The sequence below is a fragment of the Strix aluco genome, chromosome 1, assembly GCF_031877795.1.
Source record: "Strix aluco isolate bStrAlu1 chromosome 1, bStrAlu1.hap1, whole genome shotgun sequence".
NCBI classification, from domain to species: Eukaryota; Metazoa; Chordata; class Aves; order Strigiformes; family Strigidae; genus Strix; species Strix aluco.
Genome location: NC_133931.1, coordinates 89,653,481 through 89,725,569, shown reverse-complemented (window position 1 = coordinate 89,725,569; position 72,089 = coordinate 89,653,481).

Here is a 72,089-nt window from a genome sequence, read left to right as displayed (position 1 = left end):
GAAGAACTCAGAAGTCTGATAAGTGGCATTTTTTATGAAACTGAAGGTTTCAGAAATGAAGAACTATTCAGGATTCAGTTCTTACTTAATCTAGTATTAGACAAGGACTAATTTCACTAAATGTTAATAGAGATCCTCAATAATAAAGATGAGGGGATGGAAAGGAAGAGTAATTCTTTATTTCTACATCCATTTTTTATGAGTAAAACCTTTCATTAGAATGACAGCCTAGTACAAGAATAATAAAGATGCATACTTTGTGTATCACAGGGTCAAAATCTGTAAATCAGGTTGTTGGTTTGTTGGTTTGTTGGTTTTGGTTTTTTTTCTGGATAGCATACATTTTTTTAGCTAATACTATTCTATACTGCTTTTACCGTGCTCATTTTGAACTAAGAAAAGTTGGTCCTAGTATATACTTTCAGGTTTAATGCTTTTTTTTTTTTCTTGTCAACCTATCGTGGTTTTCTTCTATGGGCATACATTGGTTAGAGAACACAATATAGTGTCACTAAAAAGACTGAGAAATCAGAAAGCAATAAATCATGGAATTACTCAAAGCAAAAGGCAAAATAACCACAAATTTTATCTCCAGTATTGTTTAAAAGAAATAATATTTTTGAAGCCTGATTTCAGTTGTTCTGGAACACTGATTCTATGATGAATTCTTATGATTAAAAGTTGTATTAGGTCAAATCATTAAACGTGCAACATTCTACCTAAACACAACAAGGTGTCTTTCAAAACTGGCCTCCATAAGTTAGCACAAAGAGTTATGGCCACATATTGGAAGACAAACACACATGACCAACCGGTAGAACAAGCATTGAAAACAAAGCTGTAAAACCAGAAATATATCTAATATATCTAAAAGGCTTCTTTTTCCTTATCAGAATTTTCTGTTTAGTCAAGCTTATTTCTTGCCCAATACTTCTAGCTCATTCTCTCTTCTCATTACTGTTTCAATAGCTCCCAACATACTTTCTCAATACCTTATTAAATAAATGTTTATGGAATTTACAATGTAGTGATCCAAGAGTTACATTATACGTACTGCATACCTCCACATAAAACCTCTGAAAGCTTAGGCTAACAAGAACATCTATTAATTTGACTTCCACTGTTAACTGTTCTGACAGTCTTCCTTACATTATTTTTAACACAACCAACTTACTTTCTGAGCTTGCTGGAATATATACACATACTGTCCCATGCACAAGTGAACTACTGGAGAGGAAAATTAAATATTTCTCCATTCTTTCCAAAACAAAAATCAGGGAGAAAAGTAAATATGACCTTCTTTGAGACCACATCTGCTGATATTCAGCTGCTTATTCTCTCATGCACAACTATTTTCAGAGGCAGGGGTTGAATCTCACATTCATCATAATAGCCAAATTTCTTCCTCAGTAACTGTCTACAACTCCTGTTACAGCATCGCAGAGTTACACTTGTATATCTGCAGGAAAATGGGGCAAAACAAGGGTCCAACCTATAGTAATTTATTTTTAAATGTATTTGCTCTCCTACTCTTCAGCTGTAAGTAGCCACTGAGGGACAAGAGTCACTGCAAAATTTGTAACATTTGTTGTGAAATCAAGGGCCAGGGAAATGTAAGAAAAAGCAGAAGCAGACATGGGATGAGAAGTACAGTTTAAACTGAGAAATAATACAACACATTCATGAGGCAGCCCGGAATGCCGTAGCTTTAATATCAGCACGAAGTATGTATCCAAAGAAGGCGGGGCATTATCAGAAATTAAATTAATATGTGTGACATTAAAGAACTGGTTTTACAAAGTTCAAAGAGAAAGCAATGTAATTTCAATAGGATTTGGAAAAAAAGTCTTAGGTAGTAGATGAAATTACTGAATCTATTTTATAGATAACTACAGTTAATTGGTGGATGTTTTCAAAGGATTTGCTATTGCTGCATCTTTCAGCTGTAGAGGGATCACACAAGAGGAGGAAAATAAAGTTCTGAGAACATGCTAGGATGAAGGCAACAGGGGTGTATGGTTTGAAAGAAGACTAATATTTAGAAACTGGTGAAAAATATAAAGTGACTTAAAAGACAATGTAATCAGATTGGAATGTTAATAGAATAAAAATTGTGGGGGGTAATATCTGCTTTCAAAATAAAGACAAATGCTTATTGAAGACAAATAAATAAAAACGCCTGTTGAAGAGCTGCATTCTCAAATAAAGGAGCTTGAATTTCCTTGAGAATGGAATTAAAAGCTGGCAACATCTGTTACTATAATTATTGCTTATTACCTGTATTACAATAGTGCCTCAGGCTCCAATTAATGTTCATCCTCCATTATTCCAAATACTTATAAATACATGATAAAAATCACAGTCCAAAGATCAGTGAAGGAAGCAGATAAACAGAGAAAGAATAGTGATCTCTCTCGTATGCTTAGGGAATGAAGAGACAGAGGTTAACTACTTACTCTATGTTGAAAAGTGGGATTTAGATGCCTAAATTACTGTGGTGCTTAAGAAAATTTTGCAACACAATACAGGGGAAAAATTACTTTTTGATTTCCCAGCTGTTGAGATTGCATTAACACAGTAGCTGGATTTTTCTATTTCACTTCTGAAAGCAGGATTACTAAGTATTTCCATGATGGTCATGAACTGGGTCACAGGAGGAAGAACGGGTCAGGTTTAAAATATTCCTGTGTACGGGGGAATAAAATCAGGATATTACCCTTGTGTTTGACAAGCATTCTAGGCTCAGAAGAATCAAGTTTACATGACTTTCAGGTAGCCTCCAAAATTTCAGGAAAACTTTCATTTATTAACCAAGTATAGTGATACAAAGAGGCCTTTATGAAAGCCAACTTAGATAAATGTCAGAAGCCAAGAGAATGAAATTAGTCTTCACTTACTCCCTATCACAACAGATCATTATGCAGTGTATCAGGTAATGTAGAAGAGCTCCATCAAGCCAGATAGCAAATAGAAATTATCTAGAAATTATCCACAAATACTCTTTATTACTTGGAGGCAGTTGTCGAAACACAAATTTTTGAGGAAGTATCCCATCAGTTCCTAAAAAGGGAGAATTCTTTAGAAGTAGAAAGTAGGAAAAACTAATTTAGGAGAAAAACAAAATATATGTTTTCTAAAGCAACTAATTTTAGTTTCATTTTGGAAGTGTCTACATGTTTTTAAAATGCCTGTGCTCATTATGCAAAAACACATTGGTAACTAGAAATCTAAAATCTCTTTTAAATGAGGACTGATCTCTTAACACATGGACTCCTGAAGGTGATTGGGCACTAACTGATATTTTCAATGTACTAAACCTCCTAATTTCATCACGGACAGTTAGATCCTACTAAGTCTTGTCTGCACTTCTGACAAGCCAAGTCAAATATCTCAGATCCCCAAAATGAACTATATGTATTGATGATGGGCCAAACATATTGTTTTTCCTTCCAGACCTGTGAAGGGAGTTCATGAACCAGAGCTGGATGCCTTGGTACAATGTAAAATGAACAGAGATGGATGCCAGGGGTAGGATTCACAGTAATCAGTTTCCTAAACAGGGACATGCATAGGACAGCCAACAAAAAATTTCAAAGATAGAGATGATCTGCAATGTTGCCTCCCTCTTTTAAGTGCCTAAGTGCAGCCCAAATTATGTGCTTATGTGAAAATGGGATTCACAGCCTGGAATCCCATCTGCACTTAAACTCCTTTGATTATGGAAAATTGGTTCACTCTTTTCACTTAAAACCTGTCTATCAAAGGAGGAAGAGGAGAAATGAATGTTAAAATAGACTAGAGATTACAGCAGTTTCTAAGGAAACCAAAGTCAATGCCCTACTCACGCAAAATGAGCTGAAATTCATACCTCTCAGCTCCCACAGGAGTGCCCCCTCCATTACTAACCTAAGGCTAGGGCTAGGCCTAGGGCTAAGACACACATCAAATATAGCAAGTACAAAGCAGATGCTGTATGGTAACTGTCCAGGTACATGCCCTCTAATCCCATTATAAAATCCTTTGAGGCTATAATCCTATCATTTAGAGGTAATCATTTGAGAAAAAGTTATATCTGCTACTGTTGTAACACTCAAATTTCAAATAAAAGCAAAGATTAAGGAAAGGTTAACAACACACAGAAATGGATCAAAGAGTGGGGAAATAATGGGAATGCTGCATACACCCAATAAAATCACTTCAGTAGCATGAGAGCTGTAACTGAAATATTCTTAAAAGATCACACAGGTTAAAACTGATTTAAAAAAAAAAAAAAAACACACAAAAAAAACAACCCGGAAGAAAATTTTTTTTAAAAAATAGAACCATGACAAATAAAAATAAGACATTTTTGCCAGAAACAGAAGTGCTCAAAGCACTGGGACAACAAATATTTGTGACACTCTATTAGAAAAAGAATATATGCTGAAAGAGTTATTTACTGTTTAATTAATAACTGAGAAACTGAAGCTGGAACAAAGCTGAAAAACCTTACATTCTACTGTAGACACATTAAACATTCCCTTATAAAAAACTAAATTGCATATTTAATATGGAAAACCAGTTTTAAAAATAGCTGAAAGGAACAGGTCTACTTTGAAAGAAATGCTTCTGTTACAATTGCACATACTCTGTGTAGGGTTGTGATCAAAACATTAATTTCTAGAGCAGCAACAGCAGAAATACACATGCTGAAGTTAAATGAGGTAAAACAAGAACAGATGTTTCAAGATGGCGGGCATACAAAGAAATATGAAGCTAAGAGGGGGACCATGAGGACGTGGAAAGTACCAGAAGCTAGGAAAGAAATAAAATAAAGCAAGATATGAGAGCAGTACAGAGTATGGAAAAAAAAAAAATTGGAAATAAGAACCTTAAAAGTTAAGTGCGATGATACCTAACAGGCCTCTGTGGGTTGATGGTATATGTCATATCCCTACAAGTATCATTAGCTATGCATTAATAATTGCTGGTCCCAAAAAGCAGGCAAATGCTAATCCACTTACACCCAAAACAAACACATGAAAACTGAAATGTTTCAGCCTGAATGAAACTCAGAGCAGATGATTTGCAGCAGCTTCAGGGAAGACATGGGGACTGGAGTCTGAGGAAGGCACTCAGTCTCCATGCATTGGCCCAGAATGATGGCTGCACATCTTTGAGTGACTGCAGTAAGTGCTAGCTTTGTTTCCCGAGCATGGAGTGCTTGTGTGTCAAACCTGGAGCCCAATAACTGAAACAGAATTTGCTGCAAGACAATGAGTGCGAAATGTCACAGCATTGCTTAGATATAAGTAGTATTACTACTTATGTAGTAGTCACTAAATTTAGACTAGGACCTACTGAAATTCACTGGACTTCTCCTCACCTTTATATGTCTTTTATCCTAATTTCTACTCTATGTTATCCCCAGGTCTATTCTTTTACTGCCTCTGAAAGTTTCTTACATTCATTGGAAAGCAACCTACTTTCTTTAGAAAGCCAGTTTACTGGTACATATCTCTTTAAAGACTAGGCTTTTAAATACAAAACTAGCAGGGACTGTGAATAGCATCTGCCAGTCATTGAGTGATAAGATGCTGCACATAAAGCAAAGGAAAGTTCAATGAGAATATCTTCTGAGAGTCAGAAAATACATTTTTTAGCAAGAGAGAAGCATCATTTTCTATTCTCCTAGTATTTGGTGTAAGATCTGGAATTTGCTTAGAATGTATTGAAGTATGACAAACTGCCTTACGGAAACAGCCACACATACAAGACCTTCAGTAATTACAACACGTGAAGTGTGCCTAGAAATTTCTGATTAATAATCACATTAGTGTGCTACATTTTATTTTCAAAGCTAATTTGCCAGTATTGTTACAGCACTTCTTGTACATTGTTGAATGCTGATTGCTGAGTTAATCCATATCACAGTAACCTAACATCTGAAACACCCTGACAATGGCTGCACCAATACCCATTAACTAGCTTGCATGTGCAGTTTTCTGTAATAACCAGGAAGACACAATTCAAGGTCATTATTATTACAGTTACTGAAACCATCAAGAAGAAATAAAAAATAATGTTTCAAAAGCAATGAAGAGAAATAATATACCTAAATGTAAACAAAGGTTTTACTTCACTCTAAACGTACATGAAGATAGTTCGTATTGTTAAATATTATACTTAGTCTAATGTATGAGTAAATATCTCTCTTATTATCAAGTGTGGGTGTCTGAGTTACTGAGAATGTTTAATTTGGCATTTTAACCTTAAAGAAGCTTAGAGGTGGCAGCTGATACTTCTACAAGAGAAGCAAGTAGGTGTACAAGATCCACATGAACATATTTGCCCATACAAATGTAGGAAAGTTTAAGCTAGCTCCATCTCCATCAACAGCGAGATGGACAGGAGGCATATCCAGACTGTACCAAGCAGTATCAGGTACCCTGCCAGTTTGAAGCAACATTTCAAAGAGTCAGGATGGAAAGTGGACTACGACCCTCTTTTCTTCTAGCAGAACATGCATACCCCTGGGGACACCGAGAGCCTTTCTCACCTGACCTGAAATGAAAGGTCATTTTCTGGTTTGGTTAGAAAAAAAGAATCGGTAACCTAAATGTTATACAGTGTTGTTTACAGCAAGAAACTACAAGAAACTACACATTAAATATGAATGTTCATTGAAACCAAGCAGATCTCTCCACCTCTTTATCCCATTATCTCTGTCCTCATTTATTTTACATGCTCTAAATTTATTTAATAATAACAATAGATAAGAAATCATTAAACCAGAATAAAGATCTTATATTTGAATATGTATATTTATAAGCTTCTTGCAGAGATGTTAATGCCATAATACTTTGAATATGGATGCTATTCAGTTTCAGGGCATTTTGCAGTTTTTCCTCACCTTCACCAATTTAATTTCATTTATAATTAATGTAATTTCTGTGAACTATTTAGATAAGAAAGTAATTGTTTTGCCCTTTTTAGATCTTATTAAGAAATAACATTGCTGAAGAACAAATAATGATGGGTCTACAAAAAGATCAAAATAAAGCAGCAAATCAGACACTGAATCCTTAAGTTTAAAGTCATCATTTGTTATAAATGTTAGTGCTGCTGCTGAAGCTTCTAAGATCACAACAATAAATACACATTAAGAAACTCCATCTATTTCAAAATGTTATATATTATTGTGCAGTATGAAGACCAAAATCTAATTAAATAACTACCAGAAAAAAGGGAGAATTTGTTAAAAAAAATGTAAAAATTAAAAAGTGCAAAATCCTTGGGAAAAAATAAGACATTAAACAGAAGTATTTAGTTTCTAGCAAGAAACCCAAAAATTACTTAACATATTGCAGTGAAAGCTGGCTAAGATATTGTCATCAAAGCTCTCTTTTGTGAATTACTAATCATTCTTAGCAAAAACTTTTTTAAGAATATTTTTTTAACAAAACATTTATCAAGAAAAATTTTTCAAGTTTGCAATGGAGGATTTTCCACAAAAAAGCTCAACAATTCAAAATCTGAATTACCTATCAAGCTCTTCAACTGGAATATTTGGGACCTAGTATGCATGGAACCTAAAAAGTATTTGCAGCTCCCCCTACCACTCACAGGTAAATGATTTGAAACCAGAATAGTTATTTTTCTGATGAAATATTTCTAAGGATTTCTCCAAGTAAGGACAACAAGAAAAAAAAAATCTCAAAGTTTTGATTGATGTGGAAACCAGCTTTTATCCAATACTAACTGCAACAATAAACATTTTCATTTGGCTTCTTGAAGTTTATTTTTTTCCCAGATTGTTAACAGTTACATCTGTTCTGTTGAACGGAAACATACTTAATTATTTTTTAATCTCATTTCCCTTAGATGGAATTAAATTAAAAAAAACAAAAACAAAAACAAAAAACAACCCCTGTTATATTGCCCAGTTTTTACTTGATGCATCATTTTCTGGATAAAACATTTTTAATAAAAAAAATTACAAAAATGTCTGGAGTGATGCTTGTGAAATGATAATACTACCACCCTCTCTACTCTTCCAACTTTTCATCCTGTGAAATTATTTTATCCACATTGCACATTATTATCAGTTCTATAGAGTAGAGCTTTGCATTGTGAAGAGGAATATCCAGAGGTACTGTGTTGAGAAAACAGAGTTGAAAAATCAGCATTCTGAGAGTACACACCAGACCTTACATGCTGCTTCTATAGCACACACATGTTCTCTCTGTGCCTTTTTTTCTTCCCTAGTGTTTGATAGATAAGGAGTCCTGTAAAATTTATGGCTTAGTCTGTCTCTGAAAGCTGTTGCAGTGGTACCTTACAGATTTATGACCTGAAAGATCTACATAGCTGCTTCCCATCCCACTTTGAGAGGACAAAGTCTAGTAAGTTTTCTGCAGCTTCTCTGACCTTCTCTGTCCATTCCTTCTGTGCAGACAATTCATCTTCTTTGGTGCAGTCTGCAAGCAGAACTCTATTGAGCCAGTCGACTGGTGTCAGGGATTTCCCTAGCTGGCTACCCCTTTGCTCTTTCTTCCATGCTGTCACAGCAGAGAAATGACTGTGTGGCAGGCTAAAGCTGATATTTTGTGATGAAGGGTACAAATTGAGTGGGAAAGAAATAAAAGATAGTGTGTTTGTGTGTAGGTTTTGGGGAGGGGAAACCCCTGACTGTTTGTAACATATAAAAGGCCAATATAAGCTCTCATTTCTGTGTTGTGCAAATGAAATGTTTTGCTATACCCAAAATTACACTATGGAATGAATTATTACAATCTTTGAAATAATTTTATATCTTTGTGGGTCTTGTCAGGTTTTAAAAGGATTAGAAAAGTGTTTTTTCAACAAAACTAGATTACCTTGTTTGCATAGCATGGTTTTATAGCTGTTGGTGAAATATGCTGCACATTACAAAGACAGAAAATCTATAGAGAAAGTATATTAGTTACATCAGATATAAAAGCTGTTTGAATCTGGGACCAAATCAACTCTCAGGTTAAAGAACAACAGACTGAAAGGGTCATGCCACTACAGTTAGGGCTCTATTTTAATAAACTGAAAAGATTAGATATATTTAAGGTATATACGGTCACTTTTTTGCATGTATGGCAAATTATGGAAAACTTGGAATTATCTGTACATTGTTATAAAAACAAAACCAAAAAACCCTCCCCAAAAAAGATGTCGTACAAGATGGTTAATGCAAAGAACTAATAAATCACCAGTAACAGCAACACAAAATCTGTAGGTCTTTAGGATTACTAAAGGTTAAAGGTTCCAAAGACCCTTATAGATCAAGAAATCAGATCATGCTTATAATATTATATTGCTCTCTGGAATTAAGTAAGTCGACGGTGCAACTACAAAACTGCAGTTATGAAGTTTTAAGAATCAAAACCCTATTCAGATATTCCTAACAACCCTCTTCTCTCCAGACCTTCTATACTGTTCCCCATAACTCCCTGCTATATCTTTTTCTGATATTAAAATTCATGTGCATATACCTGCTATTGATATGTATATTAATACACATATAACTACTATCCAAAGTTTAACTCAGAGTAAATATTATCTAATAAAAATAGACACTGCCTTCTAATGATTTAGACCAGGTCAGAACAGAGCAGTAATAATGCAGGTGTACAGTGTATGTGCTATTGTTTTGACTCAATATGCTGGAGCTGTATCACTCTTCATCTCTCCTGTATGTGGGATGACAAGTATAGGCGGCAAGAAGTGCAGGAGCTGAGGAGGGTCAGGATGGCAGAGCCGCAGTCAGCAGCATGGATCAAAAGGACAGTGTCGCACAGTAACAGAACGGTAGCAGTCAGATGCAATAGCCCATCAGTCAGCATCAGACAGGATGAAGCATCACCATAGCAAGGTCCCACACAATACAAGACAGGAAGAACTAGCTGTCAGCACTTGCTAAGTTCAGAAACCATGTGCTAATTAAAATGACTAAGGAATGAATCACTATCCATTAAATCCTCCTGGTGATACTTAAGATTGGATAAGCACAACAACAACAAGAATGAGCACCCACATGAATTCAGTATCTTAACCATTGACATTTTGCAGAGAAATCAAATCAGTTTTCAAGCTGATGCAAAATGTATATAACTTTTCCCAATGTAATTCACTTTTATATGGGGATTTATAAGATCATATCTATTCTTTTAATGATATGTCCAAATCAGACAAAGTCTAGAAAAAAATTTTGTCAAAGTGAGCATCAAAAAACTGAAAATGCTAGAGAGTCGAAGATGTAAACATACAGCTAATGTGGCTGGAAACTAAGGGTAAATTCTAAGAGATGTATTTCAAAAACATTTTTAGCATGAGTAGAATTGCAAATAAAATATGAGGGACAGACACCAGCGAGTCCTGATTCCATATTTTCTTCAGTGGAACTGCATTTAAGGTGTCTTTGCCAGCAGTCCTTCACTCCCACTTCTCTCTGCATTTCAGAGTGCCACCCACACGGTTTTCCCAGCACAATAGCTTGTAGGGCACTCTTCAAACACAGTCACTAAAATAATTTTGTTGAACTCACACACACATACACATGTACAAGTATACTACCAAAAACATGTGGTAGATTTACTTTTAACTTGGTTCATTTCAGTGATCTGCTTTGCACCAGTCCCACAAACAACTACATGGGGAAAACCAGAAGGATGGTGAACTGTAAATGTGTAAAGAAAGAGTAGTCCTGAGTCAGAGTCAGTGTAAGGATTCTTTTTTTTTAAAAGAATTTTTTAACCCAGGTTTATCACCAAAGAACATATAGTGTGTAACTACATTTTGGGAATACATGTTTGCAATCATGTAACACTTAATCAGATATAGTAGGGGAAAAGTCATCCCACTCTATTGGCCTAGGAAGTGAAACAGCAGGTGCTTGAAGTGAGAGTAATGGACTCAACTTCTTTCCCCTCCCCTATCTCACACTTTGTTTACCAACTTCTGCAGTATTTTATATAGAAAGTGTATTATTATTATCTTTTGTAGTATTTTCAACACTAAATCTTTAAAAGCTTATACATTTGTTTAACATTTATGTGCTGTGAAAAAAACCCAGTTAACATCCATGTCATTGCATAGAGCCTAAAATGGAACTGAAAGAAAATCTCTTCAGTAAAGCATTTACAAATGCATGTTCAGTCTGTGGGATGAGACCTCAATCCCTGGACAGTTAACCTTGAAGAAAGGACCAGAGCAATGTGCATTTGTGCACTGTAAATTACAGAAGACTCCCTGATAAAGGAATTGTGTATGCAGCTGGAAGGGCTCCTCTAGAAATCCTTGTGTAGCATATGTACCATGGGTGGTGCCATGTCATATAACACTAAAAAGTTACTAGGTTGTGTCAATTTACCAGGTCAGCCTAAAGGGAATGCTACAGCTCAGACTGGCTTTCTGGACCATTTATGTTATACTTCTGCCCCCAAGATGCAGGCTCCAATTCACTAGTGTTAAAAGTGAACCAAATTGTATTAGTTTTGATATCTTTGAACCATTTCAGCAGAAGATGGGAAATAAAGAGAAGCTGAAAGAGTAAATTACGTTTAAAGTAGCACCATCAATTAGATCTTCAAACACATGTATTTACATAACAGACAGATTCTTATTACCAGCTGCTTGGCCTTGTCCTGGCAATCACAGGATTACAGAAATAGCACGTCTCATATCATTTCATCCACCAGATACAAACAACGTAACACTGTTCATGAGCTGGATCTACAGCTGTGCTAAGAATTGTGGCCAAGCTGAAATGGAAAGCATAAACAGAAACACAAGTTTATAAATAACTAAAACTTAACAATTACAGAACTTTATAGATATATCCACTGAATCCTAGTAGTGTTAACAATAATCTGTTATGCACCACTATTTTCTTAAACATAATGCCATGTAGCAATGACAAACACTTTCAAAAACATTTTATATAGAAATACACGAAATTTACTTTCAATCCTGATTTTTTTTGCCAGCTATATATTACTGTTACAGTTTAGTCTATTAAAGAAACGTATGTGGACCACCATTATCTTGGATCTCTGATACCATTAAGTATTTTAAATTGATCAAACATCTTTATCCTTCATATGTGCTGTTACAAGTGTTTTATGTGGTTTACTACAGCAATCCATTTGAAGTAAGATATTCCATAAATGATTATAATTACGTCTCTTTCTTGAAAGGTATTTGTTCTCTTTGTGTAAATATTAGCATGACATGTCTGTTATATCATGATCCTCAACTACAACAGAAATTATTTGAGTTGTAAGTTATGTGAAAGAAAACTAGCTACCTAGTGTGTTTTAGCAAGAATTTGAAAATGCATGTCTGTTTCTTAAAGGGCAGTTGGATAATTTATAGACAATTAATTAGAAAATAGACAGCAAGGAAAAGAGTATGAAATAGCACAAGAAAGAACTGATAAAATGTCTTTTAATGATAGGAAATTCTTAACATAACCAGTTTTCCTTATAAGGTTGAACAACTTTTCTTGGTACTTTCTCAACATATTCACTTTTAACATTTTTGATCTTTAATCTAAAGATTAGAGGACAGCCTAAATGTTTTTTCCTAACAGATAAATGAATACACATACTGTATTTCATAATGTGTGTTATTTTAAAGAACATTTACATGTTAAAGTACATTTAAAACAATACAAATCAGAGTTTCACATGTAGATTCAGCTGTTTAAGATATATTATTAATCAATGAGAAAAATAAACACATTGCAGTTTCATGGGGGTTTTTTTTAGGTACTTGGATGAAATTTTTCCTTGTTAGACACACAATACATTTGTAAGTAGTTGGTGTGTAACTACAACTATTTTTAGTGTCTCTCTCTCTCTCCACTCTCTCTCTATCTTCAGAACTAGATCTAAGAACACAGTCTTGATGCAGTGATGACATTTGACTCTGCATATTTTGAATACAAAGCAGACAAATCACCAAGTCCTTAAGTATGCAGTTAGGCACCTTCCCTCATCCCACTGCTTGCCAGTTAAGTGTGTGATTAAGTAGTTCCCTAACTATAGCCAAGAGTAACAGCTGGAAGGTTGCAAATAACTAACAGTTGCAAATGAAACCAAGTATTTTCCAGAGATAAAGCTAGTCCATTTCTGCTTCTGACTGCTTCATCAGTTATTATAAGTTCAGTTTCTTTACAATATATAGGACACATCAGTTTGGCTTTTATTCACTGAATGAAAACACTTTATATAGAGTATAGCAGGAAATGCCATGAAAATAAAGATGTCATTTTAAGTTAACAACCTTATCTTCAAAATCTTGTTCGGGTTCATTACAACTTTTACCAGTCTTCATCTGAAAGCTCAAATCTAATTCAAAAGGTATTTGCATCACTGAATTTTCTCTATGTTAGAATAAGTAAGTTTAAGATATCAGAAGAGTCATATTCAGTCATATCAGAAAAGGTATGACAGAAAAGACAACCAATTTTCATCCAAAACTTCAGTTCTATCAGTATTAAAATATATTGGTACATTTGTCTCGCTAACAGTTTTTTGGACACAAGGAAGATTCTGAAAACATGGAAACAAATCAGTGATGCTTTTGGAGCTAAAAAAGTTACTTTTTTATATTGCGTTTGCTTTAGATTCGTAGCAAACCATTTAAAAATAATAATAAAGATTAAGATAAGAAAAACAATACATTGTGAATGATCTAATATCCCTTTTGCACATGACAGGAAATACAGACACATTAAAGTTTTTGCTCTTACTTAAAACAAAGACAAGTTTTGAAATCTCAAAATCTCTGCCTTTTTAAAATGTTATTAAACTGCTTTTCACAGGTGCCAAATTAAGTTTTCCAGGATGCTTAATCGCTCTTTTTTTATGGGGGACTTTTTTGTAAATTTCTGCAAGTTGTGGAAATTTTTCATGTAGCATACTTTTAATTTCTTCTTTTTCAAGGCATCTCATTACCTGAAGATTTTCTGATATTACAAGAGATGGCTTGCCAGGCAACTTCTCTGTAAACATTTTTCAAGCTTCCTGGTCTAATTTTTTCACAGCTCCTAAAACATCTGTCATAGGTGATTAAAAAGTGTAAAAATTCATAATGCTCTATTTGAGAAAAAATAATTAAACCAGCTCCAATAAAATGAGAATTACCTGAACTTGATGAGAGTTTCTTTGATGCTTAAAAGTTAGGGTCATTTTTTGCTTCTTCCTTTTACATAAGATTTCATTTGTATTTTCCACTATAATTTCAGATCCAAGTGGAAGAGAAATATCAAATATAATGATAAAATGTTACTATGGTATCTCTGACCTCTGAGAAAGCAAGCCCCAGAAATTTCATTAACCTCCCTGTTCTTGTGAGATTTAAATTCCACATCAAGAGATGTAGATAGTTTGGATAATCATTATGTTCTCAAGGTGATATTTGAACTGAAATTCCAACCATTTTGAAGATTACTTTTCAGCAAAAATATTTTCCATGCTGCAAGGTAAATCCAAGTTAGAGATAATTTAAAATCTGAGTGGCTGAATATGCAAGCTCTTCGTTATTTACACATTATTCTACAGTACTTTATCCTTTGAGGAAGCAATATATATATATATATGGCACTGCAAAAACAGGTTCATGAACAAACCCATGTTCAAAAGTTAGAAGAAAAGGCTATGTGATATCTGACCAAAGCTGTTCTGGAGGTATGCACTGGCCCCATATCTTGTCACATCTCTACTTATCAATCACAGGGTTTCTCTGAAGTTTTTGTACGTGGGATCTTTGTTGTTGTTTCCCAGCAAGTCTGTTTTGGTCTTTTGGGAAAAAAAAAAAATAAAAAAAGCAAAAAAAAAGTCCCAGTTCTTCTCAAAAAGCTGGGGTTTTCAAAATCAATTTTACTTCTAAATTGACCCCTAGATTATATTTTAACATGCATAACCCTTTTATTTTACAAGTGAAACCAGCAGTCTGTCCTTCAGAGTATTTCCCATATTCAAATCCAATTCTTTCACTTATTTATATATTTACAGAGGAAACAATCTAAATTGTAAGGATAATGTTTTTATTACCTCTATGCATTATTTGATTCAGTATTCTTCAAGAAGTGCTATGTGGATATTGGAGCTTACTGGAATAGAGCTGTAAACTGGATCAGGCCCCTAACTTACAATATTCATCCAAATGTACTACTTTCAAGAACAGGAGGCAGCACAAGCTATATTCTCAAAAAAGCATACCATATAAAATATCACCTCACATTAATGTGGTAATATGCATGCTGCGAAGACAAGGGAGTTTCCTTGTTTTGTTCTATTTTCTAACACATGGAATACCAGCTTTGCAAGAGACACAGTAAATACAGTGTCTTTACCAAAAGCAAGGCATATCCAGTATTTGATTGTCAAGTTGGACATATTCTCTCTCAAGAAAACTGTCCTGTTTTTTATATCAGAAAAGTAGGGAATAAGGATGACAAAATTTTTTGTGGGTTCCTGTAATGCTTTATGTCCGATTCAGCTCACAGCTGCACAAGTTTGATTTGCATTAGATTACAATCATATGAATTTTTAAGTTGCTATGACATTTGTTTAAAACTCATGAAACCTGTATGAGATCCCTATTACCTTTCTCTATCTTCTTTAATTTCCCTTTTTTTTTATTTTTTTTTTTTATTTTTCTTTTCTATCCCTACCCACCCAAACTTCAGAAGGCTAGATTTTCACTTCCTAGCTTCAGTGCTCTGGAGACCAATAGACCTTTCCATCTTCAGTACAGACCAAACTGACTGAATTTCTAATTTATTTCCCAGGAAATTCAAAACCATCGTTTCACTTCTGATAAATCTTCATTACTGAATCCCAAGGAGTGTAAATTCCTAATGCTGTGCTAGTCTTGTACCAGCAAGGAGAATTTTAACTATCTGCTCCAGTGAAATCTCACACACTTTAGAGTTCACCTTAAGTAGAATAACCTTGCTCTTTCTTGGACTGGTGGGAACTGATCTGAAACTGTTTCCAGGATATGTCAAGGGCCTGAAGTTACACTTAATGATATTAGGATGTCTGATAGGAAACAAAGGGCTACTCATGTAGGAATTTATTTTCCAAATATCTGGGTATTGAAGGAAAAGACTCTACTTGGTAACCTACTGAAAGTACAGTTGATTACTTTTATACATATTTCTGCCCATTAATTTATTTTTTTAAGATGCAACAGATGTTTAAACTGAATGTTAAATCTTACAGTGGAAAAAGTGGAAAGCAAAGCAACTGGTACTCTAGAGACAGCTTCAGAGAAGAGCCAAGGTAGTAGTAGCCATCCAAGTAGAGACTGTCTACCTAGTAGAACACTGACTAGAGAGATGTTTTCCAGTCTAGGTCATCTTGCAGCAAGAAAATAGGATAGTTTATTCCCTTCTCTGTCCCTACACTGCATTCAGTAGTTTACAATTCTTCCTCATATCTAAAGGTACCTTCTCTTTGATACTGTGCAAAACCTGAGTTTAAAAGATACTTGCTGCATTTAAACTATTGATTCATGCTTCCTGGCTGCATGAATGCTACTGCCCTCATCACACTCCCCTATTCTATAAACTGCAGGTAAATATGCAATACCAAAGTCACTAGCAGCTAAGGTATGACAATGCCATGCTACTTTTAGCACATATATTAAGTCAGCTTAGACCTATAACTATGAAGTACACAGAACTGTTAAAGGAATACAAACAAATATGAGCCTAGTTCAGACTATTTTATGCACTACTTATGAATTTGGTCCAGCCTGCTCAGTCTCATTTACATTAACAAGATATATACTGAGGTTTTCTTATGTAGTGTGTAATATCTCTTTGTTTCGAGCATACAAAGAGCGGGAGGAAAATCTTGTAATTCCAGGGGTTTGCTCTGTATGAGTCTTGACTAGTCTATAATTAATCCTCTAGGTAGACATAAAATCAGAGAATAGCAGTTCTTCAGTATAGAACAAAAAAATAATCTATTGTATTTTATGAAAACTTGTCAAACAATATATCTGAGAGTTAATGGGGCTTCTATTTGCCCTTTAGGCAACTTTTTTAAGGCAATTATTAAGAGCCAGAGCCTGTTAGAGAAAGGTGATGGAACTTTTCAGAGGGATGAGAAAGGTAAACAAACAGTGGGGGATAACAGAAAAAGATGTTCATTTTTGAAAACTTGCAGATGAGACTTTTTGGATATCTGGAATGATGGACTTAAAAGATCAAAAATAATCGGTAAACCAAACCTCCAACACAGTTGAAAGACACTTGGGACAGAGCTGCTAGAAACAGCTATAACACTGCTATTTAGCAATAGAGCAGAACATCTGAATGAATGACACCCATGCTGTGTGATACAGAAGTCTCTCCTGGAGCTGAAATGAAAAATAAACCAAGACACACAGAAAGAAAAAAAAAAAAAAACAAAACCAAACAAAACAGAGAAGCAGATAGCAAGAATAAGCTGCTGTTCATTGACTTGAATTATTATTTTAATATTCTTGTGCACTGGGGAATTAAATTATTATCAAAATAAGTAAAAAGAAGCAATCTCAATCTACCCAAACTTGGAAATGGTCAGATTTACTACTGACATTTGCTAAATGATGGCTTTAAACCCTGTAATTCAGTGCTAGAAGTAACTACCTGTAATAATAATAATTTTACCTAAACACAATTGTACTTTAATGCTTGTTTAGTTGAGAATGAAATTAAAAACACTGCATCACCAAAATGAAAAGAAACTAGAAAAACCAGTCTAATTGTTATTTACTTAGAACCAACTGTTCAGAACAGATGGAAGTAAGCCTTGTAAAGGGGATGTTCTGAAATGGGGAATGAGGGAAAAAGCTTAAAAGTTTTTCTATAGCAAAATATTCTATCTAGAATTAACCAAGTATTTCATAGATAAAAAGTACACAACATTTTTATTAATGATGATTACATATCTGGCCAAACCAAAACAGCATTGTTAATTCCCATAAATGTGGCAATCGGAGTAAATGACTTGCAGGACTGTAACTGAAACAATTTCTTTAGGATCCCAAACAAGTCTTCAGGCTTCTATTTTTTCATGACTATCTTCCTGGAACATCATTGTTTTCCTGCATAACTCTTTCTCAGGCCATGTCGCTCATTCTTTATCCAAGGTGGGCAAGAAAGTCTCCAGTCACTCATATGACTTGGTGAAGAAGCACAGCCATTCTCATTGTGTTTATCTGATGCTATGGATGTCATCCTGGTTTTGCAACGTTTGAGTCCCTGTGAATAAAAATAATAACAACCCATTCCCCTTATCTTAAAACAAAATTGAATACATCTTGGAGAGATTCTTCTCTAGTGCAAGTCCTGTCCTCCTGCTGACCTCATCTACAACAGCCTAATTCCCTTCTTACGCTGACAGATAAAAACGAATGGAAAAAGATGATAGCTGATCTTTTTTTTTTCACCAGACTTTGCTTAGTACCTTCTCAGTGTTTAAGCCATATACTCTGACACATCTCTTTGCCGTAGAAATAATATGTAATACTGTTTGGAAGCAAAAAAAATTATTTCATAGGAAATTTTGTAAGTCTGATACTGGAAGTACGATGAAGATGGTTTTTCCCCTAGTTCAGACAAAACATAAAAAGTCAAAGCAATATTGTATACAAATTTATAATTCAGGGAAGAAAAATCCCACCAGTCAAAAATATCTTTGAAGTCCTTTCACACAGGTCCTGAACTTAATATATTAAATAATAAAGAATTTTCATTCAAAATTTTATTTTGATGAAAATATCAACAATTGAAAATGCTGTTTTAGGAAAGTATTGACTTTGACCAACCACCTTTTTTGTAACGCATCAAATGTTTCTGACTTTCATCTACCACCCACAGTAGTCAAAGAGCCAATTACAGCACAGTCATTTACTACTGCATTTTAATTGCCCTTTCCTTGTTGTTTTTTTTTTTCATTGTCACAAATCTCCTTTGTGTTTCACTGAGTTTCCAGCCATATCATCTGCACTGCAGCATCACTCTCCTTGGTCATTACAGGTTCCTAATAATAAAAAAGATTCAAGTGGAACCTTTCATATCATGGAGGGTTTAAAAGCTGAAAAGGATTATGGGCATGATCATTCCAAATTATTTGTAAACTGTCAAGAAGCATGTTTATGCAGTGTATTTTGATTTATTTATTGGTCAACTCATTTGAAAGCGAAGTCAGTCTTGGTTAGTTTGATAATTATTTAGCTTTAACATCAGTATGCCTTTTATAAATACTATATAATCTTATCAGTACATTACTTCTTTTTCTGCTGACACCATTACTTTAAACACAGCTTACAACATCCATAAGCTTCTATTTTGGTTCATCTGAAAAACATAAACTCTCAGTTGTTTTTATTTTCCACCTGCAGTGCTCTCAAAGCAATTTACTTGCAATTTAACAAGTTTTAAAAAGTAACTACTTACCTACTCAGGAATAGGCATCAATAGCCAAGCATTAAGTATGAGCTACCCTACTGTCTATAGCAACAAAAATCTACTAACACCTTAAAGTATAGGAAAGCTATGGCATGATAATAGTTTTGTGTTCTTTCTCTAAACTATTATTGATTTTTACTACTATATATTTATTTCTATTTTCAAAAAGGGACCGATACCAAACTATCTGTTTATCTCTGCCTGGTAATGTATCAATTAATAAAGTATTAAGATCTACACATGGATACACTCAAAGGCACAGTTCATGCGTGAAATCACTGGTGAAACTGTTGATTAAAAAAAAAAAAAAAAAAGTAACAGCCCAGAAAGTTTTCTAAAGTGATCAAGTAGTATCAGTTTTTCATTTATCACTACCAATAAAACTTACTGAAATTTAATATATTGTAGCCATTCAAGATTGCTTTCAATTGTTCTATAGTGGAGATAACAGTTTGCACAGTTAAAAATACAGAATTATATCATTAAATACTCCATCCCCCTTTTTGCTCTGCTGAATAAATTACATAACTATTAGAAAAGGTGCAAGTTTCACATGTAATAGTTTTGTCAAATTCATATAAATTGCCAATGTGCTTCCAATAACAACTAATTCACAACACATTTCATTCTTAATATATACCATTTTTTTTCACAAATATTAATATGCACATAGTAGCAATATAATCTACAAGCAATATAATCTACAAAGTGTATCAGTATGGGTAGTCATATACATTTGAAAATCTCTGGCCAATTTATGCTGTGCTACTTCTGAAATCTGGCCCTAAATTAGCCAGTTTAATAAGGGCAGCGATCCAACATCAAGACAATGATACCTTCTCTTGCCCGTCCCTGACTTCCACTACTAACTGGCTATAGACAGCAGACCTCTCTTCATAAAACTATTTTGGCGCATACATAAAATTTTCTTGATGGCTTATTACCTGTATCCCACTGGAATACACACACAAAGCTCTGGTACTACCCTTTCATACATAATGGACACAAAAAATAGAAACTATAGTTAAGACTAAATTTTAGATTTTATTTCTTTCCCGTTACTTTTAATCTTCAGAACAAATTGGGAAAACAAACTTGTTTAGAATTTACTGTTAGGCTTTAAATTTGGCTTTCAATTTTTTATGCAAATTGACTCATTTTTATGTATATGGACAAAATCATTATCAAAAAAAATATATATCTTTCTATCTGAAATCTCCTGCAGAAACACTTGGTGTGACTAAAATTACTCAGTTAGTGTCTAGTTCTTAAACAATTCTAAGGAATTCCACCATTTCTAAGAAAACTAAATCAGTATTTCTAAATTTAGAGGCATTTACAGAGGAAAAAAGTATTTTTTTATCCATTTCTCACTGTCAATTAATCCATTTCAGTCAGTGCTGGACTTTGTCAACTAAATTTATTATGTTAATTTGTCAATCTCAGAAAGATTTTTAAAAAAGCATGTATCAAAAAACACTGAGTAAATTGCATTCTGCCCCTTATAGTCACACTTATTTTTATCACATATGTTTGAGTTCACAAAGTATTACAGCAAATTTAGGGCTTAATAAGAGTATCACTCACGATATGTTTCAAACACTTAAAAAGTTATTGCTCTTACACTACTGGTTTCCAGTATTTACTGTGAGAGCACTTCCAATTTGCTTCAAAGCACGTGAAACAGGTAAGACTAAAACTATCCTAAATCATGTCTCCCAGACAGAAGACATTCACAATAAAAAACAAGACAATGGCGAAGATTGAATGTACAGAGGCTAAATTAGATTGATAAACAGACTGAATCTTTCTCTTAGCGCTATATAATCAACCTGCTGGTGATGGGAGACACACGGAAATATCTCAAATATTCGCCCAATGAAAAAGGGTGAAATACATTTATGTGATGCACGGAAACAGACTCTACAACTCGGCAAGAGTTATAAAGCAGGAATGTTTATTCCGGCGCCGGGGTGCAAGGGGATTTTTCCACAAAGCTTGCACACCACCAGCACATTTTACCAAAAACTTACAGAGTGTGGATATACATATTCATTGGATTACATAATACAAATATGCATAAGTAAGGCTGGGTTAGTTCAAAATGCTGGTGTCAGCAGTTTATGTTATCTTTGCACCTGTGCATTGCCTCCTGGTGGTCGTCTTCGGGGGTCTTTTGGAGGAAGGCTCACAGTCGTCTTCATCTTGTACTTTTTCTTGGAGCATGCGCAGATTCTTTTAGCCAATTTCTTGAACAACAAGAGTGGTTCCAGCCGCTTTACCCTTCTGTTTTATCTAAAAGCACTAGCATACTAATTTCTACTGCCCATATATGGCTATCTATGCTCTACAAAGACTCAACTTGTTAGAACACATCTGCTTTCCAAAGACATGTCTCTTATTTTTGCCAAACATAGTAGTTCTTGGTAAGTTTCCACAGAAAACTGCTTTGTTTTGATGAACACAGTAGTCCTTGGTAAATTTTCCCAGAACAGTCAGGGCAAGCAGGATTCTTAAGCAATGTTCAGAAATCATTTTAAGTTGCTCTAAATTGCTATAATAAGTTGCAAAGCAGGTGATCATTTCTCTGTATCATATGAAAAGAGAATGTAAATTTATATACTACTTTTTTTGTCATCAGGACTGCATAGGAAAGCTAGACAAAGTCAAAAGAATGTATTCTCTCTTATGGATGCCCAACTCAAAAGGAGAAGCTCAAGTGGAGCCAAAGGCAATATCTTTAAATAAATAGATTAAAAAACCCTAAGTGACTTACTGTAGCCCACACTAACCCAGGAGAATTTCTAAAATGTGATGATTGTACAGAGATCATTAACTTCTCTAGCAACTGTCAGACATCTACTGGATAAAACTAACCATAAATTTGAGTTACATTTTTGTCAAACATTCGTATTCTCAAATCATAGCCAGAAATTGCCCAGAAACTTATCTTTCTCTTTCTTTTATTCCCCATTTCTACAAAACCAGAATATTAATTAATAGTAAGCTATTTTCTGCCAACACCTGCATACATAATATGTACAAATTATGGATTCATGTATACCTTTTATGAATTAACACATGATCAAAAAGAAGGAAACAAAAATACATATATATAGTTTTCATAAATAAAACCAGAGAGTAGTGGGATGCCAGTTGTTTAATGATTTCATAAAAGATACAGAAACAAGGATAAAAATAAAATGGTGAAGTCTCCTTTGCACAATTCTACGTCATCAGTAATCAAAGCTGACTATCAAGAACTGTGAAGGTTCTCTATCCTGAATGACTGAGAAATAAACCAGCATATAAAATTCAGGGATGATAGGTTTTAATACATAAGAAAAAATCTCGGTTATTGTGTGACTAGTTAGTATGCCCTGACAAAAGGTCATAGATAGATCTCTGGAAACATGTTCAAAAAGTTAAGTAAGGTGTAAGGACTTAACAGGAAAGATCAGGAAAATATTGGATACCATTACATAGAGCACTAATATGCCCTTGTCTTGCATACTACATGTAGTTATGATCTCTACACGAAAATGAAACAAACAGAAATAGAGAGAGGCAAAAAAGACTGTCAGAAATGTGGAACAATTCCATAGAAGGAAAGAGTAAATAAACAGATATTTTGGAAAAGAGATGGGAAAGGGAATGACATCGGTCTCCCAAATGATTCCTGAGAATGTACATAGGAGATGATGTTTCCTTTGATCTTCCACTGATCACCTGATGTCACCTAAGTCACTGTATTAGAAGAGATAGTAATACAAACACAATCCCTGCTTACCACCACATTAACACTTATTTTCACAGTTATCTACCATATGGCTTCTCTTCAAGAAAACCAGACTGGAATGTCTTCTATCTACTTTGTCATGAGTCATTTGGAAGATAATCCTTATGTTCAAGTATCTCCTTATCAGAGCTCTGAATCTTCCAGTTTTAAAATGTTTTGTTGTTGTTGTTGTTGTTGTTGTTCTGTTCTTACAGTTTGTTTTATTTTTCTGAGGTTTGTTGGTTGTGTGCTTGTTTGGGACTTTTTTCCAGATAGGAAAGAAATCAGAATTACCAAAAATATTCAAAATATGAACAAATAGTGCTGTCTTCCATTTTGTTTTCTGTTCGTTCATTAATAATTCCTAAAATGCTCTCTGTTTTCACTTGCTTGTGTTCTTTTCTCCTGCATCTGCCAGTGAGCAGAGAAGCACTTCATCTTACTGATGGAGAGAGGGTACAGGGCTGGATAAGCCTTTCATCTGGCTCAGCATATTACGTACATTCAGACATTGAAAATGTAATTTATTATGACCTATTTAGAATAGCTGAGATCACTGAGAAAGAGTGGCACAAATAAATCCCATGAGATTTTAAGAAAACCTTCACTGATTACAGCATTGACAAAGGAGAGGTAAACACCTACATGGAGTAATTTTCCTCCAGAAAAACTGTTTATCATGCTGAATATTTAAAAATTTGTGCAGTAAATTTCTAAGTAGGGAAAATTTTCATACTGTTTTATAGTTTTATCCATGAAAACATGGGTCAACAGTAGAATGGCTGAAACAAGACAAGGCTTCTCTGCTGTATTTATTAAGTCTGTCATTCCCCAAGATAGGACCTTATAAATTGATGCAAGAAGTAAACAGCAAAAATTCGGGGAGTTAAAGGAATCAACTATCTTTTGTGCATCTTATTTCTGCTATGCAAATAACAGTGTTACCTCTATTCCTTCTTACAGTTACAGGAAGGAGTTTGAAGCAGAAGGTAGGTGAAGAATAATAAGTGAAACCTTAAATATGTGAAATAGATTTTCTTTTTAAATTGCCACTAAGAGATAGAGTGAAGAAGTTGTTTAGTCTTTTTTGAGATGATCAGAAAGTCAGGATACACAGAATTCATACGTTCATAGCAATAATGGACAAATATCCATTTGGCATAGGATGTGTAGATGTGAGAATCATATTTTATAACAGAAAGCAACATTTTCATATCAATAGCTGAGTTACCGTGAGGTGGAACACCACTGCACTATATCGGAATTACATTGTCCAGATTTAGTATGTCAGTTATGTGTGAATTATCTTCTATTGTTATAACTTGCTTTTTCAAAATGTATAACTTCGGTTTTGGATAATACTTAATTCTGCACTGCCTCAAAGGAAATAATATTTTAGGCTCTACTACCAAGTTACCAAAAAAGAGGCAGTAATACTGGCCTGTTAAGATGCCACATCCAGGTTAAGAAAACTTTCCATGACCAGGCACCCTGAGACATAGCAATCCAGGTTGCATAAAAACATGCAAGCTTCATCTATGAAATGATTTTCAGATTTTTTCCCAGATCTTAACTACTGTGTATTTGGCTCATTGTCCATCTTGCAAACAGGCTTGTTGAGGTCATATACCCTAGAAAGCTAAGGTCCTCAATCCCCTTCTGTGCTATGAATTCAAACAAAGAAATTTTCAGGAAAAACTAATGTAAAATTAGGCTACTCTTAGAACTTGGTTTGCATGATAAAGTGGAGCTGATTTACAAAATCAATAAATACATATTAGTTCCTAACTTGGCTGTTGTATTTGTTTTTCTTAATTTTTACCTCTACCAAATATTTAGAGACCATTATTAGATGTTTGAAATGAGCTGCAAAAAACCCAACATATTTCAAGGCTTCTACTACTGTATAATCTTCATTTGTGATTCCAGAAGGTGCATAAGAAATCAGATTTTACAGACCAAAAAATATCATATTTATGTATTTATTAATGTTGCGAACAACTGTTATTTGTCAAGCATCTTCTTTAGAACATGGACAATAAAACTGAACTTCCTATTGTAAAAATTTTCATTGTAATCATAGAATCATAGAAGTATTTAGGTTGTCAAAGATCCTTAAGATCATTGAGTCCAACCATTAAATCAGCACTGCCAAGTCTACCACTAAACCATGTCCCTAAGCACCCCATCTACACCTCTTTTAAATACCTCCAGGGATGGTGACTGAACCACTTCCCTGGGCAGCCTGTTCCAATGTTTCAGAACCCTTTCAGTGAAGAAATTTATCCAATCTAAACCTTCCCTAGCACAACTTGAGGATGTTTCCTCTTGTCCTGTCACTTGTTACTTGGGAGAAGAGATTGACACCCACCTTGCTACCACCTCCTTTCAGGTAGTTGTAGAAAGCAGTAAGGTCTCCTCTGAGCCTCCTTTTCTCCAGGCTAAACAATCCCAGTTCCCTCAGCCAGTCCTCATAAGACTTGTTCTCTAGACCCTTTCACCAACTTCATTGCCCTTCTTTGGACACGCTCCAGCACCTCAATGTCTTTCTTGTAGTGAGGGGCCCAAAAGTGAACACAGTATTCAAGTTGTGGCCTCACCAGTGCTGAGTACAGGGGGACGATCACTTCCCTAGTCCGGCTGGCCAACCTATTTCTGACACAAGCCAGGATACCATTGGCCTTCTTGGCCACCTGGGCACACAGCTGGCTCCTATTCAGCCGGCACTGAAGTTGTAATACCCTTGTCACCTTCTATTTTGTGTTTACATCAAGGAGCACATTTATTCCTTTTCTAGCAAGTTATCTAGCATAATAGATTAAAGGACAGCACATCCCTTTTAAAGCTATAATTTTCCTCTCCTTCATCCTATAGCCCTTTTCCTATGCATGACACCTGCAACAGTATATGAATTTTCGCTGGTTTTCCATAAACTCTAAAAAATAATCTTCAATTTATGAAGATAAAATAGATTAGTTTTTTAAGCAAGATTTCTCTGAAGATTTAGAATCCTACCAATTTCTGTCATCTGTAATTTTTACTTCCAAACTTTTAACAAAAATAACAAGCTGAAAATGGATTTCTGATTAGCCTGCCAGGATGCTCTGGCTGAATGATGCTTCTATTTCCATATCTACATGCTTTTATTTTCATATCTATTTATTAGATTAAAAGATAACTATTAAACATATATATCATTTAATGGTGATTATAGTAATTGTTTTTAAACAGAATGCTGCATAATACTTAACTAAATATTTCATAAACCGAGAAAAGTACACATAAACAGAAACACTGCTGAAAAGAAATTGTAATTCAGTGAAGTAAAACACCATATTTGTTCATTATCCTTAAAAATGTGGTGATAACATTGTGGGATATTATTTTTTAGTTCCCTCTGAAAATCAATTTATATTTGTTTTTCATTGGCTCAATATCATGTATATAGACACCAGTTAAATTAAATTATACTGTTAATTGTTTCCGTAGCATTTTTCAGCTCATCAGATTCGTATCTCAATCCCTACATTTGTAAAAAAACTATCTTTACCTGATTTTCCTAACTGTGGATGAGGAGTAATTATTTTAATTATTATAATAAAAGTCCATTAAAAGGTAGATGAGCAATAGCTTTTGATGTCTAGAGGAAAGATTTAATATTTACTGCACTACACATTTATTATTACTGTGTACACATAATTATTTTTACAAGTCTTTTCTGGAGGTTGCTGAGTATGGAGTAAATTAATCTGATTTGCTGTTCACCAACATTCCTGTGGAAACACAGGTACTTATTGTTCAACATACATTCCAGCAGCTGGATGCAGGGCTCTGCTAAACCTCTAGAAATCAGCTGTCTACCCCCTTCTAAGAAAATCCCTATTCCAGCAGGCTGATCACCTGCTCCTTGACAGAAGCTGTGCGCTAATCAGCTTGTCATTACAAAGGCAGGCAGAGGTTACAGTGCAGTTCTCTGCCATTGTTAACATGAGGATTTGCTGCTGGGAAAGGCAGTTGTCCCAGGTAGCCACAGTGAAGTGCTGGTTAGGAAGAGGTCCAGAAGTTTAAGATACTGGCCAGAAGATTACCATGCTGATAAAGATGTTTAATATAGAAAGAGACCTGGGTGAAAAATGACTGACTGGATAAACTCCTTTTCAGATGAAAAACAGAGTATGTGTCATATGTCTCACCAACAACACTGAAAGTCATGTAAGGGTGCTTCTGGTAAGCTGCTGGCACAATGACTAAATTTGGAATGATCGCTACAAATTTTTATCAACGAGCAGTTAGAGATGTGTATGGATGCTACAAACTAGCTGAGCACACAGAATCATGTACAGTTCCTTTAATCCCTTTTCAGAAATTAGGCAAAACGTAGGAATGTATCAGAAAATATGTTAACTACTACCTCTGAACTGCATACATTTTTTTCTAATCCTTGGCCTTTAAATGCTAATAAATATTGTTATATATTGTTACTAAACCTTCATGTTGGTAACATTTTGGGATTGGCTGAAGGGTTAAGACCATAATGTTTTACTTTGTGTTACTTCATCAGTCACCAGGAGTCAAGGCCAAGAAGACAGTGTCCTAACACAGGAACTGAACTCCGATGATACATGGCTACTGCTCCTTATGCGCTGGGTCCTTGCAGGCTTTTCACATGAAGCGCACACTGTATAAAATGCTAGACAGGCTGGCTGTATGCATCAGAATATAGAAGCCAACAGGTCAGGGCATCCCCTAGTTGGATCAACCACTTAAGCATCAATTCAGCACTGTGACTCTCAAACCAGCTCTGTCTTGTGTTCTTCAGAATATTGCAAAATCTATGAAATTCAGAATATTGGAAAAATCTAACTTCTGGATGAAACCCACTGCAAAGCATGTGTGTGGGTAATGCTTACAGCTTCTGCTTATGGACTGCAAAAAATAAGTTTGGATGTGGAGCAATCTGGTTTTGCAAAGTTTATCTCCCTTCCTCCTCATGACTAGACTGATCCAGGTTGATGCAGGTGGGACTAGCCATACCACTGGACAAGGTTTCACTGTGAAAAAAGCAGAAGTCAGTATCACCTAAATTCACGTGTTACTGGGAACTGTTAGCAGAAAAATATAAAAATTGTTTTTCTGCTAGTGTGTGTTTGTATGTGCTTATGCAATATTTGGAGAAGTATACATTTACTTGTAGAATCTGTGTACATTGAAAATAAATTGGTGTGTACAGTAAGTGACAACAGAAAGGGGTGTAATTATTTATAATATGGATTATTCAAATGATTTAATTAGTTAACTAAGTATTATGATGCTTTCCTTTAGTGAAGAGGAAGACATATTTTCAGTTTCCTTCTATTGCATTACTACTTAAGTAATGCTGGGAATTAAGTGTGCAGAGGGAGTGATCGGGATGGGGACAGGCTTTCCCTCCATTGCCTCTCTGAGAGAGAGAAGACAGAGACAACCACTCTTTTAATATTGTTTTTTGCTTTCTTTACGTATTGTAGAAGCAAAACCCATAACTCTTAGATGTTAAGCACCAAATTTGAAATCACAAAAAAATTTACTGTTTAGGACTCCACAAAACCGAGTGAATGTATTGCTGCAAGCATAACTATGAATGAACAATTATATGTGTGTTACTATTCTTTCCATTTGGCATTTCGTGTGCCACTCTGAGAAATGATCAGCAACAAAGAGAAAAGCAGACACTACTTGGCATATAAACCATAAATGTATACTAAAATATACCACTTCATTTCCTGGGCCAAAGGAAAAATGAAAATTATTCTTGTTTTGTACATTACACACATTATTGATAGCAATAATGCTGATAAAATATTCCAGCTTTAGCAACAGCAGACAAACACAAACACTGTCATCCCAAGGCTGGAAGTGCTTTAGAAAGACAGGGAAACATTTATTTCCATTTTGAACATGAATGAGCAAAGACCAAATGTATTAAGCAGTCTGTGTAATGTCACATGAATCAGTCACAGAATTGGGGCTTGTGACTCCTAAACATACACTTACTCATTAGCTCATGGATTTCTTGTCAGTGTCCTGAGCTTCTAAAGTATTCATCCTTTCCCTACCACTCTACGCCTCCATCTTTTATGCTGTAAATCTATCAATTTTCATTATCTTACAGTGTGACCATGTCAACTTTCTAAATACAGGATTATTAAGTAGTTTTTGCTGATGTAGCTCTTTGTTTTCCTGGTCTTTTCAGACTAAACTTTTTTATAAATATATGTTTGCAATATATCTTTCTTCTCATAGATGTGGGTGTTCTTTACATTTGTCCTATTCTCTTCTAGTATGCCATTGAGGTACCTTCTTCCAGAGGTGGCTGTTTCTCAGACGATGACTCCACATTTAGAAAAAGTTTAGAAACCTTTCAGTATGGAACTTATACTAAGTTACATCTGAAAGGGGTATTATTTTTCACAGGTAGAGTAATTACAGTAAAGAATTTTAAAAACTCAAGTATAATTTGATATTAATTCTTTATTTTATACTTTATTCTTCTAAACAAGCCTATAACAAATTATACCCCTCTCACATGTGTCCAAAGACAAACAAATTATACCACTCTCACATCTGTCCAAAGACAACCAAAAACTTGGAAGACGACAAAGTTCAAAATTATCATTTTCTCAAATATTAGATGTGAAAGAGGGTGGCTATTAATAAATTGTCTATTTGTGATGCTGTACATGTTTTTAGAAGAGCAAAAAGAGGTAGCAGTTAGCAGGAAGTGTTTTTAAACAAAAAACAAATGTAGAACACAGAAAAGCAAAGAAAACAAAAATAAAATAAATACATTTTTAAATAGATAAAATAAATTTTAAATTAAAAAACAATTAATTGCATTAAATGTAACTAAATTTCTCTTTTTAAGTTAAATTTTTGATAATTATTTTCATCAAGAGAAAAACATTTGTATAATGAAATAGATTTTCCATTTCATTTTCAAAAAGAAATCTCAATATTATGAGTCAGTATATTAATTATAATTGGAACAGATAAAATTTTCAAAATACAGATCTCAGCACTCAGTATAAGAAGATTCACTACATTTAAAAAAAAAAAAATAGGAAATATATGACATTGCCTGCCCATTAGGCTTCTAATGAAATGCTTGGCTTACCCTTAGATGTTATGGACATGTATATCAGAAGCAACAATATTTGTAAGATGGTGGCAGTTGTATGACTTCTTATGCTGACAACTATTAATTATGATAACTTTTGCACATTCAGAACAATTTAGAAATAAATGGAAATGTAGTCAGTAAACTAGCACAGTACTGGAAAGACTGATGTTCTTTCAGAGAATTACTAAGTCATCGACAGCTTCTATAACAATTCTAATGTGAAGCAGCACCTGAACAGGAAACAAACTCTTTACAATTTCTATGGGATACATCCATTAAGAAGTGGTTTTCAATTCCATAGTAATTATCAATAAAGAGTACAAGTGTTCAGTAACTTACTCTGCTGTCTTTTTATATTAATATAGCCATCTCTACCGACCTCTTTGCTTTGCTGCATGGAAAATTTAAGATTTTTTATAAAAGCCTTTTATGTATTTACAATTAAACTCTGAAAAAAAAGAAAGAGTTATACACTGACAGGTACAAATCAATGTTGTAAACTAGGCTGTAGATATGGTTATTATTCTTACTAGTGGAAGAAGGATGCAGAAAAAAGACCATTTTCAATAAAATCATGACCTAATTGAGAGAAATGTTGAGCTTTTATGGTAACTTTACCAGGGACAGATTCACTTTAGTAATTTGCTTTTGTTAAGGTGTATTCCTTAATGCTTATCGCTTATATGCCATATTCCTTGTGGAAACAGTCTTAGCTATGAATCTTCAAAGCACTGAAATGCTTTCTATGATCAAATTTTCAAAGTGCCCTGTAGGTAGTGGAATTTAATATAAATGCACCCTAGAAGAGGACAATAATTGAAGTGAAATTTTCAGGAAGAGTCTGGATATACACCTGGATTGTTATGAAAAAGCAGATCTCAAAATCAAGGTTCATGACTAAAGCAAAATGTTGAAGATAAAAGCAAGCCAATCCTGGTTACTACATTTCTTTGCATAATACAAAATCATTAATTAGTATAAACTCAAGGAATTATTAGCTGTTGATATTACTGACCAATGCATCTTGCCATAATGTATAATGAAGATCCGTTAGGGGTTAATGATCTCTACAGAGCTCACATATTGGAGTTTATAGAAATTTTTCTTAGAAATCATTACCTATTGACAATCATAGAGTCACACTGGAATACTGAAAAACAAAGACAAGGAGATACCCATCTTATGTGCCTCCATTGGTCTTTCCTGTTTGACATCTCCCCCAAGGAGGTTTCATTATCTGTTGTCTTCTCCTGAATGGGTTCTAACTAGCCTATGATTTCTGCAAGAATGAGAGGTAGGGTCACTGAGCAGAGAGTGAGCCTAGGGAATACCATGTGAGAAAGCAGGAACAGAAAATAGAAACCGGTATAGTATGCAGTAAAGAAAATGGTGCCACATGCCTTAACATATTGAAGGAAAATGCTCAGTTTTGTTTTCAACCTTTTATAGAGAACATTTTTCTTTTGTCACCAAGTATTCAATTAAGTACTAGGTAATAGTTCACAGTGTCAAATATACCTACAAGCATCTACAATGAATTTTAACAGAAATCTATTACCATTTGGCTTGGTTTCAGATTTCTTTACACTATGGATTGATATAAAACATTCAAACACATTTCTTGAACTATCTGCAAGCTCCCAATTTCACTGTTGAGAATGCCACCTTGCTTTTACCACGCACCTTCAGAAAATTACACCTTTGGATATAAACTGCACCCTTAAAGAAATGCACCAAATAGTGAATTTCTATTCCAAATGCACTGCTAAGGTGTATAGATTTATCTTATTAAGCAACATAAATTATTTAAATTAATTGATTATAAAGCTGTTGCCCATTCTCAGGTTTCAAATGCTTGTAATAAATAGGTTCAAGTTTTCTCTGACTTAAAAACTGCTGATGAAGAACACTCTTGACAACTTCACCCAGAAGATAACTCGGAACTTTAAACGTAAGAGAGTGGACTCAGGGGAAAAACAAAGTTTTGGTGGGGTGACTTATTTTCTACAGGGTCAATCACTCATATTTCAGCATTACTTATTATTTTATTATTACAATTATTATTTATTACTAAATCTTTGTCCCAAAATAACACGTTACTATAGACAGCACAGGACAATTTTAAAAATATGGCTTGATGAACGGGTACCAAGTCTGTCTGTGATGTGCACTTCAAGAAGTCCCTGTTTCCAAGAGCAGTGATAGAAAAGATCGTTTCTATAAGCTAAAGCAGTGATGTATATTCTTTTCTTTTACAAAAATGGGAAAACCTTCCTATTTAACTTTATGCTTTCCCCAAGAAATAAAACAACAGTCCCAACCTCCTTTGCAGTACATAAACTTCTATTCTCAAATATACTTAATGAATTTAGGGGAGCAAATCCTGAAGCACTTCAGCAGAACTTATACTGTTGAGTTAGATGTCACTGGAAATCCAATCTCAGCCCATTATTAGGAAAGAGAGTGCAAATTGACCTCTTGAAATTGCTATGAACTTCCAGGACCAAACATGAAGAGAACTGGTCTGATGACAGCAAAAAAATATACCTATGGGTGGTTTTAAAATAGTAAGAAACAGATGCCTAATTGTCTTGCACTGAAGACAAACAAAAGCATTCAAAGTTAATGACTTCCTAATTTCAAAGGATATGGAGAAACCTAAGGTCTAGAGCACCATCATGCATTTAACGGCCTTAAAGGAAATAGACTGAAAATGGCTCTGTCCAAAAAGAGAAATAATTACCTTAGTATAATAGTAGAGCCATTTATCTCCTTTGTCATTCTACCCAATTTTATGATCTCTAAAAAACCCAAAACACCCCCCTCCCCCAAAATCCTACCAACAACAACGGAAAAAATTAATTAAATGGGAACTGTGTCTGTTTTAGTGTTAAAGTCATACCTAGAAAATTAAGTATTTTTTCCAGTATTAAATACTAAGAACTCTCAGTCACTACATTAAATACAAATTTAGTGCTTTCCAATGGTGAATCCAGAGGAGGAAAAAGGAAGGCCACCAATGGCAAACTCCAACCACCCATCTCCTCCAGAAAATAAAACCATAACTTCCAAATAAAAAGCAAATACACATCAAACACTGACATTGTAATTCTATAGGGATTCAGGACTATATCCTTAACATCATTACGTTGAAGGCATATTCCTAAATTTTGCAATAATTGCAGGCTTGAAATGCATTTTACAATACAAAAGAAGAATGAGGATGAAGTAATGCTAGTGACAATGTCCCTGTCTTGATTACAATTTAGTTGAGAATACAGATTCTAGTATATTAAAAAAAAAATGTCAACACATCAATCAATGTGGGAGACAAAATAAGGAGATTGCTTTGTGCTACTACTGGGTAATATTCAGCTAGTCACTAAATGCAAAATCTAAAAGGTCTTACAGTAAATTTTTCTGTGGGGTACTCTCCCTCTTATTACACAACTCAGTGGGCAGTGGGTGCATGTCATGACAACAGGAAGTTAATATATCTTTTATTTCTGTTTGGTAAATTCATTCAGCCTGGAAAGACAATAAAATGTTCAATCCACTCCCCATGTGTCACTGCCAGTGTCATGTGCCATTGTCACTGCCATGTGTCACCAGTTTAACTTACACACTAGTAACTAGGACACTTTGTTATATAGGATGACGTATATATGCCACCTGACATAAAAAACATTTACATTAGGGTTGACTAAGGTTCCTTACCATGAATTTAAGGCCCTGCTCCATAGCAGTATCTGAATCCCTCACATTCTCCTTTAGGAACTATCTTATGTTGCTCAAACCAGAAAAATCAAGTAGCTACTGCTGATAGAAAATGTGGGTTCATATTTTACCTTAAAGAGGGATGCAATTACCTGGTGAGCTATAGATACCATTTCTGTTACTTTCTGACTGTGAGTCAGTAAATTATTCATACTCAGTCAAGCAGTTCCAACGAGAAAGCTTAGTCCTGTACATGTACCAGTTAAGAAATCAGGTCCTCACCTGGGGTAAGGATTCAACATTCTTTCAAAATTTGGCAGTTGTGTTCTATATCTCAGGCAAATAGTAACCACTTGGCAACAAGCAATTTGCAGTTCTAGTCTACCATGCTTCCTCTTATCTAGATCACCTCAGCAGTTTCTCTCAGAGAAGGTTCAAAACTCAAAAAAAGAAAAAAAAAAAAAAAAAAGAGAAAAAAAGAGTTTGTCTTTAAGAAAAAAGATTTAAAAAAAAAAAAAAAATGTGCTGCCTGAATCACCTTTTGCTATTAAGGAGACTAAGCAAATAAGACAAGCTATAAAATGTCTTGAATAGCTGAATTTCTTATAGTGACCTCTTTCCCTTTCCTGAGAGAAATACCTGTCCTTGAAGTCAAAACTATCTTAGAAACTTTTATTAGAAACCTACCTGTCTTGTTTAAGTACATCTACATCGAAGAGGTCAGTCAACTAGGTCTAAATTATCACTTTTAAAAATTAAATACATCATTCATACATATAATATACACAGATGAATGGGTGAATGGAATAAATACGTTAGCTATCTAGAACTCTTTTTAAAGCCCTGATGCCCCATGGATTCGATCCCAGGACAGACCCTTTTTATCCTGTATAACACACAAAGTCCATCAGCACTCATAATTTTCATCAGAGACAATCAGCTTAATTTGATCTCTGCTACAATGTCATTTTTGAACAATGAGGGCCAGCAGCAGTTTTAAGCATTTAATATAAAGTTGAACTGAGCAGAACACAAATACCTAGTGGAAAAAAATATTTTAAACTCTTAAACAGATAAGCAGTTATTCTCACGAACCATAGATGACACACCTAGAACGCTTCAAACAGATTTCCTACTAAAATTTTGTGTGCCTTTCAATTGGCTTTCTCCTGTTTTCTATGTACAAGTTAGTGTAGCAAAAGAAAACAAATTACAGACTATTGATCAATTGACAAAATCTACTGGAGTAATTGCCTTCAAAATGTTCATCACTGCCCCCTTCATTTCCACAGTGATAATTTTATAATACAGTAATTACAAACAACATTGAGAGAAGCGGCCATTAATTTTGGAGTCAATATTTTATCCTAAAATTGTTATATATACATAGCACACACCTATAATATACACTCATGTATAAATAAACATACATAAAACATTTAAGAAAACCTCTCCTTTGCATTTGACAAAGTTCAGCCATTTCTATTTTGCTAGGTCTCTCTACCTCTCTCTAAAAAGTTACTTCTTCAACAAGCCATAACGCTGCTAAAAAGGTGGATGAGAGGAAAGGTTGTTTTGGAAAAATCATTAAAGCAGAGTCCCTTGAACAAGTACCAGACAGTAAAGAGATAATTCAAGACTTTGGAAACACATGGCAGTACCTAACATTTGAAAGAAAATAAAAATTGAATTTCACCATATTTGGTGGTACTGAGGTTTTGAAAATATTTCATTCCTCAATTGCTATAAAAGTTATTCAATCTCAGTGAAGTATCAAAGAAGAAATCAACATAACGATTTTGTGGCAAATTGCCATAATAATTTGATTTAACTTCTTTGCACCTGGTTATTTGTCCTTTTTTGGTTGATCATTTTTATAATGCTTAGCCAGCCAGCTCTGGAGCTACAGGTATTTCAGTAACAACATACTTTGATTAAAGTAATTTTCATGCTTTGCTGGTACAAAAACAAAAAGGAAAAAAAATTTAAAAATAAAACAAAAAAACCCTCCACTGGTGGAGAACTCAGTGAGAGTAATAAAACTTCCCAGACTGACTTTTCAGATGTGCCAAATTCACAACCCCATGTCAGATGATAGCCTCAGAAAAATTAATCCAGCTGTGATAGACAAGTTTGTTCCATAATGAAGTTTTCAAACTGAAAGATATATGCATTAGATTACTTATAAAACCTGACTAACTCTAGTACAACTGAGTTCGGTTGTTTTATTTCACAGACCCTTGAAGAGGTAAGAAATGCAAGAAAAGTTGCACTTTAGAAAGTCCAACTTTAATATATCTTAGATATAAGACCTAAAAAACAGACTTGGAGATTAAATTTAGCCTTGTAGGTCAGTGTGGGGAGAATATTACCTAAGCACATTAGTTGCGTACATTATAAACCCACTTCAATATGCCACACCAAAGGAACACTTTAGTTCATCTCATACTGGACGTATCAGTAGTATCAGAAGTATCCATGTTCTAAAATCATGTGAGCTCTCTCTTTTTTTTTTTTTTTTTTTATAATGCAGTAACTATATCTATCCTTATTTCCTTCTTTGCTGAGAAAAAATGGAAAAAGATCTATATAAAAGATATATTAATACAAGCTTAACATAATTAAGCACATAGTTTTTATAGAGGGTAATTTTTGAAAGACTGCCAGGAATAACATAATTTATGCTATCCTTGCACAATTAACATGCTTTGTGAGTTTATAGAACTTTCCACTTTTAAAAAGCAGATGATGTGCTAATTCTACTGATTTAAAGTCTAGCGGCTGCCCTGTTTAAACTATGTAAATTACCAACCTAAAGCAATTACTCCATCTTATTGTCATCACATCATTAATTCTCTACAGGTTAAACAAATTTGGATTCATATTTGCAACTTCCACATTGCATCAGCAGATCTTCCAGCATATTATTTTAAGATGAATTAATTAAGACTAACTGGTATTATAATTTGACCAAAATATGAACTTTTGAGAAGAAAAAGAGATTCTGATATTGCTACTAAGTTATAAGATACTGCCAAAGATACTAATGTACATCTCAAATATTTCATTTTTAAATCATTACATTCAAGCTGGTATCATCCTTATCAAAAATTCAGATTGCAAAACATCCAAAGCCATATGATTGCATCAACAATATCTCCTAGTCTTCATGCTCCTAGCCTTTACATACTTATTTAGGATTTTCTGTCCAAATATTACCTAATATTTAAATACATGGACATGCACCATGTTTGCTACAATCCAATTTGCTTGCTTGAAATGCTGACCGTTTGTATCACGAGAAAAAATTACACAGGTAGAAACGAGATCTAAAAGGTTGGAACAAGAGAATTGGCTATGGATTATAAGGCTGTGGTGAGAAGTAGATACTGAACTAAGACTTGTTCATGTATCTTCTTTTGGCTAAAGACCTGACAGAATATTTCTCCCCTCAGTCCACTCTTAGCAGCTACATGCCACTTGATTTATCCATATTATCTTCACCTCCTCGGATCTACCTTCCAAACTACTTGTCTGAACACTCTTTAGCTTGTTTTTAACAAAATAAAATAAGAAAAGATTACACCGTCTTTTCTAGTTCAGTTTATTTTGACTAAACAGGATTAGAGAGAGCTATAAATTTTGGCAGCAAAACAGTGACAAGCTGTGCCATGTGGGCTGAAGTCCATAATCTTTTCAGCTGATACAATGGCTGCCTGAGGAAGACATTGAACCAAAGTTTAAGAACAAATATACTTCAGAGCAGAAGGAAATATCTGCAGTAACTGCTGGAGAAGTGGAAAATGTCATAGCCTTGCCTTACTCTCTAGCACTGCAGTGCAGCCCAAGCATGAGCACCATTCAAGTAGAACACACTGAAGAGCAACATACTGAAGGATGCGAGCTTATCTCCTAACCTACTCATTCTCTTCATAAAATGTGAATAAAGTAACTGTACCATATGGCTACTTGGAAAACTTGTACCACACACAGTAATATCTATCTGTATTCTTTCTTTCTTGTTTTCTCTCTTGAAATATAGAGCATATATTTTAATTGTTAAACTGTAATTGAAAAAAAAAAAAAAAACACCCACAACCAAAAAACAACTTAAAAGACTGCTTTCGACCTTTGTGGCTTTTTATTTTTCTCAGGCACACCATCCTCACCCATTCTAGCTGCAACAGTACTTCTAAGATTTCATTTAAAATCTTATTTTATACTAACATTTTCACAGATAAAGACCTTTCCAAATTTCTAATAATAAGCAAAGTTTACTTTGCTAAACTGAGTTAATGAAAATATAATTTCTCAGTATAATGAGAAGACTCCTTTTGTTATTATTCAGCTTTAGAGCAAAGACATTACATTTCAAAAGACAGGTCTTCTACAGAATGTATTTGTACTAGAGACACCACTTTTGGGTACTGTAATCACAGCTGGTCTGTTTTAGGATCCTGTGTTTTCTCTAATAGAAGTTTTTGATCCTTGTGTCAAGCAAAACAGTAGTTCCAGAGACAGAAGACAGTTCATTTCCTATATCCTGTCTGCCTACATATGACATATTTTTCAGGTTACTAAATGGAAGTAGAAAATATATCTTTTATGAGAAAGTGTGATAATAAACTAAAATAGATGGTGGGAATTCTCAGAAGTCCACCTAATTCCTAGACGGATGAAAGAAAGTGCCATGTTGAGCTATATGCTGCTTCTGAGATGAGAAAATTAAGGAATCTTGTAGTTATCTGAGGGAATTACCAAACCAAAACATAATATTTATTCCTGGTGCTAGTCTGAAATGCCACTGAATGCTCACTTCATCTTGGTAACATGGCATTTTATATTCATTTTTTGTCCTCCTTCAAACACAGTTTATAACATTTCACATTGGGAATAAAATTAAAAGGTGCAGCAGCAATTTAACACAAAAAAAATCCACTTCCTTAACCTCTGGGTCACTTTGCATGGTTAAGCCTTTGGCCATCATAGATAATAAGGTTCATCTAGACACACTGATTCACTGAATAACTAATGCCAAAATAGAACAACCGAAAACCTTCATGGCTTTGTAGTCCCATAATATTAGATTGCCCCCACAAAAACAAAAAAAGGTTGAAATATTTAAACATAACTAAACCAGAAGATGACCTTGTTCCCTCACTCCCTTTCTTTTTTAATCCTATTTTTTTAATTTTATAGGCTGCAAGGCTGGAGACAGAAAGACAAGAAATTTGGCACGCATTCTTCTGATGAAAATGAGGAGCATTATAAAATTTTATTCAGCCATTCATTCAAGGTGACAAGGCAGTAGACACAGGACAATAAGAATGTCAATTTAAAATCTTCAGATGATATAAGGACAACTATTTGGTCACTCTGCCACATCAGCCCTTTTATAACTACTCACATCACATGTCCCAGTGTGATGCAAGTAAGAAATTGGGGTTTGTGAGACATATAGACCTTCAAATACCCATATATTTGAGCCAACAAAGATTCATTTCAGGAGGAGAACTTATTTGAGCCTCCTTTAAGGCTTTTTTTCATCACAGATTTTTGGAAAATCCTAGACTGAAGTCTGATCTTGGTTAGAGCAGTGCAAATTTAGTAGCTCAAATGACACTAACTAAAAAAATATGTGTAAGAAAGCTTTAAAACAACTGATTTCAATTGTTGTAACAAAGTTGAAACATTTTATTTAATTAACTTTTAAATCAGGTTTTGAGATTTAAGATGAATCCTTTGGAATTGAAATTTGGCCACTTATATCCCCATAAAAGGATATCAGTATTTGCAAGATCAACATTCCCTTCTAGTAACTCCCTGCATTTAATTTCAAAGTTCTCACAGGACTGTAAGATGGAAATATTTCTTATTTGTGTTTCCAGTTCAAAACCCAAAATTATCGCAGGGCAATAAGCAAATTTTGTATAAGTTCTTAAGATAAAGTTAACATTACATGGCACATAGAAGTAAATGTACATAATGACAAAGTTTCTGATCTTTTGAGATTTTTGGCAGACAGAATAGTATATGCTATGCCATGGGGTCTTAAACAGAACCCTTATTGGATGAGGTATGAATTTCAGGTAATAAATTAGCAACAAAATATGGTTCTAACAATCTCTTTAGAAATATTTTCATAGTTTCTTGGCATAACAAGCTAATAACACTATAAATACATTGTTGTTCACCACATAGCTGTAGATTTTTCTCAAAATTTTACCCTAACAATGAAGCAAACAAACCTACCTATTTCTCCTTCTACCTTCAGTTAATATAATTCCACAATTAGCAAAAAGAGAAATATTTATTTTATTTGGGAAGCTAATGTCAAAGTTGCAATCAAATTAAAAAGTAGAATGCAGGTGAAAGATAAAAACTCTCTTCAACCACCCACTGATCAAATAATTATTACGCAAGTGATGTTATTATTGTTGTTGGGTGGGTGGGGTTTAATAAAATAGAAAGCCTTAAACTTCAGGTGATTATTAAAATCTTACCTCTACAAGCCCTGTAACAGAGAAAAGACAGATGTTGTATTTCAGATCATCCTTTTGTTACTCTTTAAATTACAAATTTCTCTCAGTCTATACAACTTTATAAATTGCAGAGGAGGTGGGGGTCTAAGATATTTAATACTTCCTCGGGAAGGGAAATTATTTCAAAGAAAAGAATCTATTGTATTTCAATAGAAGTATATGTTTCAAAATGTTGGAATGAAAGAATTAATTAAGGAAACACAATAAATATCAAACCAGGTTCTTTTCCCATTCACATTATTTTCATAGCAGTATAATCCTATCATCTTTTATAGAATTTTTCCCAATTTACCACTGTCATAAGAAGTGTGGTGAATATCAGCAAGGTACCCCAGGAAGCATTATAATATCAAAAGAATGAGATACTGAATGAAACTGAAAGGATTCACAAAACTATCACCAGTGGAGGAAAACTCCTCTTACTATGTTCTCTGGAAACTCCCACTATCAAATAACATTGCAGTTAAGAGACAGATACATTTTAAAAAAATCACAGCATCACTAGCTAAAAATATTCAAAGATTTAATATCAACCCAAAACTAAAGGTCTGGGTTTTTTTATTTAGACATTGTTGATATCTATAAGCTGAAGAATTGTAATCATTCAAGATTTTAATTTCCATATTTCCACAGGCATGATACCGTCAATAATAACCATATTATATGGTGTAGTCTATTCTATATATAATAACAGTCCTTAATAACAACAGAACATGTTCTAATGCTGCTTTAGTTGACCAGAAAGGGATAAAGGAACTGAGTCTAAGCAGAAGTAGTCCACTGAAGTCATGACTGTGAGGAAGGAGAAGTAGATCCTACAGGCTATACCTGAGAAGCATTACTTCTGAAAAACAGATAGTTTTGGGTTAATCAAGTAAACTATGAACAGAGAAATTCCTAGTTGTTAGCTATTTAACAAAAGAGTTTCTGTTTTCTCAGAACTGAAAATGGTTTGGAGTAGATGGCAAAAAGCAATTCAAAGGCAGTTTATGTGTGCCTTTCTAACCTACGTAAGTTGTCAGGACTAAGTCATTAGCAAATTTTTCCACTCCAGTCCAGAGTCCTCTTGTCCAGCATATAAACAAAAACATTAAACTACAGCAGAACCTGACACTTGGGAGTGTAAGACCTCTACAGCAACTTCTTAGAACTAACCCTACAGAGACAAATCTCCATTTTCAATGCATACGGTTTCTATACGAGCAAAAGTGCAAATAAAAAAATAATATGAAGAGCTGTGAACAATACAGTGATTTTATGGCTTATTTATGTTTTGACTTTAAAGGCTACAGAGGACACAAAGCTCCATGGGCTTATTTGTAGGTACTTTAGAGCTGGTTATTGTAAAAATATAAGATGTACAACTCTTCCAAGTTATGGTGAGGGCTATCATGAAGGTCATTGCATACTTTCTTAAACAGTGTCCTGCAGATTACAAGATCCTTGCTCAGAACCTATTGCTAAAAAACTAGTTCAAAAATGGGAAGGAAAGCTTCCATAAATTAAAGGTAAAGAATTTCTACTCTCTTTTCATGCAAAATCCCACTGTGAGATGTCTCATTTATTCTGGCTTGTCTGTCTTCGTTTCCTTACATGCAAAACAGAGATAACACTAGCCTCCCCAGGTGCATGAGGGAAGAATATGGTGATAGATAGGCAGTTAGTTAACATTCCTGAAACACTATCTATGTGTTAAAATATTCTAAGATAAATGGAAATAAATGGAATAAACTGTCAATTGTCATCACAGAAAAATCTCATGGTTTTTAACCCACAGTTGAATGTATTTGTTTACACTCTGGACAGTAGGATATACAGCAATGTTGCAAAATTTTATGACAACAGTCTTTTAAATTAGTGAAGTCCAGAGGGACCAAACAATATTATGCAATTCGTCAGCACAATGGCAGATTAAAATTGTGAAAGTCAAGTCACGCTGTGAAAATTTACATGAGTCATATACATTGTTGAGTTTTAAATTAACTGTGTCTACTCAAGCAAAAAGTCTTGACATGTTACTGCAAGTGAGCACACTGAAAACATTAATAGTGCTGAAATAGCTATAATAAAATATCATCAAAATAGTAAGGTGGGTGAAGAGATGGACAGAAAATAATGGAAAATATTTTACTGGAGGAATATTAAGTATATTCTCCCAGATATTACTGTGTTCCATTCTATATACTCCACCTCAAAGTGAAATTCTGCAGAAGTTTGGAGGGCTGCAGATGGATTTGGAAATATCTCCAGAGGTAGGTAAAGAATAATTTAGAAACGAAACAAATTAGAAGGAGCATTATATCCTGACTCTGTGCAGAGCCATCTGAAAAGATTAAATGCATTTAATGAGTGTCAAAGAAGACAGAGCCAGGGCAACTCAACAATCTTTAGTAAAGACTCAGTAAAGACTGAGTAGAAAAAAATTTAAAATTTATTAATGTAAATAGTTTACAAAATGCCATTATTAAAGACAGAGGCCAGAGACTCAGCAGAATTCAGAAATGAATGAGCATGTAGATAAAGGGATCCATCATAGACACAGGTAATTGTGCATTACAGTAGGGGATACAGGTCCTTTCTTCCTTCAAGTTTAAATGTTTGCCAATTTCTAATTATTAGCAGTAAAAAAAAAAAAAAAAAAAAAAAAAAACAACCCACAACATAATTTAGTGTTTTTTATTGTGCAATTGTTCATTATGGGTTTTAAGAAGCTTTGAAAATACCTTCTCATCCTCACAACCACAGTGACTTTTCATAGTTCTTAATATTTTTAGTTATCCAATTAATTTCTGCAAAATGTAAAGCACTATGTCCTGTCTGAATCTAGATACTGATTCAAATAAAATTTAATCACTTCAGAGTCTCTCTTTTCAAAATAGGAAGAAAATCACTTGAGGTTTAAGAAAAAGGTGGGGGGAAAAAAAGAAGGTAACAAAGCAGTCCGTATTGTCAGGAAATCAAGTCTTCTCTCAGTGTTAAGATGACAGTGACTTTGTGTATGATTGCGTTGTAAGAGCCAGTCAAGACAATTACTTCATCATTTACCTCTACCAGCTATGCACAGGTGTAATAAACTCACCTCTTCAGTGCCTTAGACTAATTGATCTTGCCATCTCCTAAAACCAAGCAAAATAATGTTACCATGTGTTGCCACTCTTGCCTCTGAACACAGTATCAAGATTAGCTTCAGTCTTTCTAGCCACATGGCTCAGGGCAGGCAGCAGCCAGGACCACCTTTCCCTCCGCCTACAATTTATTCCTGGTCTTTAGAAGCCAATCCTTTCTTGTCTTTCACTGATGATATTGATTGCTTGACTTCACAAAAGCGATCCTGTTCTTTGGGAAAATGTGACGAGAGAAAGAAATTAAGTGCTGTCAGGTTTTGGAATTCAGAGTTGGCTGGAATATAACACACAAATGTAGTGGCAGAGGTTCTTACACAAAGGAAAGTTTAAGAAACCCATATTGTACTTTGGAAGTGGCAAGGACAGACTGTTATGTCTGTAAGGCTGGTACAAATGGACACTTTTCTCCTTTATTCTTTCCACATTCTGACACCTGCAACTTGTTTGATCATACCACTTAGTGTAAATGTCCCCAGAACTCCTGCTGTTTTATTTTGTTTTCCTGCATCCTGCTTATAAGTGGTTGTTTCCCAGAAGATATGCCATTTTTTGTGTTCCTCATAGCTGGGAAAATAAATAGCATCATGACTCTCTCAAAACAGGATTTCCCCTTCTTTCATTTTTCATGACATTTTTTGAACTTTCCTAGTTAATAAAACTATGCTCAGAATATTTGGCAAGAGCATATACCTCATCAAAATAGGCTCTCCCCTCTTTGCAGGGAGAAATCAATTGCTTGGGCAGCTTTGAAGTTGCTTGCTGTTTAGAGGAGAAACCAAAAATCCTTATAGCAGTTGATACTTTGAAAAAATAAAATTCTGTGTATAAAGCACTAGGCTCAGAGAACATTGTGCTTTCCTTGGTTTGAATCACAAAAGGCTTTTAGCCGTTCTGTTAAAAAGAATAAAATGTTAACCTTAAATAGCATATGCAAATCTCATACACATCTAGAGAAGAAAAAAGACCAGAAGCTGGAGGGAAAGGTTAAATCTAAATATCCTGCATCTCCTTCAAGTGAACTATGTCTCTGAGCGATATTTGTCCATCATCTTAAAATGCTTTGAGATTTTCCCCTAAGATGCTTTGTATAAAATGTGAAATTCTGTTAGCAGGCTGCCTCTCCAAAATGCAAGATGACTTCCTGGTCATAAAGAGAGACTATCCACTTCTGCAGTCATCAAGGTCGCTAATCCCTTAATGAGAGAGAAAGTTCACTACAAAGCAGAAATCCAAGAGAACCTTCTCTGACAGATACTGAATCCAAAGAAGAGTATTTATCCTGAATTCATGGTTTCAGCTCACAATGACTGAAAAATACACAGCTAACAGTGTTTATTAACAAACTGTTTAAGCACTTAACAATAGAAAAAATTGGCTTATGTTTTATGTTGGGATGCATGTTGAAATAAAATGGGAAGAGGTGTAGTACTGAGTGAAAGAGACAATTTCTGTAGTAACCACATAATAAAGCAACAGTTTTCATGGAAAAAAAGGAGATTAACAAGACTTGGAAAAAATAGGAATATCTAGAAAAAAAAACCCCTACTTTTAGCATTAGGATGAACGTATTTTAGTGTTTGTAAACAGTACAGAAACACATAGATATCTAATTTAGTTCATGATTTTTCCTAATGTAAACCTACCAACTACATTAAAGTAAACCAGATAAATCAGCCATTGCTTAAGGATCAAACTTAGAGCAGAAAGATATCAACAAATTATTTGGGAAAAGATTTACTGCTGTCAGCATTAGTGAACCCATGATGGTTTTACCACTAGCAGTATCAGAAATCTCATTTAATACAGAGATAATCTTTCCAAACTCTTGAATCCCAAGGCTTCAAAGCACAGTGGTAATAACCACATTCAAAACTTCCTTGCTATTTTAAAACAGTGAGTCCATCTTGAACTTGTGTGAGGAAAACGGTGAAAACAGCTTCAATCAGCAGCGATGGGTTCGGAGCAGATTTCACTCCATGTTTGTGCCAACTTCTCTTGGTCCTAATCTCCAAAACACTTGGCTGCCAAAAAGCGAAGGCTGGCAGCCACCTCTTTGGTGACATATGTTTGGTTTTCTGTGTGTTCAGGCAGGGAAGACGATGAGAATACTAAGCATATCATTTGAGCCATTTGGTGCAAAGTTTAATTGCCGAGTTAGGGACTGGAAGAGGGAAGGGAGTAAAAAACCAGTATTTCGCCATTTCATTGAAAGTATTTAGTGGCAGTGAAACCCACACTAGTACACATTTTCAAAGCGGAAGCAGTAATACATCTTTGTTTGAATTGTACATTTGTGAAAATGGCTACTGAGCGAAACAAAGACCATATAAAGACCAGGGAGAGCCTCCATCCCCTGCTAGATGCAGGAGGAAACATGGCAACAAGTGATGAGGAAAAGGCCGAGGTGCTTAATGACTTCTTTGCCTCAGTCTTTAATAAGAAGTCTAGTTGCACTGAAGGAATCCAGCCTCCTCAGCAAGAAGACAGAGACTGGGAGAACGACCCCCCTGCATTCCAGGACGAGATAGTCAGTGACCTACTGCATCCCACAGACACACACAAGTCTATGGAACTGGATGGGATACACCAGAGGATGCTGAAGGAGCTGGCTGGGGTTCTTGCCAAGCTGTTTTCCATCATTTACCAGAAGTCCTGGCTGACCGGGGAGGTCCCGACAGATTGGGAATTGGCCAATGTGACGCCCATATATAAGAAGGATCGGAAGGATGATCCGGGAAATTACAGGCCTGTCAGCTTGACATGGGTGCCTGGGAAGCTGATGGAGCAGCTCATCCTGAGTGCCATCACACAATATATGAGGGACAACCAGATGATCAGGCCCAGTCAGCATGGGTTTATGAAAGGCAGGTCCTGCTTGACAAACCTGATCTCCTCCTACGACAGGGCAACCTGCTTACTGGATGAGGGAAAGGCTGTGGATTTTCTTTACCTTGACTTTAGGAAGGCCTTTGACACCGTTTCCCACAGCATTCTCCTGGCAAAACTGGCTGCTCGCAGCTTGGATGGGCACAGGCTTTGCTGGGTAAAAAACAGGCTGGATGGCCGGGCCCAAAGAGTTGTGGTGAACGGAGTTAAATCCAGTTGGAGGCCGGTCACGAGTGGTGTCCCCCAGGGCTCGGTTTTGGGGCCTCTCCTGTTTAACATCTTTATCGATGATCTAGACGAGGGGATCGAGTGCACCCTCAGTAAGTTTGCAGATGACACCAAGTTGGGTGGGAGTGTTGATCTGCTCGAGGGTAGGGAGGCTCTGCAGAGAGACCTGGACAGGCTGGAGCGATGGGCTAAGGCCAACTGCATGAGTTTCAATAAGGCCAAATGCCGGGTGCTGCACTTGGGCCACAACAACCCCCAGCACGCTACAGGCTTGGGGAGGAGTGGCTGGAGAGCTGCCAGTCAGAGAGGGACCTGGGGGTGTTGATCGACAGCCAGCTGAACATGAGCCAGCAGTGTGCCCAGGTGGCCAAGAAGGCCAATGGCATCCTGGCCTGTATCAGAAATAGCGTGGCCAGCAGGGACAGGGAAGTGATCTTACCCCTGTACTCTGCACTGGTGAGGCTGCACCTCGATTACTGTGTTCAGTTTTGGGCCCGTCACTACAAAAAGGACATGAAATTACTCGAGCGTGTCCAAAGAAGGGCAACGAAGCTGGTGAAGGGTCTGGAGCACATGTCGTATGAGGAGCGGCTGAGGGAACTGGGGTTGTTTAGTCTGGAGAAGAGGAGGCTGAGGGGAGACCTCATCGCCCTCTACAACTACCTGAAAGGAGGTTGCAGAGAGCTGGGGATGAGTCTCTTTAACCAAGTAATAAGCGATAGGACAAGAGGTAATGACCTCATGTTGCGCCAGGGAAGGTTTAGACTAGATATCAGGAAGCATTTCTTTACAGAACGGGTTGTTAGCCATTGGAATGGGCTGCCCAGGGAGGTGGTGGAGTCCCCATCCCTGGAGGTGTCTAAGAGTAGAGCTGACATAGCGCTGAGGGATATGGTGTATTTGGGAACTGTCAGTGTTAGGTTAATGGTTGGACTAGATGCTCTTCAAGGTCTTTTCCAACCTAGATAATTCTGCAATTCTATAAAGGTCACATTTTTTTCATCTTTCCCTTTCCTTGTAGAGATTATAATTTAATCTATGGTTTTCACACATTTATATCATAAAAACTAAGCATGAATATTATGTCAGGTTTAGAATTAAATTTAGTTTTTCTGTATTCATTTGAACTTAGTGTCCACATATTGCCAAAGAAATCTCTTAAATTGCATTTATTCTCAGTAATTTTACCATGATTTTTTTTCCATGTTAGATATTAATCTATAGCCATTATAATTATTCTGCTTTTGATTCTGATTTTTTAATACCATTTACTGAAAAAGGAATCTGTCATCTCAACTTCATGAGAAAGGTCAAGACTTAAAAAAAAAAAACCAACAGAGGCTTGGAAAAAAAGATGTTTCTAACTTCTTGAGCAGTTTTCAACTTGCACATACTCCTCCTTCTTATAGATTTTTTCATTTTTCTACATACATGTGATAATTGCATACACTATGAAACCATCCAGAAGTTAATTGTGATGGGAAGAAACAGCCTGACAGGGAAAGCACAAAAACATCTTGTGCAGAGCAATGAGGTGTTTTGCTTGTTTTTAAACACAGAAGTTAGTGTTCAGATAGCATAAAGTTACCTGAACTCCCTCACAGGTAACAATACATACATGGGTGAAAAAAAATTGAAAATCCTTCTTCATCTGCTCTGACCACAAATGACAAGTTACTGTAAATATTTGCCTCGTGGTCCTATTACAACCTCCTTTTCTCTCTCACTCTTTCAGAAGAAGAAAGGAAAAAATGATTATAAATTATATTATCCACAGTTATATTTTTTTCCCCATCCTGTCTTCTGATGCTTTCTGAAGACCAAACCTGTAAGCACCATGCTCTGAGGTGCACTGCTTACATCTCCATCCTAGCCCCACCTGTAAGGGGGACTGGATTGGGAGGGAGAGCTGAGAGGGGCACAGAGGGGAAAGCCCCACATTCACCCCACATCTCTGGGGTGAACAGGCCCACTTCCCAGTGGTTTCCATATGCTCATTCCCACAGAGAGTGATTACAGGGAGTACCTGCCTGGTGATACCAAAAGAAGTCTGTGCAGAGCCACTATTTATGTACATGTGAGGCTTATGGCCAAACCCCACATGAGGCAGCAACTTGGCTCCCTTGTCCCCAGGAAGTTCTGTGGGGAAGTACTGTTGATATCTGGTAAATGGGAACAGCTATGACTTAACAGCACCATGGGGAAGATTGAAACCATGACAAATTATGTGTGGGGTTTTACCATGTTTGTAAACACGTCACAAAGTAACATAAAGTTTATGTGGAAAAGGCTGTGTTGCCACAAAAAGCAACAGGACTAAGTGAATCCAGGGTAAACAGTCACCTAAAGCAAAAGAAATAGATTGCAGTTCCATGGTTTGAGATTTACATACTTACATTTTTTTCTCCTCAAAGAAAGAAGACTGTGTAGCACATGAAAAATCTGTAATCAAAATCTATGCAAAGCCTGCATACTACACATAACATGGCTAGGAATGGAAAAAGCAAATGGAGCAAGGCTTTCACAAAGGCCCTATAGTCATCTACAGCACTGTCAAAGGACATATAGAGACAGAATAGGCAAGCAAAACCTCTAACAGACAGCACAGAGCAAGAGCAGCTCACATCACAAGATCAACAATCCAACAGAACACATGACAAAACTAGGGGAACTGGCAACCACAACCTATATTTGAGGTGCAAGAGATGTCTGACATCTTCCTTAGCAAAATACAGGAGAAGGAAACTAAAGGAACATATGCCATGCGGGAGTCACAGGATGTGTGTTGTGAGTGCCAAAAAGTTTAGTGTGCTTTTCCTTTCCTTTAATTGAGCAGAGGAGGTGAGGGTTATGAATACCAGTGCTGAAGAGGATGGTCTGGAGCAGGCCCAAAGAAACTTCTCCTGACTGGACTTGAAGGTCCCCAGCAGGTCTGCTCTTCCTCCAGATCAAGGGTTTCCATTCCCAGTCAAGCTGCAACCAGGGAGTTCTACTCTTCCCACACCGATCTATGAGCAAACACAGGAACTTGGCCAGTTTGGGGAGTGCGGCTGCCCGCTCATTTTGGCTCTGTGATAGAAAGCTATGGTAAAGGAATTTAGTGGGGATGCCATATCATTTCACAGTCAAAGAATGGGCTTTTTTTTTTTTTTGCCACCATAAGCAATGCCATTCTTGCAGAGTTGTGACTTTACTAACCAGGTTCAAGTTAAGCCATAGAACCACTTTGATGAGTTACTAATTTGTATTTTAAGGAGCTGTTTTAAAAACCTCACACTTCTGCATGAGGAACACAGAAACTTAAATTATAAGAAAAAGTCTGCAGTAAGATGGAAAGAAAAAAAAAATAGAGCAACTAACCTGAACATGAGGAAAGAATTTCACCTGAGGTGAACTTCTGGAAGAAACTGAGAAAGAAAAGTGCTTATTCTCTCCTCTATTTCTCTATATAAAGCCTTTAAGAGGGGAAAGCCTTTGTCTTTAAGGCAAATATTCTTATTCTCGACAATGCTGGCACAAAGGGATGTATAGCTAGCTACTCAAGAAAGAAACATGCTCTGGGGAAAAGAAGAAATGGTTTTTTGCTTATTGTGGGTTTTTTTCTCCCTCTCTAACTTTACTTCCAGACTGACAACCTCTCTGCAAAAGAGAAGCACATCGCTGAACTAAATAAATTATTTAAAATTCCTTTTGATAATACAGACTAAATTTTCAGCTGAGTTAAATAAACACAATAGATCTTCTTCAAATAACCTATTTCTCTTTAAGAAGATTTATATATGGAATAGCAACTATCATTTAAAAATTTATACTCTAACCTAAGAGAGTCCAGTTTCCCTAAAGAGCCAATATAGTTTCATAAAATCTGTGGTCAAATTATCTGCTCCTGTCAGTGAACTAAATTGTGATTATAATTATTATTACATTATATTTTTATTTAAATTATGCAGTTGCAAGTACTAAGTTGTAGAGTTTTGCTTCAGTCTTGCATCTGTCATGATTGCTCAAGTGAAACAAGAATGTTTGTTCCTTTGAAAGATAAACCTCAGTTTAGACCACAAAATAGAACAGTTTTGACTTAAATTAGACAATTTAAACAACACAGAATATAGGACATATCCTCCATGTTTGGGAAATAAAGCCAGAAAAAATCACCATTATGATCTGCTATTCATTCTTTTGTGCTTTTAGCATTACAACTCTTTTAGTGATAATTTCTGTACTCCCCTCTCTAAGGCTTTCATGTAAAAAATAAAAATAAGGAGCTTGTACTTTAATGTCTTGGCAATATGCTTGTCACACTGCTAAAGAAAGATCTAAGTGAATGGTTTCCTTTGATATCTGCCTCTCAGAGTATTGTGCCACATCTAGCAGTGTGAAAAGCAAAATAAATAAAAAGCTCTCTGTTAAGAAAAAAAAAAAAAAAAAAAGACTGACTGTGGCATAGAATAAAAGAAAAGGTGACATGCTTGCCCAATATTTTGAGATAACAAATTTTCAACATTAGATTCCAAATTGACTTCCATAAATGAATTAATCCTGTTAGGTGAGGAAACATTTTTTTTCCCCTAGGGAAACTAAAACAGTGATATGACAAATGAAACTGAAATCAGTAAGTCAACAATGAAAACAACACCATTAACAAAACCTACATCTGGACATAGTTACTTTGGCATGACTATGTCCAGAGTGCCTGATTTTAATCTCCTGACACAAGAAGTAAACTGACTGTTAAAAAATAATTTTCTTCTAAAGTTGCAGGCATCCTAAGATCATGCAGGAGAAGTTATCTTTCTTTCTCTTTTTTTTTTTTTTTTCTTTTTCAAACAGCTATACTCACATTATTATTAAAAAAAAGAAACCAAAACCCACAACTCTTCCATAAACATGCACCTGTTGTATTAAAGCACTGTTTTAATTGTATGTTATGAAAAAAAGACCTCCAAATTCTTGAAGAAGCAACATAAAATGGCATTTTCCCACTCAAGTAAAACTCTTATTAAGATTGATTTAATCTGAATAGAAACATTGCTCTAACGCTTATGCAACATTTTAATGCTGTTAGAATTTAGGATTAAACATCTTGAACTGAATCACTTTTTCCCTATGAGTAGAGCCCCTGTCATTAAAAAAAAAAAAAAAAAAAAAAAAAAAGAAAACAACCCAAAGAAACAATCAATCCCAACTTATTTAGAAGTACATAAAATTGTTCAGGTGTTAGGAATTACTCCAGGGTTAAGGTTGTATCCATGCTTCTATTATTAGCATACATTATTACCTACATCATTAATTTTTTTGTTAAAGAATTCATCTGAAGAGGAGTAAGATAATTTCTTTGCCTCATTCACTTCCATAATCACAATCTTGTCAAACAATTAACTTTCAAATTAGAACTTGATAATGCAACTTTTTTAGAATTGCCATACAGAGCAGCTGTGGTTCTGTCCAGCCTAGAACCTCTAATGGTAACCGTTACATTAAAGATAAAGATATTTGAGAAGAACACAGAAAAGATGCAGTTAGAGAATATTCCACAGTGGAACTACCTTCATAAAGTCTATAGAATTAGAAAAGAGAGCAAAATGAAACTATTAATTGGCAATTACCCTTCTTTCAGGAAAAGTTTTTGTAAAATTTAGTCCAATCCCATCAAAATATTTGAACTGTTGACACAAAAGTAAGAAGGATTTAAAAAAAATCAGAAAGTATTCTTTGACCTGAAAAATGACAGTCTGCTGCCAATGCCACTCATAATAACACAATGATAATGCTAAATTTATTGGGTTTTGATGCAGGTAACTAAAGCTTATTTAATTTCTGATTTAACAGTGATAAGAGCATGACAAGAAAAAAGAGAGGCTAAAAAAAATCACACCAAAAAAATTTGAATCTGTTTAAGAATCCAGTTAAGTACATTGATATTTTTAAAACTTTTTTTTCACAGCTCTAAACTATTAATCAGGAATAAAGCATAGTGGAGACAAATTCCACTATGATCAGGATAAACAGAATTTATTTTTTAAATGAAATATTAAATGGTCAAAGGCATTATCAGGATTTCTAATTCTAATTCAACACAGATCTGGCATATCAACATGACAAGTAGTCTGGTGGAGGAATAATATGAATAAAATATATTATTCTACTGTTGTGTGCCACTGGGACTTGTTCAAAGGAAAGGCAATTTCTTCATGGAAAACTTGTCTATTAGGGCAGAATCTAAAGACAACAGTGCATATTACACATACTTGTTAATACAAAGAATATATGCCCCAGATCGAATGCATCAGGCAAATTATGAATGCATATGAATCAAGAAAAACAGCAATGTAGGTAAGAGTGATTGTGAAATAGTTGTCTTCAGCCTGTCCTTGTTGTCTTCATCATACCAATAAGCATTTGAGCCACTTCTACTTAAAGACCTGAACAGATAAATTATAAGAAATATGACTTATTTCACTTTCTTTTGGTCATAATTATTTTTACCACAGAGTTCAGATCTAAAACTAATCAGGAAACTCCTTTTATACCATTCATTCCCACCACCCACTGAAATTTTTGAGATAATACTCTTCTTAGACTAGATCACGAAGATCTGAAAAACATTTGGAAATAACACACACACAATTTAAAACCATGTCAGCTTTTCAGAAACGCATGCTTTAATAATATAGAAACCTTTTATTTTGAAAGTTAAACCCTGTGCAAACTTGTTTAATAAAGACACATAACATTTTATTTAAAAGCCTTCTAAAATTTTGTTATGAAACCACTTCTGAACCAGTAAATGAACTGAGTACTGTGAAATATGTAATTTCGATTAGCTGAAAGATTTGGTCATTACTTTGGGTGGAAAAAATTGAATGGAAAAATCTGACAAAAATTACAAGTTCATTTCTGATTAATAAGTGTCCTGGAAAACAAAAAAACGACCACGTCCTTAGCAGGCCTTATTTGGAACACTGTTATGTTATTTGTGTAAACACAAGAAATGACTTCACTAAAGTGGTAGTGTCATCTCTGATAAAGAAAAAAATTAGAAATAGAAATGGAAGACGAAGGTAGGAATATTACTTTTACTAATCATAATGTAACAAACAGCAGTTTACCTTGTGAAGAGGGGGGGAGAGAGAGAGAGAGAGGAAATGAACAGTTAGTAACTCTTAACGACCCAACTTCAGCTATTATACTATTACAGCTAATTTGTTCCAAACTATTCTTCACACCAAGTAACATTCTCTGGAGCAGATATGACTTTTCCTATATCTGAAAGAGTTTATTTAATACAGGAGTTCAAAAAAGATGGGATTGCAGTGCAGCCTCCTAATTCTGTACAGTACAGCACTGTGTTGCAGTGTGATAGAAGTCAGCCTGGAAACCAGATTGAAGCATACGGAAAGAGCTCAGTGAAATAACTTGGACACAGTGACCAAACAAGATAGAAGGTGACCTGGCAAAGAGCCACAACTCAAAAGTGTGTGTAAGGAAGTTTTCTCCCATCTTCTTTTCCTTTCTCCAACAGTTTGTAAAGAAATTCTGGACCATCTAGTATAACAGATGCCAGGAAAGTATATAATTAATTCCAATTAATGAAATTAAGCATATTTAGGTTTAGATACAGGAACCTATTCACATCAAAATCCTGAATTTTTAGTGTTAAAATCTAAGATCATCTAATCTATTATTTTTTATGAAAATCAAATGAACAAAGGAATTTAAGAACAAACGGATTCAAGATAATAAGCATTTTTTGCTTGATATCTTGAATTCCAGACTATTAAGAGAACCTGAAATTCAAGCTAGGAACTTTAATTGACCAGTCACAGCAGGACAGAAACCAAACATCAGCCTCTTCAAATAACTTCCAGCATTGTATTTATCAGTTGTGTAATATCAGGCATCAACTGCTCCTTATGATGTAGAGGATACACAGGACAAACAGAAAACAAAATCACTCACTGCCTCCTCTTCCTCCTCCAACAAGAGCTTTCAAGCTTTCTGCATATTATTTGGTTCCTGAAATTCTCACAGCTTTCCTGAATAATGAGCTACAGAACAGGGGCAAAGCAATGCCAGTGATCTCATTAAATCCTCCTTTACCCAAGTCATGACAGATCAGCACAATATCTAAATCACTTTAATTCTCCCTACTGAGATTCTGATAATAGAAAACTATGCTCATCTTAAAATTTCCTATTCAGATGTAGATACACTGTAATTGACCAGGTGACCTCTGAAAAATTATGCTATTTCCACCTCTTTCTTGTGACCCTCCCAAGTATCTATAATTCTACAAAGATTGTGCTAGCTTTAAATGCAAACTATATTTTAAATCAGAGACAACTTTCAGCTTTTCTTATGTGATCTATAGCATATTTTTAAGACGAGAATGTACACATGTAAAGACCTACTTATACACACAAACATTTGCATATATGCATATATAAGTACATACACACACCCATACAACATACCAAATTACTTTCCTGGGAACAACGAATTTGGCCCTGTAAAAATGTTTCCACCTGAGAAGTTCCAATCACCTCAAAGTATTTGAAGGTATTTCAGGACTTGATCTGAAGGATCAAGTTCCTAGATAATGGCCAACAACTCAGATTCACTATCCATTTAATACTAGTACCCAAAGCAAGTTGTGCAACTGAGTTGGCCAGTGCTGCTCTGGAAAGCTGTTAGAAAGTGAAGAAGGAAGAATAAAAATAACTTTTACCTTGAAAATAAAAATGAAAAACCTTTAGAAAATGACAAATCTGTGTCTTATTCTATCCAAATAAAAAGCAGAATAAATTGTTTCAGTTAAGTCTATTTAGGTTTAGAAATCTACCTCTGCATTGCTGTGTCCCTGATGTACTCCTCATTCAAGGATTTTCCCTGATCACCTGCAACATCATAGGAGTTGAGGGGACAAAACATTTTTAACAGACAGCCTCACAACCTGTCCAGAAGATACTAGTGCCCATCAGCACAATTCTCAGATCAGAAACTGTTACTGCACAGTGCTGGACAATTATTTTTTGTTGCTGAGCTTGAAATTTTTTTGTGAGGCTACTTAGGCCTTTATGCTGAACAAGGCAAACTACTAATTTAGCAATTATTTATGTAATGAGATTGGAATGACTCACAAAAACCAGGCCTAGCTACCAATCTTGGGTGTTATCTTACATTTAACTTACCAAGCAGTAATGTCATCTATTAAGATTTTAATGAGAAATTGAAAAAAGGTTTTTAACCCTTTACTGGATGACAGGAAAAGAGTCCTGAGTGAGCCTATATATCATGTTATGTCTTTGATAAAAAAAAAAATAGCTATTTGCATCTTCTTATATTTGCTTCAACTTTGGGTCTGCATATTTTTTTAAACTGATCTATAAAATGGGTTGTACTGAAAAGGTAGAATTTAATTCAAAAGAAGCTGACATTCATGGAATTCATCACACTCACAAAAATACGATTTTGTACAAGCACTGTTCAGTTCAACCAGAACCAACCTACTCACTGGGATGTAAAGAACTAGGTTTGCCTACTTTAAATGTAGTACTAAGAGGAGCAGACAGTGCACAGAAGATGGAGAAAAAAAATAAAGGGAAAAAACTGTCCCACTAAACAGACAAAAGTAAAGAAGGAATTGAAAAGGGCTATAACCCATAATTCTTTGAGTTACCAGCATTTGGTGCAAACAAAAACAATTGTCTTTCCAGTTTAACAATAATTGTGTTCCCAATAATAGCTTAAACATAGCTATACAGCAGATACACCCTCAACAATTAAAGCCACAACTATTATAGTTATCTGCTACAAGAGTCTTAGAAGACAAATACTTTATAACTGGAAGCTATAAAAGTATTGAAAAAAAATTAGAACTGTCTTTCATCCCTAATTTTCCCTGAAGACTCTGACATCTACTCCGGTAATAGGAAATATCTAATAAAGATATATGACTCATGATTTCTTATACATTTGAATATTTTTTAAGTTTAAGAACTAAAATCCCCTATGTTCTTTAATAATACATTTCAAAATAACACAAAATTGAAGTACATTTTTATACATGTTTTCTTAGTAAGAAGTTCTTAGACTCTCTCCAAGGGCATACCTGGATGTGACTATAGGATGACTGAACACTGCATTTTCTGGACATGTTGTGTGTCAAACTGTTGAACATTTCCTTCTGAAGATCAGTCCAGCACAAACTTTGAACCTTAGGTAACCTGAAAACTTCTGAATCCAAGTCCTTGAATGACTTAAATTATATACCATTTTTCATGCCACGTGAAGGCCATTTATGTGCATCCCTTTAGACCAGAGCAGCACTTACCTTCCCATTATCACTTTAAGCTGTACTTTCCAAACTGGGATGATCACTTCCTTTCTAGAGCGTTCCCACTTTATTTGAGGAGGGGAGGGGGGGTGTTTCCCCTCAATTCCCTTATGTAAAGAAGGTTTAACCACAACCCAGAAAAGATCACAACCATTTACATTCTGAAATCATTAGGCTGTTTCATCACTGAATTTCAAGATCTATAACTAATAATTATTTATTATAGTGTGCAGAATGTTTGCCAGAATTTCGAATTGTGATAAATAAAGCTCTAAAGGTCAGAAGATTAATGATGCCTGCCTACGCAGCTCACTTTTTGTCATGAACTTGAAAGCCCCCAATAGTTTTCTGATGAATAGGAAGCTAGGCAAAACCAGCTGAGGGACAAAAAACCAAAAGGTGACAAACAAACTGCAAGCCTTAGATATGATCAGAGCTGACTCAGAATGAATTTCAAGAGCTACTGAAACACGAGTTAATAAAAGCAACAGGACTAATGCACTTCGTGATGTACACAGGCTGAAACTGAGACAGGAATGGAAGGAAGGGAATTGACTGAGCTGAAATGCAACACTCTTTCCCTTTGGGAAAAATATAATTTGAAAGATTAGAATAGGAAGAGAGATGAAGAAGGAGGAAAGCAGTAAAAAAAGATATTTTTGCCAAAAGAGTGACAAGTATGTTCCCCCTCAATAAGAATCAGGACTAACAACAAAAAAACCCTATTCTTTCTAGTTTAGTGCCAAAATGATGATAAAGACAGCAACGAATTATGAATAAAGGCCCTCAATAGCACGAAAGTGGATTTTCTTGCCAGCACAAAATCTTCTGTAATATTGCCCCAAATAGCAATGTAACTTGTGAACTCAGCAAATATGCACAGCTTGACCAGGCATGTGATACTTCTGGAAAAAGCAGTCAAAACAATGGAGAAAAAGAAAAGAGCTATAGGAATACATACAGACAGGCAACCTGTAAGGACATCAAGCAGCCTAAGAAAAGACTTGCAACACAGACAATGAAAAATTAAGAAACTTCAAGCTCAAAACATCTTCTGTAGTGAAGCACTACATTTTTTTTCTAATTTTCAGTTGAATTAAAAAAAAAAAAAAGAAAATCTATGTTGCCCTCTACTACCATGATTAAAATCGAGTCATATCAAATTAGCAATCAGTCATTACAAGTTCCTAAAGGCAGAATAATTTTCAGTATCTTTTTCTTTCAAGAAAAAATAAAGAGATTTGGATCACACTAATCAGGTAAAGTTGAGTGTTCTGAGATTATAACTACTTGGACCTCTGAACTGAAGTTTATTGCCAAAGTGAATCTTTAAGTAAAAACATGGAAGGAGAAAGAATGCAGGGGAGAAGAACTGTGAATATCTCAATAAAGCTGCTAGCATTGACTAATGACAGATCTGAGGCAGAGCTGCCCAAGCCATGTACAAGACCAGACACATAAGGAGCGTTCACACCACCTCTGGGGCTAGATACCTACTTCAGCTTGTGAATAGAGTTGGAGAAGTCCATTTGTAGCTGGTGAAGCACTGGGCTGGACCAGAACTGGAGATATTAGGCCCTCAAGGGCTCTCTTGATATGTTACGCAGTCTTGAGCAAAGGATTTAATTCCCTTATGAATTTCATTCCCTGTTTATGCTGCCTCAAATACACAGACTAAACGCTTCCAGGGCCACTGTTTTGTTCTATATTATGACACTACCACATGAGCACAATCTTGATTAAAAAGTTCCCATCTAGAGAACAATATGTGAAGGAGGTCGGAGTCCTGCTGAGTTTAGGCTCAGAGAGATGCAGGAGCAAAGAAGGAAAAGGATCCACAGAAGAAAAAAAAACCCTTATCAGGAACTTCTTGTCTTTTTTAGGGGTTACATTTCCACCTCCCAGAGAATTTCAAGTAGCATGCTAACCCCAACTTTGGGAAAGGAAAATACAAGCCAGCACACAACCCCTGAAAGATTTCCAGTGTCTGCTTGAAGTGGTTTTCATAATGCAAATCAATAATACTCTTTCCCTGTTTCTTTTGTTTCCAGGTTCTTTTTATTCCCCTTAAAACAGATCATGAATTTGATTATTTTAATAAATTACAACAGCAATTTTTATGCAGTTCCCTTCCATCTCCAGTGAAGCATACCATGTCCAAGATTAACACGGCCTGATGCACAATAGAACATTACAAAAATTATGTATCTTTTTTCCCTTAGTAAGACTGCTGCCACCAATAGCAGACTTGAAGTTGCCAATTGTAATTACAACTCTAGGATTTTATTGTCAAATACATTTCCCAGATAAATGGTTCTTGCCTTTTCAATGATTTTGACTGATGGGCTATGTGTGGAGTTATCTTTTTTTAAAAGCTGGAACGTATGGGGTAATGTAAATTCTCTCGCCTTTTTACAGGCTGTACAAATTCTTTTTACAAATGTATTTTTATTTTTAGTGTTTGTCTCTTATCAGTATGGTTTGTTTTACATGAATCTGCACTGCTTTGCAGCAAATCAGATTCAAGTGTATCATTTGTGAGCTACATACAAAGACAGCGGCAAGAGCATTAATCTGTTCTTTTCAGCACACTAGGTCTCAAGAAGCTCCCACAATCCAGCATTAACAAGCTACTTACTTCATTTACCATCTTAATGACTGAAGAAAAAAAAAAAATGAAAATGATGATTGCTTGTTTGTTAATGAAAGGGTGCTGTGGTTAACCACCGGAAAGACTATTAAGCATCATAAAATTGTCCTTGAAATTTGACACTATATTTCATCTGATGTGCCATACTAGCAATGCAAAAGAAATAAAAAGATCAATAAAAGTTTCACCTAACTCCCAATTAGATAATTTCATGGATTTGGGGAAGAAAATAAAAATAAACTAGAAAGGATAAAATAGAAATATTAAAGCAGATTAGATTACTGAACAGCGAAAGACAACTTGGATTGAGTTTTCACTCTTTTATGATGCTAAATTATCTGCCTTATAAAAATGTGGACCTATTATTTTTTGTATGTATTGCCTGTATTTTTGTCTACCTATCAGCAAATTTGCAGGTCCTTGATAGATTAACTTAATTATCTTAATGAAAATGGAAAGCAAAAGAAAAATAATATATGAGGTTAACTTGCCACTCTTGATATTTTCCTTGCTCTCTGTATTGGGAGCCTTACAGAAGACATTGTATTACAGAGCCTGTGACCTTGAACAGGCCGTGTCTGCTCTACTGGGCCTCGTACCATGGGCTTGAGCAGTCCATGTGGCAGCACAAGCAGCCACAATAGGGAACCTGCTGGTGTGCCCCGTGCCAGCTCGCGCTGCACAGGTGGGTGTTATGACAGAGATAACATCCCAGACTGTCAGCAAAGTTTCTGTTAGCTGAACATCTTACTCATATAATCTGTAACTTGAAATACATTTGGGAACAGTAAAGTCTACGTGGATCAAGGGGTACAACATGGTGATTCTGACCAGGAGGCAATTGTACCTCAAGGAGTCAGTGATCCACATCACAGTTAACCTGAGTACAGTAAGACCTGTGCTGTGCTGTGCTCCCTGTCCAGCGTGGCTTCAGACTGTGCTGCACAAATCCCTTGGCTGCAGGACAAACTCAGCCAGCTTGTCTTAACAGAGGGGCCTGCAGGTAGCTCCCACTTGGTACAGGCAATTACTACACCGCATGGCCTCACCTTTACCAAGTGCAGCAAGAAGTACTCATGAATAGAGTTGTTTTCATGTAAGAAAGTTATATATAACAGCTCAAAGGGTCAAAAAGGAGAAACCTCTCTCCTTGGACAGGATCTCTGCAGCCTGACATGGGAAATCTATCCATGGTCTGTGTGATGACACATGAACACAAGGTGCCCAGCATCTGAAGGAACATAAGATTTATTCCTTATATATAGTCTTCTTTTGTTTCTATCTTATTAAAAAGGCTATTTTATTAATTATATTTGGTGTTGGCCCATCTCTCTCACACCACACCTCATCCCCTGACACAGAATAGTCTGAGGTTAAAAACTTCCTTTGCCAGCAGATCACTAGTAGATTACATTTCTGACTGTAGATGTCGCTATATTCCCCACCGATTTCATCCTGTCCCAAAATCTTGGTTAACTTTTAACTACTCAACTCTCAACTGGTGAACTCTACAATTAGCATTAGAAACTTAGTCCTGCAAAGGAAGAGTGGTAAAGCTATAGTATAAACTTACTGTCACAGCAATCTGGAACAACTGACATTAAGGCATTGGGGACTAAAGTGGGACTCCCAGGTAAGGCTTGGGGTTATGAAATCAGAAGAGCACCAACTCCGGTAGCTGGCCGGGTGTAACCTAATCTATCTATAATGCTCAGAAAAGAGAGATCTTAAGTCACATCCCTTTCCCAGACTTGGTCCCCATGCTTTGTAGTACCTATAGACACTTCCAGTATCAGTGCTGAACTTGCTTTCTTGCAGGTATAAGACTACAGGCTGCCTTTCTGCACAGCAGAGAATTAGTTTCTTCCTTTGTAGATAAAGCCATAGGAGGCTGGAGAGCAAGTGGAAAAAATTATTTCCCCTCAATCTAGTGTTTGTGCATGAAACTGGAGATGAGCTGCTTGACAGCATCAAGGCTAAGATGATTCTAGAGCTACAGAGAAAGAAAACTTTAATTATAGAAATTACTACGGATGTAAGAATTCTCACAGGTTTTCAGTAGTTAGTAAAATTCTGAATATCCAAGTTCTGGACTTAAATAAAATGAGGGCACCTAAAACTCAGTTCAGACACCCAAGTCCTTTCACAGATTTAGACATATACATATAGAAAGGAAATACCAGATACGTTGAAGGCACTTTAGTAGTTTATCAGTAAATATCAATGTATCCCTATATGGATTACAGATCCTGAGAAGCTCCTCTTCACCCGTCTTTTATGTGTTGATCACACTAAAATTATAAATCCTACAAATTTTACATGCACAGCTTCCTCGTATTATAAGCTCTGTAAACAGTAAAATCTATGAATATGCTCACTGATTTCTCTAAGGAGGCTGAGACTTTAAGTACTGTGAAAGCCCATTTATGACAATAAATATTACAATTTACACATGAAACATCCATATAAATTAGAATATAGCCTGATTGGAGGAGTTTATGAAGTTTATAAACTCTACCAATTTATTGGAAGAGTTTATGTTCTCTGTAAGCACTTCATTTCATGGCTCACAGTTTCTAAAGGGTGATCTGAAAAAAAAATGTCAGTATTTATATCTCAGGAACATTATGAATGGTATATAACAGATTAAGATGTAACCATAACAATAGTTTTGGCATTATCCAGACTGTCACCCTGGCCTCCCTCTTTGGGTTTGTTTGGGGTTTTTTTTCCCACCTATGAGATATGAGCTTATTTATATAAGGCATACAAAAAGAAGCAGATGCCAAATCTTCACTTCTCTGCAAAACTCAGGTCTATGATTGAGTAACATTCAAGCCATTGAAAAAGAATTGATGTTTCTGCTATGGAAGATGCTACAGAAGTGAAAACCGCTTCTTAAAGGGATTTAAGAGTCATTTAGGAACCTTGTTACAATTTCAAATCCAGAAACCATTGTAAAACATCATCCATTCTTCTGATTTTCAACATATTTGCAGTACATACATCAACTTTATTCCACTGTAAGACTAGCTTTTACAAGAGAGAGGAAAACCCCACTCGTTGGAGAAAATTAAGATCATCTTTTATTTACTTAAAATATTTCAGATGAAAGTTGGTTTCTAGACAGTTGCCTGGTCCAGCAAACATATCAGCCTGTACACCTTTGCTCACATGTACAGTTCTAATACTGATTTTATTACCAGAAGCAAAAGACTGTGGAATACTTGGATGATTGTGGAAGGAGAGGGACTGAACAGAAGAAAGTTTAGATATTCCTCAAAGTCCTTCCTTAATACAGCAGCCAGACACAAAACCAGGTTAAGACTGAAAATTATAATGCAATATATAACCTTCCTGTCTCTGACTAGATCAGGATTTAAACCAATCTTTATTGATATAAAGAAAATAAATATGTACTATTAGCAAGACAAAATATAATGGTCAGGTTTCCATTCAGTTAAAGAAAAATAAGAAACCTGAATTAAAAAATGCACTGTGGATATACGCATACAATACATGATAATAATAGAATAACAATAGAAAGTAAATGAATACTCAAATAATTTGAGTTTAAAATTACTTTGATAAAATAAGCAAATAAACCAATGAGTACATTTCTAGCCTCCAGTAAAAACAAAGCAAAATATGTGACAATATTTTTATTCTTTGTCATTCTTGTGTATGACCTTCCTTTACAAAACGGGACTTAAGTCACAAAGCACAATGAGAAAAGTGAAACTCACTGGTAAAGTTAACTGGGGCAGAATGTGAAACAAGTGAAAAAACCCGATCATCACAAAATTCAAGATATTTTAATTTTATTATCTGATTATTTTATTTGAGGCCACTGACCCCATCAATGCATTTCTTAGAGGACAGGCAATGAACAGAAAACATGAAGGAATCTTTTTTTTTTTCTTCATTGTTCTTTACAACAATACAAACTAGAATATACAAAATGAGATTATAGGGTAATTAAAAATTTACACACACTCCAGAATTAAACCTAGATTTATTTATTTTTTTTTTTATTAACATGCTGGAATAACTGATCTATCATGGACTATACTGCAAAGGAATATACAACTTTGGATTTAGAAAATTCCCAAGGGCAGAGTGCTGAAAGTTGAACTATCAGTGTGTATACATCTCCTTTTTTTGTCTTTTATATTTTCTTGTAGTCCCTGGTGACAGCAATTTTCACACACAGAAGAGTGGGCTGGGTGACTCATTTAATACCAACTTGGCCATTTGTTTTTCTACAAATGTGAAAGTTCTAGCCACATTTTTCTTATTTATAAGATTTAAAAGCAAGTGTCTTCAATAATGATTGAAAGAAATATGTTATTTATAATTTCTACAGGAGTAATCATGCTGGTCTTAAAGAAGTTTATAGGGATAAACACCCACAAAGTGAATTAAACCAATTTTGATGAACAAGCATTCTCATTAGTTTTATTAACTAAATATATATTTACTTTTATGAATAGGTGGGATTTTTTTATTTCTTTGAATGAGCTTTGATATCATTCAGCAATTAATTCTTTCATGGAAGCCATGAGTGAAAGATTTAAAAAAAAAAAAAAAAAAAAATCAGTGGAATGAATATTTTCTTCCTGCTAGATAGCTCAATACAGAAACTTATTACTTTAGTATGGAAGGTTCTAGCAGTCATGGGAACATCTCTCCCATGCAAGCTTTTAAATTTAATCAGAGCATAACATGACCATTACTAATCTGGTGAAAACTTATGAAAAATATTGCACTTTGCTTCTTATAAAAAACCCCCCAATAGTAGAAGAATAGAGACAATATTTATATTTGCTGTCACTGCAAATGAGATATTTCCTTACAATATGATTTATGATCTCAGATTCACTGAGAGATGAATAAATAGTACTTCCATGTCCTAGGAAATTCCTTTAAGTGTAATGAGACATCATCATATCTGAAAAGTCCTTGCTCTACCTGTAGAGATGAGTGTCAGTACGGGGAAATGGATGACAGTAGATACGAAAGTTCCATCCTCACCACTGAAAGAGTGAGATACTGGAGAGCATGATCTCATAATTATCTCATCTTAGATTTTCCTCATTAGTACATTAATTAAACCATAGGCAAAATTTTTGGTTTTCTCTTCCCTTTACACATTGCCAGAGTGGATTAATATTAATCAGGTGACGATAGCATTCCTTATTTCAATTTTTTTTTTATTAATCACGTTAATACTCATACAAAGAAGATTGCAGGTTTGCTTAATCAGAAATCTGGAGATAGAGCTAACATTCATTTCTTGTCCAAATCAAAACAAGTGTAGAGTTGAATACCGCATGGCAGAAGGAGGGTTGTATGATATCCAGAAAGGTAACTAAGGAAAGTACCTTTTTAACAAGTCTTTATGACTTATTTTATCAATTGCACATATTGATTGTAAAGCATCACTTAACCATATTCATTACCATAGCTAGGTATGATTGCTATTGGTCTCAATTCACTTTGTTGGAATTGCATCAGAAAATTCCATTACTTGTTATAACATTTATTGTTACCAATCTGTCTTTAGCTTACTCTTCATTACTAACAAAAAGTACTTGTAGCTTACGACTCTATATTAACAGAAATGTCCCATCTGTAATTTAATTTCTACACAACAAGGTCAGTATAACCTTTCACATTTAGTTTCTGTGTTGTCAACAATGCAATATGCTTATGCCAAGCAAGCTGCTTAAGTTTTTCCTACTTACGTTTCTGCACAGTTAAAACACTTGAATAGCCCTCCCTTATTCTGAGCTTCAATGGATCCTAATGCTTTAAAGTAGCCTTCTAAAGAGTACAAATATTTCACCATTTATTTGTATCAGTGCCAAAGTTACAGGTTACAGTACATTTCAAACAAGTAAGAGGGTCCTTCATCCAAAGACCTCATGGTAGGAGATCAAATACTAAGATAAAAGAAAAACAACAACAGCAGTGGAGCTGATAAAGAGCGCAGCTCCATTCATTTCAGCTATCTTGGGGATTTAAAGTAAACCCACAATCTTCAGTTGAGTATTAATGAAAGACAAGATCAGGGAAACAAGACAGCTTTGCTAATGGGACTTTTATATTGTGACAGAATTTACAGTGATACAGGTAGGAAAGTCACAGGCAGAGTCCATGAGGCATTGAACAGAGAGGAGTCATCATCTGGAGGCACAATGATGAAGTCCAACTCAAAAGAACAAGAGGAATAAGATACTGTAACAGGAAGAACTGAAGTAGGAGGAAAAGTTGAACACCTTCAACAGTCTGTCAAAGACTCCATAGCCTATTTTCAATTAAAATTTATCTTCATGAGGTATAGAGACAAAGCTTGACAAAGTTTGTCAAAACATAATTTCTTAAAATTTATTTTTAATAATTCTATTAATTGCTCACCTTAAAAACTGAGAATTGTACCAATAGCACAATAATGAAACTAGGACATCACTAGAGTGAAAAAAAAAAAAAAAAGCGTGACATGGAAAAAGCCAATCCCATTTAACTACTGAAGTCTGAAAAAACACTTTTTTAAAGATTAAATACTTGGTCTCACTTCATGTCTCCAGCCCTTCATTTTGGAGACACTCTACTTTTACCCGAAAAGTTTTACAAAAGTCAGGGATCGGTATCAGGGTTTCTAAATGCACAAACAGCAAGTAAACTATGAAAACTGTTTTTGAAGGGAAGAAAGCCAACAGCAAGCACTGCAATAAGACACTGGTTCAGCTCTACACTTCAGAGACTTACATCATGCTAATAGTTCCTCAATCCCATTTGAATCCAGATACCTTTCTGAAATGCCTTAACATTAGTCATACAAAGCAACAAGGAATGGCTATTTCTACCCTTTTACAGATGCATGTAGGATTTCAACATTTCTGTGAAGAAAAAATTTCTTAGTAATGGCAATCATTGACTAAACTATTCTAAATAATTTTTTGACAACAGTTTACAGCATATATCAAATTAGATACATTTAACTAACTCTTCTGTGCTGCCTTTATTTCTCAAGTAATGCCATAATACAGCCTCCTGTCTAAAATCAGGAAAGCAGTAATTCCTTCTGCAGAACATTACAGAAAGCTGAATCTTCCTACACAGATCTCAGCAAGAATTTGAAATTGAAACTTTAGTGGAATAAGAATAGTATTCTGATGCTGAGCGAAATACTTGTTAACAAACAAAATTTGAGAGAACAAAAAGGGAAACAAATGCAAATAGTGCAGTATCATGATAAACAAAAATTATAAAATCCTATCAACAACTATAGCAAAGATAAAAATGTGAAAGTAACAGACTTTTTTTTTCTTTTCTATTAAGTACACAGTAGATATTAAACCAATACTTCACAATAAACCTAATAGCTAGTCTCAGGAAAGTGGGAAAATAAAACAGCAGGAAATCTGAAATTATGCATGAAATAATATTATATAAGCGTCCCAGTGCATCTGGATTTTATACTTAGATTGTATGGTATGCTGTAGTAGATATTGTGGGCCCTTGGGCAATTTGCACTGGACCTAACTATGCCTCATCAACTACCATAAGGATATAAACTTTACCCATATTTATTTTTTCCTACTACTTAGCAAGGAAATAGCATTAAAAATGAATGTGGTGTTGCAACAGTGTTGCAACACACCCCTGAAATATTTTTGTTTCTAAAACAACCAGGCTACCTTCCAGCTTCACTGTCACTGCTCCTGTTGTATATGTGAATCCAAGCACTATACCACACTATATCACAACGCGCCTCATTTGCAGAATGAGGGCTGCATGTAGAATGCAGGATTACCTCACTATTGTCTGGACTGAAGTGTGGTGTTGATGGATAAATAGATCAAGTACTTAGATGACCACAGATGTTAGGATATGAAGAAAATGAGGTCATATCTCAAACTATGATAGAAAGTGGCTTAATTTTTAAAGGGCAAAACCCAGCTTCTTCAGTTTCACGAACAGATACATGCAAATGAACAGCACTGAGCTACTTATTGTCAAAAATATTATGCAGCTGGTTTAAAGCCATTCCAACTTCAATGTGACAAAAGTGTGCCAGAGGAAGAAATAAGTCTTGCCACACAAACTGACAGAAAGTACCTTGACAATGTTGCTAGCAAACCATTATGATCTTTTCTTCTTTCACAAAAATGAGCCTTACTTTGAAGTATGATAAATTATCTTTCTTCGGGGGAGGGGAGGGCAGGAAGAGGGAAGTTTAACTACCATCTCCCCGACTACAATATGTAGAGCATACTCAGTCAAAATACAGAAAAAATTACATATATATATTTATGAATACTGCCTTTCATATTTCTCTGAGTAAGGACTGGTCAGATACATGAGACTAAACACAAACATTAGCAAAGAGATGTTTCCTCTACTTCATCAAAGATTCTTTGACAGCTTCCACAGGACAACTGCACAGAAAATGCTTTTGGTTCAAGGAATACTATGTGTTATTTTATTGTCTGTATCTTTGAAAGGGTAAGTAGTTGGAGCTAAATACATGGGGTAGGGTGGCGGGGGCTGTTGTGTTAAAAAAACCCCAGCATTATTCCTAGGTTTTGAAAAATCAAGAAAATTTTTCATGAAAAATCATGAAAATTTTTCCCTCTAGCACTTCTTAAAGCGTCGGCTACAGCATTTCTGACTGTTGGGTTTGTTCTGATCTATTCCCAGATTGAGCAAAGTTGTCATTTATCAGTTTTCAATTAATTCCCATTCTGATCACCAATATATGTGTTTAGCTTTAAATGTTATTTAGACTTCCAAAAGAAATAGCCACCTAGAGGGGAAAAAGCTGATTTGGACAGATGGAAAAGTGAACATTGTATTGTAGGCATATGCTGATGGATCAGAGGTCCATTGGCAAATAAGTTAAAGATGACAGACAGCCTTCTCCAGCAAGGATATGATACCATGACTGCCAGTGTATCAGAAACAAGTAGGAAGCTGAAGAGAGAACAAATTAAAAGAAAAGAGAAAAAAAGAAAATCAACCTGTGAAAATTGTTTCAGCAGAAATACCTCCAAATGAAAAATTCTGCAAAAACCTGAACTAATCCTATCTTCCTGTTACCTCTAATGTCAGCATTTGAATTAAATAAGATGAGCCAAAAAAAATTGTTTACAGAAACAGCATTATGGAAAGGATTTTAAAGAATCTTATTATTACTGCCCACATACAGACCTTCACTAGAGATATTACAGCACGAAGAATATGATGTTCAGATGCTGAACCCCACTGACTTTAAATCAGCCTAGTATATGGTCCAGTATCTTTAGCTAATGATTAAAAACATGACCCCTTCCTGTTTAACTGTAACTAAAAAAAAATTAAATCTCCTTTTAAAAAGTATATGTAAAATCTCTCTCAACCAGTCATTTTCTTTTTGAATATGTAAAAAGATTGGACAAAGAAATTTAGCATGTGGACTGTGCCAAGAAGAAAATCTATTTTTATATCTTCTCACATTGCAGTACTGCTGCAGCTGGGATCACAGCAAGACAGAGAAATTGTAGGGGACAAAAGAAATATATAAATAATGTAAATAGCATGCACAAGTTTTGCAAAGGTTAAACTAAGTTTCATCTATGGATAGAACTTAAAACTTCAACTTCAAACCTGTTCCAAAGCAGTTCCACTTGTGTATTTGTTGCATTCACTTAGGATCACCCGGGGACACCTTTTCTCTGAAATGATTTATATATATTGAGAGAGATATATAATTTATAGATACATCTATAGATAATAAAAAAAACCCAACACAACCACTGCATGAAATAAATGTAAACAACTGGCTTCTACAATTTTCTGTAGTCACAGATTCTCCCTTCAGGTACTAGTATCTTTGGTCCTCCTACACATACATATTTCCAAAATCTCCAGAACAAATTTTTAAGTGTCTGTTAATGAAAGAACAAGAATTTCAAAGAGATTCAATAGTTGGTCAGTTCAGTAGAGCAATAATAAAATTTTAAATACTCTATATGAACAACTTGTACTTTACTCTCTCCCTCCCCCATCTGATTTCTTAACCAAACATTTGTGAAAAATCAGTATATAAAAATGCTCTGATGTCTGCTAATTAGTCACAGCTAGTTTTTACATCCTGGTAGTACCGTTACCTTTGTTTAAGACTAAAGCATACGTTAACTTGTGTTATGCACTCACTGAATTTTGCCCTCTCTAGTTAACAAACGTAAGTCACGCAGGATGCAGTTTTAAGAGTAGTTCTGCTCAGGCCGTCTGTACAAATAGCAACTCCACATTTAGAGACACAGTTATTAGCAATTTTACCCAACTTCCTCCTAAGCTATAGTTAGGTAAAATGAATGAATTCTTCCTTGGACAAATTAGTTCTTTAAGACTTGGGGGAAAAGCTAAGGTTAAGGGCAACACACATTTCACTTTGTTATACATAGAACAAGCAGCTTTCCTACTGCTGTCTTTGATGCTTTGGGCAAGATTCACCACATTCCACATCAAACAAAACAATGGATTGCAGTTCATGTCCTTGTGATTTCCTGTTGCTAATTAGGGTTTTAAAAAACCTAAAAGCATAAATGGATCAAATTTATAACAAAGCATCCTGGAGGCACAAGTAGATTTCATTCCTTTCCTGCTGGTAATCTCTCTCGGTCCTACACATCCTGTAGAATAACTCACTTCATTCTGATGGCTGCTTCACCTCAAAGGTCTGACCCTCACGGAGATGCCACTGGGCTAGACATTTACTTACAGCACCACTAAGTTCCCTGCAGTTTTTGACTTATACATTTTTGTCTTCCAGCCATGAATTTCTTCCTCCTACTTCTGTATTGCAGGAAACAGTCATTTAGCAGTGTCCAAATACAAATAATATATATATCTATAAAATACAAGTGTCATACAAAACAACGCCATTGTATTTTCCCCTGGAAATATCACATTTTCTAGTAACTTTTTAATCTCTCCTCCACTCTTACACCAACATCTGAGTGTAATTGGGATGACATGACCTGGTTTATTGGCATTTTCCTTCAGCAATCAGTTGCAAAGTGAAACAGTATAATTTCACCAGATGCTAAAACAGGGGAATATAAGACCTCAGTATAATATTCCGTGTAAGGAAAGAATATATTAATTCAACACTTGGTAATTTATTGGAAAATTATTTTATGTGGGAGAGATACCCTTGCACATTACCAAACAACACTTACAGCCACTTATGTTTTCAAAAGAAGCTCAGAACGCTAAAATATATCATTACTCATTTAGTACACTCTGAGAGTACATCTAGTTTGCCACTAACCCAACTTACAAGAACAAAGAATCCCCCTATATCCCAATCACCCAATGACCTCCCTTTGTGTTTCTATATAAATGCAGGAATTTATTGACACAGATTTAAAACATTTGTCTGCATCACTGAGCTCTACTTTATGTTCCAAACAGAAGACTCTTGTGAAAGCCAAAACCGAGATACAGCTTCTGAGTATAACTACTTAAAGTTCAAAATCAGAAAGGAAATAAACACTGATAACCAGGTTGCTTAAAAGCAGATATTCACAAAAAAACCCATAGATTTGAAGATACTTATATAAATGTTCTCCTAAGACATTTCCAAATGTCTACCGCCCCCCTCCATTTTTTATTTTTTTTTTTCCAGAAAAGCGTGCAGGGGAAAGCCAACTACATGACTTATGCAACTTGGGCTGATCTCTTTCCCAGGAAGGCAGGCACCAAAACCTCACATTTATGGAGTACTGGACATCTACTACCTGAGAATTTGCTTTCCGCTATATATTCTAGGAAGGTTACACAGAAAGTGTTGTTAGATGCAGCACTCTCTCACCTCTTTAAGGAGTTGTGCTTCGTGCTGGTTTAAGAGAACAAGTATTGTGACTTCAGGTCTTTTGGGTGACACCAGACATGAGTTGTGGTCTCCTCAGGCAGATAATGACCCTCACTAGGTAACAGCCTTCACCCATTTGGCCAAAAGTACAATTCAAAAGTTACTTCACCTTTATTTAAAAAAAAAAAAAAAGGTACAGCTATTATGGATATACACACCAAAACAATTTTAAGACAAAAAAATCTCCTTATTCAGCTTAAAAGCATGTCTTTCAGTTAAAAAATAGACAATACAGCTTTAAATATCATAGAATCATAAAATG